Genomic DNA, 72,089 nt, shown 5'->3' on the forward strand with positions numbered 1-72,089 from the left:
TAGTTTGAGCAAGAAATAAATCTGCATTATGTTAAGCCATTGAGGAATCAGGATTAATTTGTAATCACTGTGGAACCTGTACATTTTAGCTAATACTTTTTTAAAAAAAATGTAGGCGATAGAATGTATTAAAGGGTGGCTCTACACTAAATGGCTGCTTGGAGAGAAACAAAAGAGGAGAGGAGTAGGAGGTGCAAGGAAATGTTATGTTAAATGTAGTGCTCAGGGAAGGCCCCACTGAGAAATCGGCACCTGAGCAGATGTGAAGTGGGGGAGAGGATGAGCTGTGTCTGAGGAAAGTGCGTTTGGGGCAGGAGGCATAGCCCTGAAGGGGAAAACTGCCTGCTATCTCTAGAATCAGCAAGGAAGACATGCCTGGAACAGACAACAAAGGAGAGAGTAGAGGGTCAGGAAACAGAGGACAGAGATGGGCCAGTGTGAGAAGGTCAGGATGGATGGTCTCACTCCATCCCTGAGAGGGAAGGGTGGGTAATGGGGTGGAGAAGCAAAATGGAAGTGAAGGTTTAGCAGGGCAGCACATGCAAAGGGAAGAGAGACACTGGTGTGTTCCAAGAACAGGTGTACGAAGAGAAGGCTGAAGAGGTGGGTCTGAGTCGGGCAGACCCCTCAAAGCTCAAGGGACGATGGGAGGGGGCTGGGAAACTGTCCAGTTGGCAAGGGCAGCAGTCAAAGAATTGTAAGTGGGAAGTGGATGAGGCTGTGCTTAAAAAGACTGTCACTGGCACTGCTGAAGAGCAGACTGGCAGGGTTTTGTGGGGCGAGGGGGCCGGAGAGACACATAGGTGATCAGACTTGCTATAACTCTGGAGGCTGAATTGACAGGAATTGCTGTGGGAAAGTGGGAGTGATGCCCTACCTATTGGCTTTCAATGAATACATTTTTCTTATCCCTTCCCTACTAATACATTTTTGTAACGGATTTCTCCACAAGATAATTGGAGAGCTTAATAATGTTAATAGGGAAATGGCTTTCTCTAAAGAATGCCTGCTCTTCACAGCTAACATTGGTTTGAGAAAGCCAGCACTTAATATACACATTGGATGGAAGATGTGGTAAGTTACTAGGTTAAAGAATTGCCCTTAGAAAAATGGGATTAAATTACTATTGGTGTCTAAATTGACAGGTTTCTATGTGTAGGGTTAATGAAGGTGAACAAAGTAGCATGCATTCAAAAACAATGCTTCAGGCTTGACAATTTACAGCCACAAAATCTTGTGCTCCTACTCTTTTATTCATTTAGGTTGAGCTTTTAAAGTCAATACACAACAGATGAAAACAATAGTGATACTTAACCAGAGAGCATCCTGGGATGTGGGAAGTTGGAGATTGAGTTCAAATGTTGGCTCTACTGTTTTCCAGTTTTCAAAGTGACTTTTCATTCATTTGTAAAATGGGGATAATTTTCCCTATTTCTCAGGGCTGTTCCTTTCATTCAGAGTTGTACTGACCGTATTGTAGTAATATGATGTATATCAACTGCTTAGTCTGAGTTTTGACCCTCAGAAATCACTTATAACTGTGATGATAAAGATATGAGGTCCTCAGTTTAACTCACAAATTTATATCTCGAATAACTTGGCCCCAGAACTTTCCCTCAGTATACCATCTGATCTGATAGTTAAAATCTCAGATCGTGTTGTAATCCAAGATGAGTTTGAGTGTGTGTGTATGTGTTATTTCTTTCCTTCTTTTTTAAAAAAAGAGAACTAAGATTAATTATTTTTAGGGAATAATAAACCAATAGCATCTTCCAATTTGTTTTAGAAGTCTTGTTACTATTCATGGCTTTTTGACTCCTACGATCTTTACCAAGAGTGTGGCATGTATGTGATCAGCAATCCATAGATAAGAGGTGAGGGGAGCAAACTTGCCCTTGAAACAGCAATGCTGAATTTTAGACGACACCCATAGAACCAAGAATATTCTTGATCCCTTTCATCTTTCTAGCACCTTAAATTTTACCATCCAATTCTGAGAGTAAATGGCTTCTAGGTAAACTATGTAAAGGAATGGAAAAGGGGAAAAATAATCACTTTATCCTTATCCAAATATCCAATTTGAGAGAAAGCAGGGGAAAATAAACATGATATCATCTGTAACTATATCCAAGGTGGAGATACAGTCAAAATTTTTACTATATTTATCTTACTTGCTACCTTTCAGCACACCCAGATTCTGTGCTTAAATACTTTTAGAGAGAATTTTTCCTTTCAGATAAATATGTCTGAATCTTAGGGAATGGCTTACTAGAATGCTTAAGATAGGGCTCCCCAGGAAGTCACCACCAATCCTTCATGGGCTATTTAGAAAAAGAGAGAGAGAGAGAGAGAGAGAGAGAAAAGAACATAAAAGAAAAGCCATGCACCCAAAACTCAGGGTGGGCCTTTATTAGGGAAGTGTGAGTGTTAAATTACCTAAGGATGAAAGAGGTAACTGTGGCTAATTCATCTTCATTTCTTTTTTTTTTTTTTTAATCAGAAATTTAGAGAGAAAAACTCTAAAAGTTCTCTGACCTGTTTCCTAGCTAAATTTATTTCCCTTAAGTTTTGTTTCATATTTTGTCTCCTCTTTTCCTTCAGAACATTATTGCAACTTATAAGTACATATTTATTTGTGCTTATTTAGTATTTATTATCCCTAGAAGCACTGAGAAGGCAGGGATCATACATATTTTGTTCATGTTTTGTTTGTCCATTGTCGGTGTCTGGATGAACAGTGTCTGGTATGTGGGAGACATCCAATGAAAGCTATTGAATATGCCATTACATCTTATGTTATATTTTTATATATGTGATAAAGTTAATTCTTTTTAGAATATACACATATATATTTTCTATCCATAGAATATATATATACCCCAGAAAGCCAACATATTAGAATCCTTGCCTTTAATTTACCAACTGGTCACATTACAAAAAAGAAGTCTTAGCTGTTGAGGGTACTCAGAGGAGTTTAATCGCTTAATCAAGTAAAATTAACTTCACAGCTATTCATTCCCTCATGTTGTCTGGAACATAGGCATGCTATATGGGTGGCATGCTTCCGTCTGCTCCAGGCACTGTGCTACATGAAGGATATGCGATAGAAGATAGTCTTTACCCCAAAGGAGCCAGCAGTTCCATGGGAGGCAGAGAAGTAAATCCTCACCATGCATGATGAGGACTATGGCAGGGGTTGGACAACACGGTAGGAGCACTCTTGGGGATACTTCATTTAGGAGAGGGTAGGCCAGGGATAATTACCCAAAAGGTGATGCTAGGGCTGAATCTTAGAGGATAATAGGAGCTTTTGGACAGTCAAGGAAAGGACATTGCAGCCAAAGTCATGAGACATTGAAGAAAATGTTCAGTGCACCATGATCACTGTGGTATTAAAAGGACAAAAGAGTTGAGGCACCTGGGTGTCTCAATCAGTTGAGCATGGGACTCTTGGTTTTGGCTCAGGTCATGATTTTAGGGTTGTGAGATCAAGCACCGCATGGGCTCCACTCTGCCCCTCCTCCTGCTTGTGTACTTGCTCGTTGTCTTCCTCTCTCTCGTTCTCAAATGATTAAATAAATATTTTTAAAAGATTATTTATTTATTTATTTAATATATATATATAGAGAGCACAAGCAGGAGGGAGAGGGAGAAGCAGACTCCCCACTGAGCAGGGAGCCCCATGTGGGGCTTTATCGCAGGACCCTGGGATCCTGATCTTAGCCACCCAGCCTGACTGAGCCACCCAGGCACCCATAAATATTTTTTTTCGAGATTTAATTAATTATTTATTCATCTGATAGAAAGTGAGAGAGCACAAGTAGGCAGAGCAGCAGGCAGAGGGAGAGGGAGAAGCAAGCTCTCTGCTGAGCAGGGACCCTGATGTGGGACTCGATCCCAGAACCCTGGGATCATGACCTGAGCCGAATGCAGATGTTTAACCAACTAAGCCACCCAGGCACCCCATAAATATTTAAAAATAAATAAATTAATTAATTAAAAGAACAAATAGTTGATGTAGGGATGATGACAATGAAGTTAGGGAGCCTGACAAAGCAAAACTGAAAACATTTCAAGGGTCATGCTAGGTAGTTAAAATTCTGTTTCCAAAAGCAATTGCCCCGTACCAGGCATAAAATATCGATCATCACAGAACCATTGCTGGTGGTTCGAATGTACAGGCTGCTCACAATCGATCCAGAAATCAAAAGGCATGGTCACAGAATTGATGTTTGGCATTGGGACTGTTACACTGACATTTTTGCTTTGGGAGAGAAATATCAATGTTGAAACATTTAATTTTCTGCATTTTTAAAATCCAAAGATCAAAGGCATGAGTATGACAGGGCAGCTGTATATGAAAGGAATGATGAAGACAACTAGAAAGCTTGGAATACACATACTACTTGTTCAGAGCCCCCTCTACATTTCTAATACACTAATTACTGGTAGCAGGGGTCTAAATGGGAATTTATTGATGAGATTCTTGTGGTTCTCAAGACACCTTGAAATTTTAGGCAAAATTTTGAGTACATATGCATTTATTTTCCAAAGGAGAGAGTTTTGAATTTTTTTCAGGTTCAAAAAAGTCCTTGTCTCCTAAAAGGTTAGGATCCACGGGGCCCTATTATAGGCAACTAATACAAAAGGACATGAAGCAACATTGTTTGGACATTGCATTGTGAATTATAGTGATAGTGGGAATTTCTTTCCAAGGCAATGTAGAGTTCGCAGGTAGGCCAACACCCAGTGGTCTAATAAACAATCTCCCAAAACCCAGAGACTTAATCATAATTGCAATTGAATTCTGGCTCACCTCACAAATCAATGCAATCAGTGGTTGGAGGTGGGGAGGTATGGGGCTGTGCATGACAATGTAGTGGGGAGGTCTCCTGTATACAGACTTTTAAAGATAGGCTCTTTTCATGCTGTGGTTCTGCCAGCTTCAATGTATCACCTCAAAGGCCCTGGCATCATCCAGGTGGCACAAAGGGGAAGGCATGCCCCTTTTAACTGCCATGATAAGGCAGTTACACATCCTTTTTCACATTTCTTTCCAAAGATCCCACTTCTAGGTGCAAGGAAGTCAATAAAATGTAGTTTATCTGGGTGCCCAGGGAGACGAAAAACATTTGGTGAATATCTAGCTAGTCTCTGCCATGGGGAGTTTTAAAACACCATTTGGGGGTGGCTGGCTGGCTCGGTGGTTAGAGCGCGTGACTTTTGATCTTGGGGATTGTAAATTCAAGCCCCACCTTGGGCTTAGAGATTACTTAAAAATAAAATTTAAAAAAGTAAATAAAAAATAAAAAACTATCTGGATTTTTATTTACTCGTTACAGTTTTGGTCTAGTTCTAAGTGAAAAACTACATATCCTTTCTCAAAGACCTTCTTATGGTTGTGTATAAGGGTTTTTAAAAGTGTGTGCTTTAAAACCCATTTTAGATCAGGGTCACAACATGAAGAACTCTGTGATTCATTAATGCACTCACAGGTAATCACCCTCTCAGTGTCTCAGATGAAATGTAGGCTAGGAGTCTAAGACTTCAACATGGAAAAAGTTTTCTCCCTATAATCCTTCATTTACTAGTGATAGCTAACAGTTTTTGAAGGTCTTGGGTATTTCATTGTCAAATAAGATTCACTTTCTGCTCTTGTTCTGATAAGCTCCCTTTTAAATCTTTAGTCCAGGAGCACCTTAACTCAGACTGCAGAGCAAGTCAATTCCAGAGGGGGAACGAAGGTCCAGTGATTCAGATCATCTAAGAACTGAGGCATATTAAAATGCTTTGCTTTGAAAGACATTTTCAAGTGACTACTTTAATCATATAGAATTTTGCTAATTAAACAGCCAATTTAAGTGCCAACTCAACTAACTGTATTTTGAGCTATATTTAATCTTGATTGTTTCTGTTCTCTAAAAATATACATAAGAACTTTTAAATTTTAATTTCACTTTTTACACAGCAGTTGACTCTCCCACACAGTTAGCGCCAGCAGTCACAAAAGCAGAAATAAGTGCTTGCTGAGGGCATAGTTTTCCAGTTTTAAGCTTTTAAAAAATTCGCCTGTTGAAGTGTTTGTTTACTTATTGATTTATTTTTGAAAGAGTTTATTTTTAAGTAATCTCTACACCCAACATGGGGCTCAAACTCCCAACACTGAAATCAAGAGTCATGTGCTCCACTGACTGAGACAGCCACGCTCCCGGTGTTGAACAGTTTAGATTAAATTCTGCTCTTTATCTTACCAGTCTCACAAAAGCCGAGCAGACAGTGTGGTCAGATTGAATGTAGTTGTGGTCAAATTTTGATTTTACATAGTCTTTTTTGGACTTTAAATAGTTTCTTCTCCATTAAAAACAGCTCTGCCTCTTTGGATACATTGGTTAAATAAAATATATTATTAAGATTTAAAAAAAAACAAACAAACAAGTCCTGCCTCTTCTTCTTGATTGTCAAGTCAACATTCTGGTTCTGTCTTCATTTAAAAAATATATTAAAAATTTGGGGGGCACCTGGGTGGCTCAATCGGTTAAGCATCTGACTCTTGGTTTTGCCTTAGGTTGTGATCTTACGTTGGTGGGATTGAGCCCCGAGTCCAGCTCTGAGCTCAGCGTGGAGTCTGCTTCAGATTCTCTCCCTTTCCCTCCCGCTCTCTCTCTCTCTCAAATAAATAAACAAAATCTTAAAACATATATATATATATATAAATATATATATATATGTATTAAAAATTTTCTCCATAGCCATGTGACTGTGCACAATTCACTGTGCATTATGGAACCATAGCTTCTTTATCTCTGAGACAGGAATCATCTCACACATTTGTTGAGTAGGCCTCAAAGAGGATGATGAATAGGAAAGTGCTTTGAAATCTTTCAAGGGCTGTAGAAATACATGCTACCATTATCAATTTAATCCAAACCCCCCAAATGGGTGGACCAAGAGGAACTGCAGTTCAGAGAAGGAAAACTGTGTCACTCACAGAATCTCTTTGAGAGGGAGCAGTGATTTGTGCTGGGTCATAGTGGACAGGGAGGAGCTAAATTCGTGGAGACAAAAGGAGTGGGCATCTGGGCAGAACTGTAAATCTGATGATGCGCACAGGTCGGCATGAACACTCAAGCTGGCTGGCTTTGAAGCAGGTTGTTGACTTACATGTATTGAGGAATAAACTTAAAAAGTAGGTTGGGATCAAGGGAAGAGGGTATTTTCATTGAAAAGGACCTTGAATTTTTTATTAGGATGTAGTGGGATGAGGTTGATATCTTCAGAAGCCTCATCTGGAAAGAAGGGAGAGTGGCCAGATGTACCAAGACCAGGCAGAGGGCTGCCTGGTGAGAAGAAATAAAAGCCTGAACTGTATGACCACAGTGGGGTAAGAAAGAATGGTATATGAGGGAAATGGAAAATCACTACTGAAGGGCTGGTGGGTGGGGGTATCTGGGTGATGGGCATGAAGGCAGGTACGTGATGTGATGAGCATTGGGTGTTACACGCAACTAATGAATCACTGATCATTCCATCAAAAAGAATGATGTGCTACATGTTGGCTAATTGAATTCACATTAAAAAAAAGAAAGAAAATCACTACTGTCATCATTGCATGATGGCTGCCCCCATAAATACCACAAAAAACATGACATTGCAAGGGAGTAGCATAGATTTGGTAGGACGGGGAAGGGAAGTAGTGAAGAAAGATTCTGAGCTTTCGAGATTCAGTGACTGGGAAAATGACATCAACAGCAGGTGAGATGGTGCTCTTGTGGGGAGCGAGGGAAGCAGGCTGCAATGTTGGATACGTTGAGTTTGAGGTCAAAGCTGGAGATGCATGTGAGAAGGTTTGGATTTCACGGCCTGCAACCCTTTGCTTTGACTGTTAGGTCCTTGTAATATTGAGAGTTGTGATACTGTTGTCTCTCTCTTGCACGCACCATACTGTCATACTTCCATGCCTTTTCTCTTGTGCTACCTCTGACAAAATGTCTTCCCACCTTTATTTTTATTATTTTTAAAGTCAGGTTTAGTGATGTATGATCTACATAAAATAAAATTCATCCTTTCTAAGAGGTATGGTTTGAGTATCTACAAAAATATACAGCCACGTAATCATCACTACATTCATGGTAAAGAAATTTTTGTGTGTGTCTTGGAGCCAATCCCCTCACTCCATCCCCCAAACGCTAATCTGATGTCTGTGGCTATAGTTTTGCCTTTTCCAGAATGTCGTGTAAATGGAATCATACATGCTTTGTATAGCCTTTCATGTCTGGCTTCTTTCCTTAGCATGATTTTGAGTTTCATTCACGTGTTGCATGTATCAGTTGTTCATGTCTTCTTATTGCTTAATAACATTTCTATGTATGGGTGTGCCATACTTTATACATTTATTACTTGAAGAACAATTGAATTATTTTCAGTTTCTGGCTATTACACTTAAAGCTACTATAAATTTTCACATACAGTTCTTTGTATGGACATATGTTTTAATTTCTATTAAATAAATACCTAGGAGAGAAATTGCTGGATCATAATATAAATATATATTATATATTTAAGTTCATAAGAAACTGCTAAACTGGGGTGCCTGGGTGGCTTAGTTGTTAAGCGTCTGTCTTGGGCTCAGGTCATGATCCCAGGGTCCTGGGATCAAGCCCCACATCGGGCTCCCTGCTCAGCGGGAAGCCTGTTTCTCCCTCTCCCACTCCTCCTGGTTGTGTTCCCTCCCCACTGTGTCTCTCTCTATCAAATAAATATATAAAATATTAAAAAACAAAAAGAGAAACTGCTAAACTCTTTACTAAAGTAATGGTACCATTTGCGTTCCCACTAACAATGTATGAGAGTTCCAATCACTCTGTATCCTCACGGGCAGTGACTGTTTTAGGTGTCTTCTCTTTCTCTCTCTCTTTTTCCGTCTCTCTCAGGAAATCTCACTACAATTTGTCAGCAGCCCCAAAGAGACCTCTACGTGGTAACCTCCCTGTCCCTGCCCATCAGCCATTGAGGATTGCAGCAATCACGGAATGAGTTTATGAGTGGATTCTTCACCCTGACTGAGCCTTGAGATGACAGCAGCCCCACCTGATAGCTTGGCTGCAACCTCAAGAAAGACCCTATTCAAAACCATCCACTTAAGAGGATCCCAGAATTCTGACCCTGAGAAGCTACATGAGATAATATATGTTTTAAGCTGCCAATTTGGGGTAATTGATTACACAGCAATAGATAGTTAGTACACTGAACTAAGACACTGGCATGAAACTCAACAACGATGCCAGGTTGAATGGAATAGAGATTTCATGGGAAATGATGCGAGAAGACTAGTTTTGTGTGGATTGTGCTTAAGGTCAGAGCTTCCAACCCTAGTTCTGGGACCACATCTAGAATATCTTTATCTCAAAGGAGAAAAATAATTTTCAAAATTAAATTAATTTTATTTATTTAAAAATTTATTTATTTGAGAGAGAGAGAGAAAGTGAGAGAGAGCATGAGTTGGAGGGGGGATGAGGGAGAGAGAAAGAAGCAAACTCCTTGCTGAGCAGGGAGCCCCTCACGGGGCTCAATCTCAGGACCCTGAGATTATAACCTGAACTGAATGCAGATGCTTAACAGACTGAGCCTCCCAGGTGCCCCCAAACAAATTTATTTAAAAAAAAGTACAGTATTGGGGGGGGTATGGAGACGGGGCCACATACTCAAATAAAGATTGTATTGTCTCAATTCTCTGAATTCTAGGTGTCAGTCTCCACATTGTTTTTTTCCATCTCTTTTTTTTTTTTTTTTTTTTTGGTTTTTTCCATCTCTTTATCAACAGTTCTAATGCTGTATTTTATGGCATTCTATTCTCTTAACAATTTTCAGGTATATATAATTCTTTACATCCCATTCCTCCTCCTCCTTCTCCTTCTCTTTCTTCTTTTTTTTCCTTGGAATCCTGCTTTAGTGCTTCAGAGAGCGACCCAAGTTAAAACCTCTCCCATGGAATCTGATCAGGTGCAGAGAAGGATGAAGTAGGGGATGTCTTTACCTCTATTTCCAACTGGGTCCCTGATTCCCAGAGAGTACAGTTATCCTGAAGATGTGAGTATGGGAACTGTATGGGTGTGGAGAAGGGCTGGTGGGTCTTGGCTGATTCATGGTGTTTCGAAAAGGCTGGCAAAATATGGAGGCACCTATGTGGGAGGCAGAGGCCCCCTAGTGAACGATGGGAACTCACATCAGCCAGCCCAAATGAGTGTTTGACAGCAATTAGAGGCTGAGATTAGACAGAATCCCTCCACCCTCCAATTCAGTTTGAGCTCCAGGGTGGTTGGGTATGTGGGGAGGGAGGATATCAGGCTAATGTTTGTGACAGGGTTTTTTTTTTTTTTCCTTAAATGTATTTTCTTTTGGATAGCAGCCTAGATTTTAGGCCAGGACAACCAGCACTGATGACTCTTCCTTCTTATAGGAACAGCGGAATTTCTGTTACACACACCAAAAACATTGTCCAAAGGAAAGCTCCTTTCACTTAATAAAAGTGGCTCTGACTCCCTCCCACAAGGTTCTTCACTGTCTCTAAAGCTGCACAGGGCCTTTTATGCAGCCACTGAAGGAATGTAGACAGGTTTCTAAATGTAGCACCCTTACCTCTCATGGCAAAATAGCCAAGACCTTCAGGACAGAGACGCCTTTGGCAAACCCACCTGACATCGAATTTCCCAAGATTTCCCCCGCAAAAGAGGGGTAAGAAGTTCTGTTGGGCTTCATTTTTCCCTCCCATGCTGCACTATAGATAGGACTGAACTTCTCTATCAGCCCCGTTGCTGCTTTTTTGATTCTGCACAAAACCCATTTGTCTCGTGAAGCTTCCCATTGAGAGCCCATCCTGTTAAGCTTTCTGCAGTGGAAGGGGGAGGAGAGCCGCACAAAGCAAAAGAAACGGGAAGATGTTCAACAAATTCCTTTTCACCTGTGAGATTTTCCTCCCCTTTCTCCACAGTCTTATTTGCCTCGTCTATGGACGGTTCAGACTCGAGGAAGAATCTGCATAATTGTCCCCGCAGTTTCTCTATCTCTCGGAGGGTTCAAGTGACAGAGGTTGTTAGCCCGAGAAACAGGATGTTTGCATTATTGATTAGGCTACGCTGCTTTGACTGAATTAGTGGAGAATATCCTCGGCTGCTTTGCATGTGTCACGTCTGCCTGCTTCTTGTCCATCCATTCTGGGGAGATTCTGTGGCGGCCACCTGTGTTAGACATCACGTCTCACCTTGTCCTTTCAGCCTGTCAGTCATCTTACCTGCTGCGCTGATTAAAAACCTTATCTCCACCAAGAAACTGCTGCTGTTTTGTGGCCGTGACCATGGGGTAGTTGTTTGGTGCCGTGGGCTGTCGTTCTGGTAGATTCCCGCTGCTGCGTGTCTCTGCTGTTTGTACAGAGTGGAGACCCACACGGCTGAAATCAATGACTTTACCATTTTGAATTTAGTTGTGTGATGGGGGCAGCTGAAGATGAAAACAAACCGTTTTGTTCCTTACCTACGTTTCTGACTTATGGAACAAGGCTGTACACTCATGGGTTTCAAGCTTTGGTACCCAAAATGCAAATTTCTCAGCTCAACTGACAGATTTGAATGTAGTAGGTCTCAGATGGGACCCGGGAATCTGGATCTTAAACAGCCTGAAAATTCTGGTTATCGATGAAAAATGGGAGCTAGTGCAAGAAATGTAGCCTCATAGCATCAAAGAGTTGAGTGGAGGTTAAGAGATCAGGATTCTGTCTTAATAGCTTCATGACAAATCAAAGAGAATGTTGAGGGAAAAATCCCAACACTTCAGTTTATAGCAAGGAGATTGTTAGCTACTGAAGGAGATTATTTACATCTAATTTCTCTTTGGTTGTAAATGTACTCTGGTTGGTACACTTTGTGGATAATCACTAATATTACTAATCTTACTACTCAATTATCTTAACAAATTTAGGACATCTATTATCATTTATGGACCAATTTTTATTGCTATGAGTCACAATAGAGAACCCAAAACTAGACCCCAAATATTTGTAAATTTAGTGGCATTTCAAATTACTCCAGAAGAAAAAAAGGATTGATTATTACCTACATGATATTATAGCAACTGTTTTGCCATTTTTTTAAAAGATTTTTAATTTATTTATTATACAGAGATCACAAGTAGGCAGAGAGGCAGGCAGAGAGAGAGAGAGAGAGAAGGAAGCAGGCTCTCTGCTGAGCAGAGAACCCGATGCGGGGCTCAATCCCAGGACCCTGGGATCATGACCTGAGCTGAAGGCAGAGGCTTTAACCCACTGAGCCACCCAGGCACCCCTGTTTTGCCATTTAGATTGAAAAAGAAACTGGATTTCTACTTCACTCTTTACTCCCAAAGAAGTTATAGGTGGATTAAAGATCTGAACTGAAAATAAATAAAGCAGTAAACATGCTAGAGTAAAAAATGAAGACTTCTCTAAAAAAAAAAAAAAAAAAAGAAGACTTCTCTTTAGTATCTTGGCATTACGTAAAACCAACACGTCTAAAAGTTAAAGATAGGCATCTTTGTTTACATAAACTGTTGTGTGATAAAAATATCATAAAAGAGTCAAAACTCAAGCTTAAAATCAAAGATGAAATTAACAACTTGGGAAAGATTTTTGAACAATAAGATTTTTGAAAATAAAGATTTTTGAAAAATAACCCATAAACTATAATTTATGAAATGACGTTTAACCCTGCTCAAAATTACATAAATGCAAATGAAAATAAGATGATTTTTCATCTGTTTCATACAAACTAACATATTTTATAGCATTGGCTTTGAGGAACAGTGAAGAGCACTTGAGCAATCTCTATACAAGTTTAAAATACTCATATTCTTTGATCCAACTGCACTTCTAAAAATGTATTGAAGAACTATAAGTGTACGTGCAACCAGGACAAGGATGATAATTATAGCATTGTTTGTAAAGGTAAAAAACTGGAAATGATGCAAATGATCATTAACAGAGGACTGGTTAAATAATTAATGGTCCATAAATACTTTGTGCTGTTTAAAAAGTATGGTTAGATCTACCTATCTGCACATGGGGGAAAAAAAAACACCAAAATACATTATAAGGTTTAAAAAGAAGAAAGGGGCACCTGGCTAGTTCTGTCGGAAGAGCATGTGACTCATGATCCTTGGGATTATGAGTTTGAGCCCCACGTTGGGTGTAGAAATTACTTAAATAAGTAAGTAGGTAAATAAACTTTAAAAAATAAAAAGAAGTCATACTAAACAATGCGTATATTTCTATATAGTTGAAGGGATTCAGTATAGGATCCGTTGTAGAATGTGCCATTTTGGCATGGGGATTATTTTGAGCTGAAGGCACTTGAGACCCTGTGGGCCCAAGAGAAACTTTGTCCGTCCCTTAACCACATAGAAGAATCTAAATTGGGGGTCTTTCCCAGAATAAGGGTTATTTACAGAGATAAATTTTATCTGAGTGACCCATCTTCATGGTAGGGCAAACATCTAATTACCAAATATCTGCTCTTCTTATCACCCTGTAAAGTGCATTCCTCTCCTTTCAAATCCCAGACCCCTCTCTCTGAAGTCCCACACCCCTGTCACCCAGACCCCTATAAGCTCCTTCTCCTTAGTTCAGCATATATATTTCATTTTGCTTGTCTTCGATGTTTATTTTCAAGCCAATTCCTACAGAAATGGCACTGAGCAGAGTAGATGGAGAGTGGACGCTTGGAAGGATCATAATCTCTGGAATCCATGTCTGTGTGGATTCCCTGTGTATACACCTATTAAATTTGATTTTCTCCTGTTAATCTGTCTCATGACAATTTGGTTCTTAGTCCAGCCAAAAGAACCTTTGAAGGGACAGGAATTCTTGCTCCCTGACACAGTAATACCTCAGAAAATGTATCTATATATGTAGAAAATGTCAGAAAACATTAAGAAACTATTAAAAATGGGGTGCCTTCGTTGGGTCACTGCCTTCAGCTTGGGTCATGATCCTGGAGTCCCGGGATTGAGTCCCACAGCAGGCTCCCTGCTCAGCTGGGAGTATGCTTCTGCCTCTGACCCTCCCCCATCTCATGCTCTCTCTCTCAAAAAAAGAAATTGTTAAAAATTGATTAACTTTGGGAATGGAAGTGAAGATTTTGGGGTAGAAGTAAGACTAATTTTTCATTATACATACTCTTAGATTGCTTGAAAATTTAAAATCGTGTCATGTATTATTAAAATTACTGAAGAATAAACTACTCGAGAAAGCAGGCATTTAACATGCCTCAGCTGTTTTCATTATAGTATAATGTTTGTGATAATTATACTTTGTTAGTAGAAAGATCGAATTATGTTTAATAAAACAAATCAATTAGACATATGAAACATTTACAAAGGTGGTTATTTAAAAAAATATCCAATGTGTAGATGACAAAACTTCATTAGGAAAAATTCATGCATTTAGCCTAGCATGTATGAAATTCACTGTGTCATACTGCTAGGCAAAGATGTGCCTGACACACTCTCTGTAGTGTGATGTGCTTTCAGGACCTTGCCTAGTAAGAGTGACTGGTGGGCCTGTCATCTCATGTTCTTCAGCCAGTCTACTTTCTTGGAAATGGGCACTCCACAAATTTTAGCATCTGGAGAGTAACTATAAATGAATGAGGTGTGGTTTCGATCTCTTACCCACCAGCCCTACCTGTTATCCAAGAGGAGAATGGCCTGATATGGGATAGAACTGTTAGTACAGGAAAACAACTACATAAAAAAATGAGACTTGAAAACATATTTTCAGTACTGGTACTTTAACTGGTTGTAATTGAAAATCGTTATTTCTCCTCCAGTAACTAAAAATTCATTTCTGCAGTTATAATTAAAAGTAATATATGCTCCAAAAAAGTAATATATACTCATTTTTGGAAGTATGGAGAACTATAATTTATACTATATTAACAGAAAGAAATGCCTCTAAATTATGAGTACAAATTCAGTTTCCTCCAACTTCTGTGTTCTATTTATCATGTAAAAGATAATTTGGATGGGGAAGGAAAGTTATGTGTAACTTTTTTATATATACATAGGATAAATGCAGAAACATATAAAAACTAAAAATATCACTCTTTTCTTTTGTTTCAAATTTTTATTTAAATTCTCATTAGTGTAGTATTGGTTTCAGGTGTAGAATGCAGTGATTCAACGTCACTTCTAAATAGGGAAATTGGGGGCGCCTGGGTGGCTCAGTGGGTTAAAGCCTCTGCCTTCGGCTCAGGTCATGATCCCAGGGTCCTGGGATCGAGCCCCGCATCGGGCTCTCTGCTCAGTGGGGAGCCTGCTTCCTCCTCTCTCTCTCTCTCTGCTTGCCTCTCTGCATACTTGTGATCTTGGTCTGTCAAATAAATAAATAAAATCTTAAAAAAAAAATAAATAGGGAAATTGGGAGTCTGTGGAGCAGGAGAGGTCACATGCTGAAGGGACTGTTTTGACAACTCTGTTGTCTAATTTATTTATTTTGCCATATCATGTTTAAGAAAGAATACGAAAACACTATAAACTTTAAAAATACTCTAAGAACTTTCATGAGTCCCTAATATTCCTCATTTTTATACAGAGACGTGAAATAAAGATGAAACCCACTACTGAATCATAAACCAAATGAAAATAACTTAATAAGAGAACACAAGAAGCATCTTATCTACTTAATCACACAGATAAAAAAGAAAAAAGGATCAAAAGAAGGCACAGAGGGAAGGAACAGAATAGAACAAAATGCCGGAATGGAGGGAAAGGAAGCTATCCATAAGACTAGAGAGATTTCCTTCCCCTGAAGCTATAAAGTCTCAAGATTTCCACAGTAAGTCTGCTACTTTGAAAATGTACTGCTAATCCTTCGAGATGTAAATGATAGAAATTCATGAATAATGGTGACAACAATTGTCACCAGAAAAAGGTGAATGGTTAGAGCGGATCCTAAGAAAAACCACTGGAAGGAGATAATGGAAATCTGAAAAGGTGTAAGAACTGAAACAAATCAACTTACCACAGATAATAAATCGCAGAACAATGTTGCTTTCTTTGGTCTATGTCTTTATGTGAAACCAGAGTTGCTTTTTTGTATCCCACAGACCTTCTAAGCCCTCGCCTGGGGAGGTCCTTGGTAGTTTATTTTTAAGCCAATTCCTACAGAAATGGCACTGAGCACAGTAGATGGAGAGTGGACGCTTGGAAGGATCATAATCTCTGGATAAAAGCCAGAGTTGAATCCTGAGGAGCTGGGTAGTTTTAGAGAGACATGGTTTGGGAACCTTGGAGTTAAATGTCCCCAGCTGGCAAGTTGTAACATGTATTTTTTGTTTAGGCGGAAACTGAGCCTTACAGATGTGAAATTTTTAAAAAAGGGAAAAAGTCATGGTTGAGAACTAACCAGTCTTTCTTAGAACTATCTCATGCTTTCTCTATGCATCCTTATCAAATCCAAATACATAGTAATGGATTAGAAAAATCTAAATAGGTACGTGTTTTATTTTTCTGTTTCCTACTAGAATAACGTAAGCCTGGTAATGTTCTGTATCTACTATCTGACATTTACAGTTCCTCTCCTGTTTTAAGTAAACATCAGGTACTTAGCTAATTAAATATAATATTAATAGAGTCTTGTTTATAGGAAAGTGTCCACTTTCAGGATGTTGTGTGTAAGTCTTGATAAAATTACATAGATAATGAGTGTACTCTCTTTTCATAGGCTGACCTTGAAGTCACCACCGCCTGAAAAGGGCTCAAAACAAAAAATGATCTAAGGGTTGAAACAAGATAAGATCAAATTGATGTCATGGTAATTACATGAAGGACCATTCAATCACTGGGTGGAATTTACTGTTGATCCCTGGGCTTAGATGCAGGTGGGCAACATGCAGTTTTTATTACTCTGCTAGTATAAAAGACAAGTGAGAACTTTATTAACTGTAGTTACTGAGAAATCACAAGGCAAAGCTAAAATCCCTCTTCAGATCCACAATCAACTGCCCTGAACACATCCTGCAAAAAGTCCTGAGGAAGGTAATATAAATGAAACAATTTCTGGGATTTTAATTGAGTAAGGAGTATAATATTCTATAATATAGGTCAGCTATGCATAAGCCTTCGTGAGGAGAGAGACAGACATTTACACGTTCTCTTTTCGGCACTCATGATTGAATTGGGAGGAAGTCTGCAAAACTGTGGTCTGTGATCACAGGCTAAGATGTTATCTAACAGAAACCAGAAACCAAATGTCTCCTGCTGAGATCTGCAAGTGCCTGTCAGTATCTAAAAAATTTTCTTCAAGAAATATTGGGTGTCATTTGAAAGACATTAGTTTGAGTGGTTTACATGGGTCAGGTAGAAGGAGAGTAGATATTATATAAGTTGCGGATACTGTTTTACCATCAGTTTTTATTTATTTGTTTATTTATTTATTTAAAGATTTTTGTTTGTTTTAGAGAGAGGGAGAGAGAAAGCATGAGCGAGCATGTTATTTGGGGCAGGGGCAGAGGGAGAAGGGGAGGAGGAATCTCCAGCAGACTCCCCGCTGAGTGGGGAGCCAGACTCTGCTGGGTCCAAGGACCCTGAGATTATGATCTGAGCCAAAATGGAGAGTCGGACGCTTAACAGCCTGAGCCACCCAGGGGCCCCTAATCAGTTTTTAAATGATGCATAACTATATCTTCAATCTGGCCAGTGATAAAGCCGCTCACTTGTTTAGCTGAATGAATGATCATAGCTTCTGGTATCTTCTGAATAGATGTTTTCCTGTAGACGTGAATAGAGTCAAGCTGAAAATTTTTGGACAACATTGTTTGCATTTTCTTCATAAAATGTTACAAAAATAAGAGTCAGAGCTATTTCTCCAGTTACTACTGATGACTTTGTAATTCTGAATCTCCTGACCAAGTCTAGTTGGTTGTGTTCCAATGAGAGTTTCTGGAAACTTTTGTTAACCTTATATTTACATGAGCACTAGTTGAAACGGCAGCTTATTGGGAAAGTGAGGCTAGAAAATAAAAGTGCTCTCTTGTCCCTCTTTATTAGTATCAAGAAATAGGATTTGGGTGCATGGAAGAATTATGGGTCTCTTGGGGAATGCAGAAGCTCCATTTAAACGTCATAGGAGCTTTTATTTCCTAAGCACTTACAATCCTTTCCCCACCCCAAAATAATATTTTTTTTTATATTAGATCAGGGGACTCTTTTTAATTTTCCGAAGATATCTTTTTCTAATTTATTTTTATTTATCTTTTAAAAGATTTTATTTATTTATTTGACAGGGAGAGAGAGATCACAAGTAAGCAGACAGAGAAGGGGGAAGCAATGCAGAGAGCCTGATGTGGTGCTTGATCCCAGGACACTGAGACCATGACCTGAGCTGAAGGCAGAGGCTTAACCCACTGAGCCATCCAGGCACCCCTGAAGATACCTTTTAAATAATTACTTGACCCAACGCCAGATCAACTATTTAAAATATTGGTCATCCAAATTGTATTGTAATACTTTGCTATAGTTTGAATTATTTAAAAAAAGATAAGAACAGTTACCATTTATGAATAGCTCATGTGCTTTCATTTCAATTTTAACTTTGGTTTTGGTTTAAGTTTCCTTTCTCTCTCTCTCTTTTCAGTAATAGAGTTTTTGAAATTTTGAGTCATATTTCTTACCATTTCCTGCTGAAAAGGGTAGCATGTGAACAATGCTAGAAAAGCAATTGATTATGTTCCAGAACAGAGTCTCGGTTTCATTGTACATTTCTTATAAATGTGGGACTCAAATTTACATGAAAACTCAAAGTAAAGCTGTGAAATAGAAAGAGTAAAATTAGAAAGTAATGTACATCTTGTCTAAAAAGAGATCATGATAATCTGCTTTCACAAAGAGAAAATGTATAGGAATCAATTAATATTTCCATTGAGAACAGTACAAACCAAAGCACCAAATTCCCCCCCCCCCTTTTTTTTACAGATGTGAATCCTGGAGTAGTTTGTTATCAATTTATGATCTTTGCAAATTCTGGTCTTGGTGTGTAACATTTCAGCATTACATATTGTAATGTTGTACAAAGTAATCTGGTAATTTCTTGGTTCATCAGACTCAGAGATAACATTATAAAAATGCTCTAGCATCCTTAATACAATAGAGGGTTTAAACAGGGTTTAGGGTTCACAGAGGGTTTAAAAGGGGCTGAGGCTGAACTAGTGTGGAATCAGGGGCAATATTGGGAAACAAATTAGAGAAGACAATTGTAACAGCATGATCTATAGGTAAATCAATGTCCTAAAGGAGGTAATGGATTAACTAAGTAGGGCTATAGAAGTGGTATAGGTGGAAGAAATATGATCTTAGGAACAGATCACTTTCCACGTGACCTTGGCTGATCCCTTTAATTTTCTGAAGCATAGTTTTCTAGTCTAAGAATTCTGTGCCACCACAAGGCTTTCCTCATAGAGATGTAAAAAGATTCAAACAAAGGACTGTTAACGTGAAAGCCAATGTTTCCTCCTTTCTCCCACAGTCAGACACCAGTCCTCACAACTTGATCAGGTATAAAATGCCTCTCTATCCAGATGGAATGGCTTTCTTGAGGCTGTTCTGAAGAAGGTGAAGTCAGATAAATATGTAAAATCAAAAATTACATGGGCAAGTTATATTTAAGCTGGCATAACATAATGTTGCTCTAGACAAAAAAATGTTGGCATCTTATTTAGGGATACACCATCCGAAAAAATCATCTAAGAACGCCATTGTAAAATATAAAGATTTGAAGGCTGTATAGCGAAGTGTGGTTCAGAGCTTGGAGTTTGGAATTGTAAAGAGATATTCGAAAATCTAGGCTCCACTAGCAACAAATTTTGTGACTTTGTCTGGGTTACTTTGCCTCAAGAATTTCTTTAGCCAAAATAAAAGTAATACTTGACAAGATTGTCATCAGCATTGAATATGTTGATGTGTTCAAGGTGCCCAAAAGAATATCTAGCGCACACAAGTGCTCCATTAAATGTAGGAGGTTTTTTTTTTTTTTTAAGATTTTATTTATTTATTTGACAGAGAGATCACAAGCAGGCAGAGAGGCAGGCAGAGAGAGAGGAGGAAGCAGGCTCCGCTAGAGAGCAGAGAGCCCGATGCGGGGCTCGATCCCAGGACTCCGAGATCATGACCTGAGCTGAAGGCAGCGGCTTAACCCACTGAGCCACCCAGGAGCCCCTGTAGGAGTTATTTTTAAAGCAGAGTTCTTATTATTACTGAAGCCAGTATTGCAGATACTGTGTATAATGCTCACTCCAATTTTTTTTTCACACGTTGCTACATTTCCCAAATAGAGTAAACTGAATACGTGTTATAGAAATAACCTCCCACAGAGGAAAAGTAAGAGGACAGTAGAAAGAGGAGAAAGCAGAAAGACAAGATTGGGGTCCTATATTTCAGACCCTGGAGGAAAAATTTTTGTTATAAGAGAGAGCAATAGATATTTGTTCCAGTGATCTATTGCCGTGAATCCAATTACCCCAAAACTTAGTAGGTAAAACAAGCTACTGTTCTGTCAGTTCTGTAGGTGACCCTGGGCTCACCTGGGCTGTTTTTCACTTGGGTTTCTCAGGTGTTTATGGTCAGGTTGTGGCTGGGGTTGGAGTCATCTGGAGGCTCAACTGGACGGGTCATCTAGGATGACTTCTTCATTTCTTACTGCTTGGCCTTCTTTTCTCTCTCCGTGTAGGTTAGCTTCTTCTTGCAGGGTGATCTCAGAGTAGTAGCACTTTCTATCTGGTAACTGTCTTTTTCTTTTTTTTTAATTTAAGATTTTTATTTATTTATTTGACAGAGAGAGAGAGAGAGGGAACTCAAGCAGAGGGAGTGGTAGGAGAAGCAGGCTTCCCGCTGAGCAGGGAGCCTGATGTGGGGCTCAATCTCAGGACCCTGGGATCATGACCTAAGCCCAAGGCAGCCGCTTAATGACTGAGCCACCCAGGTGCCCCTGGCAACTGTCTTCTAAGAGACAGGAAGCAGGAACTGCCAAGTTAGGGCCTGGATACACCTAACAACCGGCCCAATATTGTTCCTGCCATATTCTGTTGGTTTCAGTAGTCAAATGGGGTACAGAAATAGACACACTGTGGGTTTTCTTCCTCTTCTTCTTCTTTTTTTTTCTTTTAAGGTTTATTTATTTGCAAGAGAGAGAGCATGAATGGGGAGCAGCAGGCAGGGGGAAAGGGAGAAACAGGTTCCCCACTGAGCAGGGAGCCCAATGTGGGGCTCAATCCCAGGACCGTGAGATTGTGACTTAAGCTCAAGGCAGATGCTCAACCGACTGAGCCACCCAGATGCCCCTAGACACACTGTGTTTTGTTGTGGAAATGGCAAGGTCATGCTACAGAAGGAATGGGCTGAGATATATTTTTGTTGCCACCTTTGGGAAGTAAAACCTGCCACAGAAATGAAAACTTAGGGGCAATGAACAACAAAGGAGCTTCTCTTTGAAGCCCTTCTGGTGTTTTTATTACAGAAAAACAAATCCTTATAAAGTAAGATACCAGGGAAGAGAAATCAATAACCCTGCCCATCTATTCTATTATTGAAAAACTTCAAGGCAAATGAAATATGTTTTTATGCTTTAATGCTTTTAAATGGGAATGATGTGTGGTGTGTCAAAAGATTGCCTCAAAATAGCTCAGAGAAACATAACAAAATACAATGCACAAATTTAAAAAGTTACAAGAAACATTCTTATATTGCTATAATAATGCTCCATATGAAACTTTTCTAGCCTTTGGATATTTTACTTTTCTGAGTGACAAACTGATCCTATCCAGTGTTTTATTCCTGCCAGCATTTATTATTCCAATAATGTTAATTTTAAAAATTGGGTATTTTTAAACAGCAAACACTTGAAATTCTCATTTAGAACAATATTTTGTGGTGCATAGAGTCCGTTTTATCAAAATTTCTTATTGATTTAGTATGCAAACAATTTAAAAAATGCTGATATGCCAGGAAAACCAGAGGGTAATGGAAAAACCAAGATTTTAATTACATAATTAACATTGTAACATGCCTTTAAATAAAAATTAAAGTAGAAAGTGTGCATCTTATTATAAGCCCCTTAAATTTATTCAATTAAGAAAAGAAACTTCTTGGGGCACCTGGGTGGCTCAGTGGGTTAAAACCTCTGCCCTCCACGTGGGTCCGTGATCTCAGGGTCCTGGGATTGAGCCCCCTTATTGGGCTCTCTGCTCAGCAGGGAGCCTGCTTCCTCTTCTCTCTCGCCTGTCTCTCTGCCTACTTGTGATCTTTGTCTGTCAAATAAATAAACAAAATCTTTAAAAAAGAAAAGAAAAGAAAAGAAACTTCTTAAAATATGATGGTTAAAAGAATGGTCATAGGGATTAAAGTTATTTTCATAAATCCATAAGCCCTTGAATTTTCTTCTAATTACTGCTTGCTTTTTTCCTTTATTTTTAAAATAAATATTTAAGATAAATATCTCAAGGTCATCTTTTGTTCGGTGCTTCCTTATGGAAACCTCTGTTCTGTAAGACAGAAATTGTACAAGTTGTGCTATATATTTCTCTTGTCCATGGAACACCTTTTTTCCATTTCCTTTCTCCCCATTTCATCTGGAAAACAAGTTGGATCCCTTTGAATGTTTTGTGAAGACACAAAGCACTGTTGTTGTTTTTTTGTTGTTGTTGTCGTTTTTTGTAAAGCACTCTTTGGCATTTATTGGACCTCCTCCCTCCACATGGCTTTGAGTTAGAGGATGCAGCACCACAACCACCCAGTTTTTCTCCTGAGCTCTTCTACTGAAGAATTTGACCTTCACCATGACAGGTTGTTCTGGCAGCTTTCCTTTCCCCAAAACTTTGCAGTAGCCGGATCACACCACATCAATGATAAGAGCAGCTCCAGTCCTGTTTCTGGCCACATTTCTTCCAGTTGGCTGATGGAGTTGGTCCCATACTTTATCAAGGTTGACAGCTGGACAGAAGCTCTGGTTCCATGTGATAGTGGGCTGTAGTTCCAAAGAAGGTCACTGCAATACTGGCTTTGGTAATAATAAGAACTCTGCTTTATTTTATTTTTTTTTTAAGATTTTATTTATTTATTTGACAGACAGAGATCACAAGTAGGCAGAGAAGCAGGCAGAGAGAGAGGAGGAAGCAGGCTCCCAGCTGAGCAGAGAGCCCGATGTGGGGCTCGATCCCAGGACCTTGAGATCATGACCTGAGCCGAAGGCAGAGGCTTTAACCCACTGAGCCACCCAGGCGCCCCAAGAACTTTGCTTTAAAAATAACTTTTCCAAAGTAACCTGGGTATGATTTGTTGAAGTTGATCCTGGGCCGATGACTCATGTCACCAGGATGACCCTGGGCCCTGGGTGCTTCCGGTGCTTGCCCAAGCAGCCATGGCCGTGGCTTACGTTCCCCGGAAGTTTCCGAGTCTTTCTCAGCCTGGATGGCATGTCAGCAGCCCCAGCGAAAGAGGCACAAAACGCTGTTATGTGACTTATAGACAGAAATCCCATCCCTGATACTGCCCCTGATCTGTGTGACTTCACTTGGCCTTATTTTCCTCTGGATCCTGGGATGCTTTGAAGCCCACTGTTTGCCACCTATAGCTGCTTCATAAGTTATGGGGACTACTGAATCCACAAAGCCCCTGAACAAATATCAAAACACTAAAATATGTATTTACTGCTATAGAGATTCTCTTCCGGTTAAGTAGATGCTCCTTATTCTTATTTGCTTGTCATCTCTCCTTTTTCATGTCCTCCATCCAGCAAATGCCTCAGTGTTAACAAATGCTTTCTTTACAGCATTCTTCACCTCTCATAGTTACTTGCCTTTGTATCTGGGCCAGAGAGCAGGAAGCTTATTCAAGTCTGTGTCTCCAGTGCATGGCATGGTGCCTGACATGTAGCAGGTGCTTATTCAAAGACTTTAAGTCTTTCAGAGGTTCAACTTGGACCTTAAATTTTGCACTTAATGACATTGAACTTCCCTCAAATTATCCCAAACTCATCTTTTTATTTATTTATTTTTAGCCTATTTTAAATTATTTTTTAAAAATTTTATTTACTTATTTGAGAGAGATAGCACAAGAGAAAGAGAGAGAGCATGAGTGAGGGGGGAGTTGAGGGAGAGGGAGAAGAAGACTCCCACAAAGCAGGGAGCCCCATGGGAGGCTCAATCCCAGGACCCTGGGATCATGACCTGAGCCAAAGCTTAGCTGACTTAACTGACTGGGCCACCCAGGACCCCCTCCCCCAAACTCATCTTTTTATAAGATAGAGAAAATAGTAATTATCTATATCCAAGAGTGGATGAAATGACCAGGGACAGATTGAGGGAGCATTAACCAGTCTCTCCTTGTCCCCCCCAATTGCTCAACCATCCACATCATTATCTTTGGAAAAACTGTCAGCGAATATGTTAATGGGTCTGAAGGTCTCTGTGTGCCTGGAAGCAATGTTGGAATGTCTAGAACCTAGAGGATCATTGAGGCTGGGGGCTGAAACATGGGATCATGCAAGACACTCATTCTGGACCTTAGGTGCCGAGCACATTATAAGAACAAGGTAGAAACCCATTTGCTGCCCCTAGAGCGTGAGAGCAAAGAAAAGTAGTTGCCAGGGTCACTCCAAGCTGAGTTTCCTTACTACTGGCCCCAGGCTCTTTAAATTCGTCCACCTAGTAACAGAGGCATTCACTCAGCAGCAGGCAGAGGGGGTGCTGACTCCGTGGACGTTGTGGGATGATGGATGGCAAACATTCTACTTTCCCTTGTGACACTCCTCCTTCAAATCTTTCCTCAGGTTGAGCTATGGCTATCTTCTCTCACCAGGCAAGACACAAAACTAACAGGCCGAGCCTCTGTTTGGTAAATGATTATTGAATACCTTTCTCATGCCAGGCAATGTGCCAAGGATTAAAGGCTCTACCTTAAAGTTTCCCTTTCATTCGTTACTATTCACTGAAGGCAGCTGGACTTTTCCTCTCCTTGGTAGTTAGCTGGGTTCGATGGGGCTAATGAGGTGAAGCCTTGAGTTAACTAACCCTCTAGAAGTCAGTTACATTTCTACTGTTTTGTTCAAAAAGAATTGTGCCTCTGGTCCTAGCCAGTCATCTCAAAAGTGTGCTATGAGTCAGATGGGCTTCTTGGTGTGGAGAGTGTGGATGAGTCACCCCTCCCATCACCACCTTTAGAAAAACCGAAAACCTTATTCTTTGGCGGTGGGGGGTGGGGAGGAATAGCAGCATCTTTGCAAGTGAAGGGCGGGATGTCACATTGTACCAAGCACTTGTAATCTTCTTGGAGCAATCTTTGATATATATGTACATCTCCATATATGTGTGTATACATGTGTGTACAGATATGTGTGTACAGGCCGGAATTGTCAATAGACAGGTGCCTAACTTTATAAGGATTTTTTTCTGCCATAAAAACAGAGCAGAGGGGCACCTGAGTGGTTCAGTTGGTTGGGTGAACGCCTTCAGCTCAGGTCATGATCCTGGAGTCCTGAGTCCCATATCTGGGTCCCTGCTCGGCGGGGAGTCTGCTTCTCCCACTGACCCTCCCCCCCTCATGCTCTCTTTCTCTCAAATAAATAAATAAAATGTTAAAAACAAACAAACAAAAACAAACCACAGAGCAGAGGAGATGCAAAGAGAAGCACCCTGGTTATTCATTGCCCCTAAGTTTTCATGTGATAGTGGGTTGTATTTCCAAAGAAGGTCACAGAAGTATCTTAGACTAAATTCCCTCTGTAGTATGACAGTATGTGTGCCACTTCCATGTCCAAAAGTGGGGTGTCGATTTTCGTACCCCATTTGACATACAGGGTGTGTATGTGTGTGTATGTTTCGAATACTTGGCCTATCTAGCTAGCTGGTTAGCTTATATGTACTGGTAGAGCGTTTACCTATTTTGTAAATAATTTAATTTATTAATTTATATGTAATCACAATAAATAATATGAAAACATTAATAATATTAAATTATGGCAATAATATTCTTCTATACTTTCAAGAATGCTGTCTTTTCCTCAGTCTTAGCAAATTTAAATTTGTGCACACATATAGTTTGATGTAAACTAAGAGATGAGACACACAATTTAAACCTTGAAGCTCTTACATATGCTTTTTATTAAAGCTTTCTTTTAAATTCTTATGACTTTTATATCTCAGCATGCAGTGGCTTCTACCTGTGGCATATTCAACACTTAGAGATTCACATGTTAGCCAGCTACAAATTAGGGACTTGGTGAGAACATAGAGTCTCTAATGAATTTATTATTTGAAATTATTTTATTTTATTTTATTTTAATTACTTTATTTTATTAAACATTTATTCTAAGTCCCCATTCAAGAGTTATCTTGTTCTTTAATGACAGCTCTACGTTAGCAACTTTGGGTTGATACTATTATTATTGTTGTAAAGTCCCAGTGCAACATAATTGCATCTACTCTGTGCAAGACCCGGCCGCCGGGGATGGTGATGGATCAGAGGGGTGTAGTTTCTACCCTTAGGAGGTTTTCACGGAAATGGAGAAACCAACATGTACATTACTGGCTAGAGTTCAGGGCAGATTGTGGAGAGATGTATCCCGGCTTTGGGGTTGTGTGAAACCTTCATGGGGAGGCTGGCAGCAGGACCTCTTCTTAAATGACTGAGGTGGATGGACCGAGATAGAGGAGAGAGGCTTTCCCGGCCAAGTTGAGGAAACGCACCTTCTGTTGGATTCACACCATTCTGATGTGGCTGGTGGTGGGAGGTAAGAGCATGTTGGAGCACTGACCATGGCGTCAGATGTAGAGAGTCTGGGATGTCTGCAAGGTACCACTTGCAATCCCAAAAGAGGCTGAGGTCAGGAAATCTGAATAAGATTGAGCATAGTTTGCAAAATAGCATAAATCCCAGCTGGACATAATTATTTTTCCTGTCTTGATTCTTAATGTTTTCTCCCAAATTCCAAAGCAGAAAGACCTGAAGGTGATTCGAATGATAAAAATATTTATTTAAATGTTTTCAGGATTTGAAGGTTAATCCCTTTCTGCTTGATTAATCCTCTTTCTTTTTTAAAATAAAGATAAAGTCACTTCTGCTACTGAAAGCTACAGCAATGGTGACTTTTGTTCTGCTTTTTCAACCTGCTCTTCACTTTACCATGAAGCAGATTCTGAAATGTATGTTGACTTCATGCTCTCACATTCTGCAATCTTGTTATAAATGTTTCTCTCTGAATTAATTCTGATATAATTGTTCACTGCATAATGCTGAATTTTCATAATATATGAGCTGCAATATCAAAGCACAAAAATGATTCTAGTTTAAAAAAGGAAACCAGTTTCAATTCTGAAAATTTCCTTGTGGCTTTGTAAATCACTTAAGCACTGGTTCTCAGACTTCGTGGTCTCAGAGACTGTTTATGCTTTTAAAAATTGTTGAAGAGTCCAAAGAATTTTTTATAAAGTTGTATTTCTCAATATTTACTGATTTAGAAATTAGGTTAGAAAAAATTTTAACACATTTATTCATTTTAAAACAATAAGATTTAGCCTATTACATATTAAGACAAATATATATTTATTAAAAAATGACAACTCCCAAAACAAACAAACAAACAAACAAACAAAAACAGTAAGAAAGATGGCATGGTTTTATCTTTCTGTAATTTTTTTTCCAAAAATTGGCCTAATAGAACACAGCTAGATTCCCATGTGCATCTTTACTCCATCTGTTGCAATTGCATATGTCATGTAGCCTCTAGAAAATTTCTCTGAACACTCATGAGAAGCTGAGAGTGAAAAAAGTGAATAGCATCTTAGGGTTACTATGAAAATCATTTTGATCTCACAAACTCACTGAAAAGTTTTGAGAGTCCCCAGATCACACTTTGAGAACCACCAACTCAGAACAATGTTTATTTGGTGCTAATTAGGTACAGAGATAAATAAAACCCATAATTACTTATGTATAAGTACATACATCAGGGAGAAATAATAACATACCTCTGCTTTAGCCTTACCTATATTCATATAGTTTGTTTTTCTGTATTACGAACTGTTAGCTCTGTTGACAATTTTTTTCTTAAAAGATGTATGGGTAGGTATAAACCTTTGGCCAAAATATGGTCTCATTCTGTCAATCTGCATGAAAAATAACCACAAATTTTGACTCGTGCAATTTTAAACCTCATTTTAGAATGCCCTTTTTTAAAAAAAAATAAATTTCCTGTTTTGAAAAATTATAGATTTAGAAGAAGTTGCAAAAATATGTACAGAGAAGTCCTGGGTATACTTTAGCCAGTTTCTCCCGAAGATAATACTGTGACTAGTTGTAGTACGATGTGAAAACCAGGAAATTGACATTGGTACAACCCACAGAGCTTAGTCAGATTTCACTCGTATTGTGTGTGTGTGTGTGTGTGTGTGTGCGCTCGTGTGTGTGAATGTGTGTGTAGTTCATGCAATTTTATCCCGTGTGTGCATTAGTATGACAACTATGACAATCGAGATGCAGAACTGTTCCATCACCACGTGGCTCCCTTTACAGCCAGTCTTATCCCCCCCTCAGCTCCCTCCCCGACACTGACTCCTTAAAACTGCTAATTTATTCAGCATCTCTCTAATTTTATTATATTATATAGAGTGTTATATAAATGGAATCATACAGCATGCAACCTTCACTCAACACAATACTCTTGAGCTCCATCTGCCTTGCATGGATATCAATAATGTATTCCTTTATGTTGCTACATACTATTAGCTCATGTGGATATACCATTGCTTGTATAACTATTTATCTACTGAAAGTGTTTGGACTATTTCCAGTTTTTGTCTCTTATAAATAAAGCTTCTCTGAACCTCTCTGTATATAAGTTTTGTATGAACATAGTTTTCATTTCTTTGAGATAAATGCCTGAGTACAACTGTTGGGTTATATGGTCGGTTTTATAAGAAACTCCCAAATGGAGCACCAGGGTGGCTCAGTTGGTTAAGCATCTGCCTTTGGCTCAGGTCATGATCCCAAGGTTCTGGTATCAAGCTCCACAGCAGGCTTTCTATCCAGTGGGGAGTCTGCTTCTCTGCCCCTCCCCTGGCTGATGCTTTCTCTTTCTCTCTTGTGTGCCCTCTCTCTCTCTCTCTCAAATAAATAAAATCCTTTTTAAAAAAAAAGAAAAGCTCTCAAATGAGTTTTCATTTTATTTTTCCCCAGCAATATTTGAATTATCCTATTTCTCTGCATCCATACCAGTGTTTGGTATTATCATTATGTTTTGTTTTAGCTATTCTGATGGGTATATGCTATTTTGCTGTAGTTTTAATTTGCATGTTACTAAAGGTTGATGATGTTAAATGCTTTCCATGTATGTATATGCCATCTGTATATCCTTTCTGCTGCAAAACCTATTTTCTTCTTCTCTCTCTCTTTTAAAAATAGTTTATTTATTTATTTGAGCGGGGAGGGGCAGGCGAGAGGGAGAGAGAGTATCTTTTTTTCTTTTTTTTTTAAGATTTTATTTATTTATTTGACAGAGAGAAATCACAAGTAGGCAGAGAGGCAGGCAGAGAGAGAGGAGGAAGCAGGCTCCCCACTGAGCAGAAAGCCCGATGCGGGGCTCGAACCCAGGACCTGGGATCATGACCTGAGCCGAAGGCAGCGGCTTAACCCACTGAGCCACCCAGGCGCCCCGAGAGAGAGTATCTTAAGCAGATTCCCTGCTGAACGCAGAGACTGACTTAGGGATCAATCTCACGACCCTGAGGCCACGACCTGAGCAGAAACCAAAAGTCAGTCACCTAAAAGACTGAGCCACCCAAGTACCCCTGCAATAGCCATTTTCTAATTAGATTTTTTTTTCTATTGAATTTTGAGAGCTTATTGTCTATTCTAATACTAACACTTTGTTGGATATGTGGCTTGCGTAATTTTCTTCAAGTCTCTACCTTGTATTTTTATCTTCTTGACAAAGCATTAACCCACAATTTAGATGAGGTCCAATTTATTAATTTTTCTGTTATGTGTCATGTTCTGTTGTTAATCCTAAAAACTCTTAACCTAGTCCTTAGTCCCCCCGATTTTTTTCTAAAAATTTTATAGTTTCTCATTTTATGTTAGTCTATAATTCATTTTCAATGATTTTCATGCAAGGTATGAAATTCGTATCTACTTTTTGTTTGTTTGTTTGCCTATGGATGTCCAAGTGTACTGGCAGCCATTGTTGAAAAGGTTGAATTCCTGTTAAATTGTTTTGGCATCTTTGTCAAAAGCCAGCTGGCCATATTTGTGTAGGTCTATTTCTGGGTTCTCTATTTTGTTCTTCTGGTCTATGTATCTATCCCTCTGCCAATATCACTCAGCTTTGATTACTTTTGCTGTATAGTAAGTCCTAACACTAGGAATAGCGATTCCTCCCACTTTCTTTCTTAAATTGTTTTAGCTATTCTAGATCTTTTGCCTTTCAATAATAATCTTGTCTCTGTCTACAAAAGCTATTCTGGGGTTTGGATAGGCATTTCATTCAATAAAAAAGATCAATTTGGAAACAACTGACACCTTTACCATGTTGAGTCTTCCAGTTCATGAACCTGATATGTCTCTCCATTTATTTAGGTTTTCTTTAATTTATTTCATTAGGTTTTTTTTTTTTTTTTTTTTTTGTAATTTTCAGCAAAGGAGTCCTGTATATATGTTGGTAGATTAAGTATTTTATTTTCTTTGGAGCAATTGTAAATGGTATTGTGTTTTAAATTTGTTTTCACATTATTGTTTTTAGTATGAGGAAATGCAGTTCATTTTTGTGTGTTGATCTTACAACATGCCATCTTGTTGAGCTCACTAATTAGTTCCAGGACCTTTGCTGTAGGTTCCTTTTTTTTTTAAAAAAAACATAGGTGATCGTGTCATATATATATATAATTTTATTTCATCCCTTTTATTTTGTGTGTCTTTAATTTCTTTGTCTTGCCATTTTACACTGGCTAGAACTTCCAGGACTATACTGAATAACAGGTAAGAGTGGACATCCTTGCCATGTTGATGATCTTGGGGGGAAAACATTCATTTTTTCACCATTAAGTATGATGTCAGTTGCAGGTTTTTTGTAAATGCTCTTTATCAAGTTGAGAAAACTTTTGACTCTTGTTTGTGGAAACTTTTTATTATGAAAGAGTATTAAATGCTGTCAACTGATATATCAAATCATTTTTTTTCTTCTTTATCTTACTGATATGGTAGATTACATTAAATGATATTCAAATACTGAACCGACCTTGCATATGTGAATTATTCCCAGTAGGTCATATATAAATCTTCTTATACATTGCTGAGTTTGATCTGCTATTATTTTGTTTAGGATTTTTGCATCTAATTTCATGAGGTATACTGGTCTTTCATTTTCTTTCTTGTGTTCTTTCTTTCTTTCTATCTTTCTTGTGAATTCTTTCTTTCTTTCATACTGAATTGGTCTAGTTTTTGTGTCAGGGTAATTGTGGCTTCACAAAATGAGTTGGAAACTATTCCTCCTCCTCTATTTTCTAAAAGAGTTTCTGTAAAGTTGGTGCTAATTCTCCTTTAAATGTTTTGAATTATCTTTTTATTGGTAACTGATGCTCTGTTCATCTATCTCTCATGGTTTGAACATGAGTAATCCATAACACTTTCACTTAAAAATAGGAATAAAACTTACCCATTTTATCTTATATGAGGTTTTTGTAGGAAATGTAGGGATACAATCGAATTCCCTGTTTGCCCATTCTCAGGTGCGGTGAGGTCAATGCTGGATATGGTCAATCATTCAGCTGACAATGGCTAGCCTGATCTTATGCACTCAAAATGCTTAGGTAAAGCTGTATCTACGGGTATAAATAAGTCAAGAAATGCATTTAGGAAAACTCTGATAAACATTCTCTGCTGTCTGCTCTTGCCACATTGCTGGGTTAGCATTTACTGTTGCATGCTGATAATGAATCTTAGAGCTCACTACTAAAAGAGGGAAAGAGGGACACCTGAGTGGCTCAATTGGTCAAGCAACTGCTTTCGGCTCAGGTCATGATCCTAGAGACCCTGGATTGAGTCCCACATCGAGTCCCACATCGAGTCCCACATCGAGTTCCACATTAGGCTCCGGGCTCAGCAGAGAATCTGCTTCTCCCTCTGACCCCTCCCCTCTCATGCTCTCTCTCTCAAATAAATAAAATAAATCTTAATAAAAAAAAAGCAGAAAAGACATTATCCTTTCCTTCTCCCTTTTTTTTTTTTAAGATTTTATTTATTTATTTGACAGACAGAGATCACAAGTAGTCAGAGAGGCAGGCAGAGAGAGAGAAGGAAGCAGGCTCCCTGCTGAGCAGAGATCCTGATGTGGGGCTCGATCCCAGGATCCTGGGATCATGACCTGAGCCGAAGGGAGAGGCTTTAACCCACTGAGCCACCCAGGTGCCCCATTATCCTTTCCTTCTGTTCTCCCACCTGGGAGTGTAGGAATGGGAAGGATGAACTCGAATGCTTATACATTTTATATATCACATATAAGCTTATCTATTTTATATGAGCTTATCTCTCTCTTTCGCCTTCTCTGTCTTCTTAGACATTATCTAGTTTAAGTTTCATGTCTTAACAATTAAGGACACTGAGGCTTAGCAGAATGACGTATTTAAAAAGAGAATTTTTTATTTGCATCAAGTCCAATTCTATTGATTTATATATGAAAAGGAAAGATTCGATTTCCTAGCTCTTTCCTAAGGAAAAATTGTTTTCTTATTTACATGGCTCCAGAGTGTGTTAGGAGCTATAAGCTGAGGGGTCAAGACACTGATGAGTATTATTAGTAGTACTGTTAAAACTACTAGTTGTTTTTATGACTGGTAAGCCAATTTTAGAGTAACTTTGTTTTCTTTTTCTGTTTTGCAGGAGAGCCATGGATTACTACAGAAAATACGCAGCTGTCATTCTGGCCACATTGTCTGTGTTTCTGCATATTCTCCATTCCTTTCCTGAAGGAGAGTTTACAATGCAAGGTATGTGGCTGAACGGATTTGCAGTAATAAGAAAAACACACATTTCTAGATGTACATCAATAACTCCATTAATTACATTTCCACTTCCTTTTCAAATGTGATAAATCTTTGCTGCTGGGTACATATCCAGACACTTTTCGACTATACACATAAAGTTAAGTTAGGTTCAGATGATGTGTAGTGAAAATTTATCGAACATGTCCATTTAAATAGCAGCATATACATTTTCATCTGAAATAGATTCCTTATTATTCTTTATCCGAGTTTTATAAGTAGAAAATGCTCCTTATTTAATCAGCTCAATTTTCTTTTTACATTTTTCCCAGAAGCTTTGAGAAGATTTTAACATTTCCTCTGTAGACGAATTTTCACATCAGTTAACAAATGAGAAAAACAACACCATTTTATGCAGTACATTTGCTTTGCTGTATTGTTTGAAAAATCTCATAGAGTAGCTGATATAATTCCATATGTGATGAAATTGTGAGCTACTCTTGGTTATGGTTTTTCTTAGACAATTGGTAATATTTTAATCCCAGTTCTCCGGTGTGGATGCTCCCGGTCTGATATCAGGGCTCTCTATTCACCAAGTTTTCTTAATTCTGACATATTTTTCTCTGTCAATATTTGGATTTTCCATGGGGGGAAAAAACAATAGCATGTTCTAAAGGGGAAACTGTTTTGCTTCTGGGCAAAATTCTCCTTTCAGATGAGCATGGTGTTTTCATCTGTCAAGTTTTGTGCTTCCTATAGGCATGCTATTAACACGGATAGAGAATCCATGGTTGAAGAGACAGAAACAACTCCTCTTTTTTTTTTTTTTATGTTTATGTGAGAAACTACGACTCTTGAGATCTCTCATGCATATCTGCAAAAATTATTTCCCATGAAAACAAATACAATCAGTACAAATAGATATTATGCATGAAAGTTAACAGCCAAAAAATGTTTATTATTTTCCTTCTATTTCCAATGGAAAAAGAATATTTACCATCTCATAATCAGGGAAAATTCAGGTTCTTTTTTTAAATTTTATTTTTCAATTAAAAAAAAAATAAGCTCTATGCCCAGGGTGGGGCTTGAACTTACAATCCCGAGATCAAGAGTCACATGTTCCACCACTTGAGCCATTTCTTTTTGAGTCATTCTTGGATTATTTTACTCTTTGCCTTTTTTGGTGGTAGGTTGCCCAGAATGCAAGCTAAAGGAAAACAAATACTTCTCCAAGTTGGGTGCCCCAATTTTTCAATGCATGGGCTGCTGCTTCTCCAGAGCATATCCCACTCCAGCAAGGTCCAAGAAGACGATGTTGGTCCCAAAGAACATCACTTCAGAAGCCACATGCTGTGTGGCCAAAGCATTTACCAAGGTGAGAACTTAGAGGGCCCCAGAAGTTTTCTAACAGTACAACCTGAGAAATGTCCCCAGAACACATCCATGGGGTTTCATGTCAGAATTGTCTAATGACCCATCCTTTGCTTCACACTGGTACATGGATTCATCCCTTTACAACAAAAATAACCTGTGGGGACAAGCTGGACTTATTCAGAATGCAAGGAACAGCTGTGGAAGTGATGAGGGGTGGGTTGGAAGAGAATATAACATATGTACACAGGGCAAACCCAAACTTTTAGAGTGAAATATTAGCTGAAATAGAGAATGTACAAACAGAACAAGCATCTGTTTAGTCCGGCTGCCTACAGACAGTGTTATTTAACATTTTTCAGTTTTGTCCCTCCATCCGTCCATCCATCCATCCATCCATCTTTTTTCTCACTTTCCTTTTAGGCCACAGTGATGGGAAATGCCAAAGTGGAGAACCACACGGAATGCCACTGCAGTACTTGTTATTATCACAAATCTTAAATGTTTTGCAAAAGAGCATGTTGATGACTGCTGATTTCCTGGAGTGAAAAGTTAATTTTTCAGTGTTTATGGCCTTGTGAGATAAAACCCCCTTTTTCCTTACCATACTCCTTTTGGTGTGCTTCGGGGATGTACTGCAACTTTATTGCCTTTCTCGTTTTCCTACAGTATAATCAGAAGTCTAGTTCTTTTCATTTGGAGTGAAGTACTGCATTTAGCATGTACATAAAAAGCTGGTTCCTCTGGAAATAAAGCCTTTTAAATCATCATTCTATCATTGGATTCTAATTTTTTCTTAAGGGTTTAAACCAGGTACTTTTGATAAGATTAATTGAAGGGAGGGAGCCAATGGGTGAGCCAAGGTCCCATGCACTCAGTGACCCCGGAGAACACTGATCTTGCCAAGATCCTTCTGGTGAGATCCAGAAGTACATCCTTTAGCAAGTGGGCTAGTTATAAAACAATCTGTTGGGTTGAGGAAAGAAAACACAAGAACCTCCATTGCTATTCATTTTTATGTCACCCCTTTGATGACTTTTATAGAAGTATATATACATCAGTATGGTAATAAGTGTATAAAATTTATAAATAAATAATTCTGCATAGATTGAGGTCGTTTGATCAGACACTTTCTACTGGGAGAAATGTGCAAAATTAGGGAAAAAGAATTAAAAAACACTGCTGTAAGTCTTGAGCAAGACAAAATCCTTCCCAGCCTGAAGATACTATCCACTTGGCTCATACCTAGCTAAAAAAAGAGTACATTTTATTAGTCCTTGGCAACAATGTTACAACTGAATGGTGGTTAAGGAAAGGGCATTGTTGTCCTCAATAAAAATTGGGCACTGCTTTGATATTCCACGGACATTGGCTCTTACAGTCCACATTCAAGCCTAGAAGGGAATGAATAAATGATGAGCAAAGTACTCACTGAGCCCTCACTATGGGCTAGATGGGGTGCCAAGCTTTTCACTGTAGTAGAATTTTATGTAGTTCTATCCAAATGCTTAAGAGCGGTGTCACATTTATTGAGTATTTATACTTAAAAACAGAGATGGCCCTTCCTCTGAGGCTCATGGCTTTATACATTAAATTATATTAGCTCTGGAAGAGATCAAAGCCACTCAAAAATTCTCTCCTACAGGAGCCTGAAATTAAAAAAAAAAAAATCACACTGGTCACAGATAAAGGTTTCAAAATAATTTCAGTTATCATTAATTTGTCAAGATTCCACTTCTAAATGAAAAACTAGTTCCTAACAGGTTTGTAAACACACTGGGTATCAGGATAAAAAATTAAAATGAGTGCATGTACTTTTTAAGAAAAACATATGAAGATATTACTCCATTTGTTCATTTGTTCATTTATTATACATTTATTTAGTGTCTAGTAAGTGCTGGCATGTTGGTACATTATGGGGATTCAGAGATATCGGGATTCCTGGAAAGATAAGATGGAGAAAATATAATGTAGCTTAATTCAAGAGAACAGTGGAGCTGATCATTAGTTCATACAGATATTTAATAGATATTCACTGAGAATCTACCATGTGTCAGGTCTGGAGATCTCATCGGGGAATTCCGCAGGAGAGGAAAGAGTGTCCTTGTCCATCTGGGATCATCTAATTGACAGACGGGGAGGAGACATTCTTATGGTCATTCAGATCAATCAGATCAACCCTGGAGAACATTAGGATGAAATGTCTTGGGGATACTCACTTCCCATCTCGGCATGGGCCAGGCATGGTGCTGGGCTTGGGAAGGTCAAGATGAGTAAGACACAGACTTGCTCTGTAGCAATCCACAGTCCACTGGGGAAGAGAGACATAGGCAAAGAATTACAATCTAATGGGATACATGCTATGGGAGAGGTGTGGGACTTTGGTGGCGCAAAAACAGGGATGGTTAACTCAGCCTGGTAGGGTTTGTCATGGACAGCTTCACAGGGCAGATGATACTTGAGTTGGGCCTAAGAGTTAAGCAGAGAGATGGGGGAGGGGCTCAGTCTAGTTGGAGGAAAACAGTAAAAGTAAACATCCTGAGATGGGAACAGGTGTGATGCTCACAGAATTGCAAGAAGTTCAGTGTGACTGGATCACAGGGAGATGGATAAGTCCTGCAACTGCAGAGACAAACGGACACTTGTCAAAGTCCTTGTATAACATGCAGAGAAAGTGCACTCCAGCTAGGACAGCAGTTTCTCAAACTAGAAGGCCTGAGGGTTCCAGAGGCTGCAGGATAAAATGCCCTTTTCTGCAAGATCGATTTTGCTTGAAGCTTTGGGGAAATATTATTATTATTATTATTTTTTTAAGATTTTATTTATTTATTTGACAGAGAGAGATCACAAGCAGGCAGAGAGGCAGGCAGAGAGAGAGGAGGAAGCAGGCTCCCAGCTGAGCAGAGAGCCCAATGCAGGGCTCGATCCCAGGACCCTGAGATCACGACCCGAGCCGAAGGCAGCGGCTTAACCCACTGAGCCACCCAGGCGCCCCGGGGAAATATTATTTTGATTTTAAAACAAAGACCAACACATTATAGAATAGAATGTAAAATTGTAAAAATCAGAGTAAAAAAAGAAACTTTGTGCTGAGAGTGTGGCCCTCCAGACCCTGCTCTTCTGACCCCTCCCACACCCGCTGCGAGCTTGCCTTAGGAGTACTTGAATGGAGGAGGTATTATTAAAGAATTAATATGGTTAGCTTTCCACTTTGGAAAAATCATTTTGGGAGCAAGGAAAGTGAGAGACTGGACCCAGGATCACAAGTTTGCAATTGTCTCGGCACGAGACGGTGCTAGTCTGCTGGCAGTGAGGATGAGAGTAAGAGAACCAGATGGAGTAGGGAGGAATTAGGAGGAAATGAGGAGCTCATTGTGGGTGTGGCTCCTGGCTCTTTGGGTGGCTGGTGGATGACTGGGTCAATAACCAGGAAATGGAAAGGTTTGCATGGCAGCAGAGGGGGGAATGACATTCCGTCTGCGGCCTGTGAGTTAAGGCGTCTAAGGAATATCAGGTGAACTTGTCTGATAGGCAGCCTGTACAGTGACATGGAGCTCAGGGAAGGACTCCAGCCCCGAGGTACAGGCTTGAGGGTCGTCAGGGGTGGGCGAGGCCAAAAGCACAGGGGCGTTTAGGATTGCTCAGGAGTGTGTGAAAGTGTGATGAAGAGATGCTGGACCGCCAACCATGGATTCTGGGCCAGGCTGGCTGAGAAAATGATTATGTCTTGTGCGACAGTCGAGTTGAAAGCCCTGATATGAGCTCTCTAGAGAACAGATTACAATCTCAACCATAAAAGCAGCGAGGCAGAAGAGAGGCAGGCATGGGGGCTGGACATTTTGTTTCAAGCCTATCTGTGAAAAATTCCTAAAAGAAAGAGGTAGAACAAGCACGTGTTTGAGCAATTATTCTATCCAAAAAAATCTCTACCATTTTCCTCAGCCAGAAAGCTGCCTGAAATTCTACCATTTTGAGATTCTTTCCTTAGGACTAAGACACAGTCTCCTGGACATCTTTTTTCTTCCCCCCCGTGACAACACATCTGATGGAGGCAACATAGTTGACCATTAACCTGAGAGATAAGATAAACAGACCACCGGGTCTGTCTGCTCGGGTCATGGGCCTAGGGAGAGAGGGGTGTCAGGCGGAATGATGAAAGGATAAAACAAAAAAGCTAGACTTCTACTTCTCTGTAGTTGTATCAAGAATCCTGGAGCCATAACTTCTAAGTGATTACGGGGATGCCACTGATGATGAGAACTCAATGAGGAGGCCAGGGAACAAGGATGGTTCCTATGACTTAGTCTGTCTCCTGAGAGCAGAAGGAAAGGGCAGCAAACAATGAGAGGGAAAGAGACACAGGGAAGGGAAGAGAAAGAAGAATGGAGGGGGTAGAAAAAGTTGGGGCAGGAAAAACATGTGAGAGGGATGGGGGAGAGACAAGAAGGGGTGCTAGAGGAGCTTGCAGCCTCAGAGGTGGCTGACCTGGATTAAAGCAGAGAGGAAAAAGTCATGGCTCTACATGCTGCCACCTCTTCCTCCACCATGGCCGGAATCCAAGTAATCACCCAAAGTGAAGACCTCTAGCCATTCTGGAGCCTTTGTGCAAATGGATGAAAATGCCCTCTCTGGGCAGGCAGAGCACCTTAAGTAAATGGCTTCAGAACTAAATGGCACAGAAAAGTAGATATCAGTCAGTCTTTAACCCCTTTGTGTAGCCCACACACTGTGCAACTTTCCATGCTAGCCACGACCATGACCTCTTTATCTTCATATGACTGTGGGAGATAATGTCCTAAACTGGTGAGAATCTTAGATTCCACATGTCTCCAATTCCAATCTGAGATCCCAAATGTTGACTCCTAATATTCTTATAGTGTTGGGAGGCTTCTGGAGAAAATATTCCCCCAAATAGTTTGGTTTTGCTTTTACCAGCTATGCGGAAACTAGAAGAGCTGCCCATAATCTGGTCCAACAGGAAGGTAAAACCAGAGAATACACATGTAAATGACCATGAAGCTGACATGAAGTTGGTTAGGACCACAAACCTCAAGAGGTCCAGAGAGGTCCCCTCACTTGATAAAAAGTTAATCGATGTCAAACCACCTGACATCAGTACAGCACTTTTACTTTCTCAAAGCTTTCTGCGCCTCATGTCAGTGTGTCTGACTCAGCCCTTTGTGGACTGCAAGTCAGGGCAGGTGGCACTGTCTCCATCTGACAATTGAATAAACGGAGGCACCAAGAACTTTGGTTGTACAGGGACTGAGAATGTATGGAACCCTGGGTCTCCCCATATCCAGTTTTGTGCTGTTTCTTTCAAATTCCAATTTCCTCTCAAGGTATGAAGTGTTTAACTGCAAAGAACCTATTTTTCCTTGGGTCCCGAATCTGCGCTCTCTTGGAGATTTGCTCAGGGTGAAATGCCATGTTAGTAAAAGAAATGAAATCTGAACTATGAATTGTCCACTGATGTTTTGTCTGAAGCTAGAGCTTCAGTTTTACCATTATGATATTTTGTTTTTGTTTTTGTTTTTGATTCATTCAACACCTCCTTCAGACAGTTTCTTTTTGAACTTCATTAGGAGAAACACAAAGTGATTTCTCTCTTCTGAAACCCAAGTAGAATTTCCATATTCTCCTATTCGAAACTGGGTAGCATATGGAATTGTAAATATTAAATGTTGTTTTCACAAAGAACTAAAGCCAAGTCTGAGTTTGCTTGAAGCAAAGAGAGAAATTAATTATTGCATCAAACTTCAAAATGGGAGACATAAAAAGGAAATAACAGTTGGATTTTTTAAATGAATTTCCCTCTGGAACCCTAGAGAAACACATGCTCTGATAAGCACTTGCCTGTTGAACCTGACTTCCAGAGCTCACTCATCTGAAGGACTTGCAAGCCAAGGTTTTGGAAAGAGAGTGAGGGAAATGGGGGTCAGGGAGGAGTCTCTGAAGAAGCAGCCAGAGAGTTTGGCACGTAACCGAAAGTTGGGGAGAATGTTTCTGATGAAGCTATTCTGCTGTTTTAAAGCCATTTCCATGAATGAAATGTTTGCAGAAAAGTAGGAGAGTAAAGCTGGGAAGCACAGAAAACTATATCCATTTTCTCCACATGCTCTTGATCACAAAGCGGTCACTTATTCAGTTGTAAATTATCTGTAACAGTAATTGATTCTCAAGTAAGTTGACATTAAGTAGAATTTCAGCATGTACAGATTTCCTTACACATACCTTTTTCTCAACTGCAACTCCTGTTGGGGATAACCAGAAAAAGGAGGTATCAGGGCTAGGTCTGGGAAACAGAGGGGAACTGGGAGGCAAAGAAGAAGTAGTGGTTTGCCCAAGACGGTTTCAGAGGGATGAAAGAAGAGGAAGAAAGGAAACCTGGGCTTGACCTAGAAATGCACCTGTGCTTTGTGAAGACGGAGGAAGTGGGATGGGCGTGTGGATAAGGAGGTGCTGGCAGATGCTTGGGTTGAAGTTATGGTGGGAGAAACTAAAGACTTAACTTTGAGTATTAGGGAGACAATTTCCTTTTTTTTTTTTTAGATTTTATTTATTTATTTGACAGAGAGAGAGAGAGATCACAAGTAGGCAGAGAGGCAGGCAGAGAGAGAGGAGGAAGCAGGCTCCCTACTGAGCAGAGAGCCCGATGCAGGGCTCGATCCCAGGACCCCGAGATCATGACCTGAGCCGAAGGCAGAGGCTTAACCCACTGAGCCACCCAGGTGCCCCGACAATTTCCTTTTTTTTAAAAGATCTTATTTATTGGGGTGCCTGGGTGGCTCAGTGGGTTAAAGCCTCTGCCTTCTGCTCAGGTCATGATCCCAGGGTCCTGGGATCAAGCCCCGCATCAGGCTCTCTGCTCAGCAGGGAGCCTGCTTCTTCCTCTCTCTCTGCCTGCCTCTCTGCCTACTTGTGATCTCTCTCTGTCAAATAAGTAAATAAAATCTTTAAAAAAAATCTTATTTATTTGAGAGAGAGGAGAGACAGAGACAGAGTGAGCACGAGCAGAGGGGAGGGGCAGAAGGAGAGGGAGAAGTCCCAATTCGGGGCTCAATCCCAGGCCGTAAGATTATGACCTGAGCCGAACCGACTGAGCCACCCAGGAGCCCCCAGTGAGACAATTTCTTAAATATTTAAATTAAATTATAGTTACTCTAGTGACTGTGTCTCTGTTACTACACTGTGATGTGGAAGACATCTGCTTAGACAGAGTAAGCTCTGAAGGTGTACCCTGTGGTTCCTGAAGCTGAAGACACAAGGGCTCAGCACAGCATTGTGAAGCTGAACCCGGCCAAGAGGGGCCTCTTCCCTCTGCTCCCTCCTCTAGTTCATAGGTCAGAGGCAGAGACACCACACCTCGTGGACAAATGGTACACTGAGTGTTTGGAGGAGTTGGAGGGTGAGGCCGATGAGCCTGTGTGCTTTTCTAGGGATGCCTGGCAGGATGGGTCTAGCTGACAGGGTACATTTGTCTTCATCTTGATGCCATCCTTCTGTTCATTTGCCTCTCATGTGCCCTTTTAGTGACATTCAGCTAGCTGCAGGGTGACAGTTTTAATGCATGGGCACTCAGCAAATTATAGCTTCAACATTATTCAGAGATATTGGATGAGCTAAAGTTAAAGCTCAACATCTATTCACATTATTACATGAATTTCAACATGACAACAGTCCATGAAAGAAAAGGAAAAGCCATCGGTTTTTTATATAGAGTTTATGCTATTATAAAGTTTTGAATGCTTGTGAAATAGTGGCTTGAAAATTCTTTTACTACCAACATGCACAATGTTTTCATCTGGTAAGGACTATCCAGAATTGTAAGAGACTGTCATTAAAAAGACTTGATGAGGAGTTTGACGTCTTTTATTTATTTATTTATTTATTTAAAATCATGGCCCATATGCACATCTCTAAATACCTGTCTGTTCACCCCATTTGTTTTCCTGTGTGCCATGAGGTGAAAGGTTAGGAAGCAGTAGGATAGAAGGCAAGATTTTTAAAAAAACACAAAAAAGATTGGTTGCTATCTACAACAAAGCATACACAAACACATCTATTGAACATTCAGGAAAGAGAGATCCTGAAAAATGTTTAGCAAGATAAGGAACAGAAATAGAATTAATTATATAGTCACCTGTCACCTGATTTAAGATATATGATATTCCATTAACATTATCTTCATTTGGTTCACTGCCTTTATCATTTTACATTAGTGAACATAAAAATATTTCTAAGTGCCTTCACAAGTTCATTCTGTCAAGTCCATTTTCTCTCCTGTGGTTGGAAAAAGGGCCACAGAATATTTTTTTCATCTCTGTGGACTCATTTACTCATGTGTTTTTTTAGTTGATTTTGAGAGCTGAATTTGGGTAGAATGGTGAGAATAACTTACTTAAGATTTCAGAGAGTTCTGGGCCCAGTTTACTGTAGAGATAAATTGGGACTGGGGATCCTGGCCTTCTCTTTTTTTGAAACATAAAATTGAATTTTAAATTAGATTATTTAGGAGATATTGTTGAAAACCACTATGCTTTTAATTTATTTGTTCCCCCCCAAACTTTTACTGAGATATAATTGACATATAACATTGTATTCGTTCAAGGTATACAACAGAATTTGATATATGTTTATATATCATAAATATACCGTATATGCTTATATATCCTATATTATATGTGAAATCATTGCCCCAGGTTAACATCTATCACCTCACAGAGTTACAATTTTTTTATGTGATGAAATCTTTTAAGATCCACTCTCTTAGCAACTTTCAACTATATAATACGGTATTGTTAACTACTGTATAATGTTAAATACCATATTGCTAATATGGTATTGTTAAAAGTCACCGTGCTGTACATGACCTCCCCAAGTCTTATTCAGCTCCAGAACTTTGAAGGATAGTGTCCCTCCACCTCTCCATTGTTTGCTGGAGGAGAGGGGCTGTAGCTGGACCACTATGCTGCCCCACTCTGTCCTCCTACCCCCTTAGGAGCATGAAGGGAAGAGAAGGTAAAGGAGTGATAGAGAAATACTGAAGTTGGGCAGGTTTACGGGCTTTCTCTCTGAGCATTTCACAAACTTTCCTCTCAAAGAATTCTTCCCCATGTCTTTGAAGAAATTTTGTTATCAATTCCACAGTTTTCCTAAGGGTACCTCCAGGTGGATCAACCTTTGAAGTTTTCAGACTCTTTTATTCCATATACCAGTAAGTCTTTGATCATATTTTAGAAGAGAAATAATATATTTTTACCTTTTAGCATGACCAGTTTCAATGTAAAAATGGGAAGCAGAAATTTGTGGTGGAATTTGGGGGTGGAGGAGACTCTCCTGAAGGCTGATGCTTAGCCCCTCACCAGGAACATTAAAATCTCTGAAATCCTCCTAGATCCCCACACAGAGCCATTTGAGTTCCAGATGGCCCCTTTGCCTTTCAGAGTTGTGCCTTCAGAAGGTTGATGAGCCTGGGAATTCAAGAGAGTTGTAGATTAAAATTATGTTATAAAAGGACAATACATTTATGGCCAAAGGCAGGTTGGGGGGGTTGTTGACAAACAGCTGTGTTCTCATTTCCAGAACTTCCTATAGTAGTGTTTCCCTACCTTTATGTTTCCCCATAACAGCTGACTTGAAGGACTGTGTGATACCCATTAGTACCAGGTGCTCACCGCTGCTTGGAAGGAGATGGTGTGGTTGGGCCCCCCCAACAGGTGATTCTGGCACTTGCTCCAGAAGAATGTGCTTCTTCTCACACCTGCTCTCATACTCACCTGTAAGGTGACAACACATAATTTAAAACCTTACTGGCTACTTTATAACAGCTTTTGACATTATCCAAGGCTCCTAATCAATCTCTTCCAAGGTTTGAGGAGGAAATGAGTGGAGACTTTTTGTCAGGGTAGAGTATTGTAGCACAATCTTTCTACAAGGCTGATTTTATTTGAAAAGCTGAAATCAGGGGCGCCTGGGTGGCTCAGTTGGTTGGACGACTGCCTTCGGCTCAGGTCATGATCCCGGAGTCCCGGGATCGAGTCCCGCATCGGGCTCCCAGCTCCACGGGGAGTCTGCTTCTCCCTCTGACTTTCTCCTCGCTCATGCTCTCTCTCACTGCCTTTCTCTCAATAAATAAATAAAAATCTTTAAAAAAAAAAAGCTGAAATCAAATCTCTAACTGAGGAACTTTACCTGATGGAGTTGGAAAGTACAGAAGCAACCTAAAAGAATTCCCAGTGAGCAAATTTGGAGCAATTTGAACAAAATAAATAGCAAGATAATGGATTAAACCCATAATATAAATATCCATGAATCCTTGCTGATATAAATGCTTAACTGTATGAGCAGATGAGGACACAATATAGCTTTTTCTTATGGCAGAATCCCAATTAATAGAAAGGGAAGGAATGAGAAAATAGCAAGTTATCACCACAGTAATAATTGTAGGATGCTGGATGCTAAAATTGGTGGGCAGAAGTTTGAAGAAAAAATAGGATGTTTACATCATCAAAAAGAATTTGCTCAAAGACACCTACTCATTATAAAGGGAAAAGTCATAACTTTGAACCAGGAATAACGTGTTATCAACATCAAAGTCTCCCAAAATGACAAGCCAAGACAGGCCAGAAATGCATAATAATCTCAATCTAATCTTGAGAAATCATCAAGCACAAATTGAGGGAAAACCTACAAAATAACTGACCAGTTCTTTTTAAAAAGGTCAAGGTCAAGAAAGACAAGGAGAGATGAGAAACCATCACAGATGGGAGAAGAATAAGGAGACACACAGTTAACCACAAAGTGGGGTTCTTGGGTTTGATCCCAGAACAGGAAAAGAACATTAGTGGAAAACTGGTAAAATCCAAATAAAATCTGTACTTTCTTAAATAGTATGATGCCTATGTTAATTTCTTGGATTTGATCATTGTATTCTGGTTATGCAAGATGTTAACATTAGCAGGAGGTGAGTGAAGGGTTTATGGGAACTCTGTTCTATTTTCCTGCTTTTCTGCAAATCTACAATAACTTCAAAATAAGATTACAGAAACCCTCCTTATAATCATATTCCTGTATCCCCTACTCTACTGTACTGAGTCCTTTTATAGTCATTGCTAATCTGTGTATGTGCCAAATTCTATTGTTTTTGTCTCTTTGCAGCATCTGACACTCTGAGCCTCTTCCTCCTTAAAACACTTTTTCCTTGCCTCCCACCACACTTTTTTCTCCTGGTTTTCCTCAACTCCAGCTGCTCTGTTTGAACTCATTTCCCATCTTTGTCTCTCCACTAGGTATTTCTCAGACGTTTGTCCTTTGCCCTCCTTTTCTTTTGCCCGTATGTTCCAAGGTTGCCTTGTAAATTAAGGTCCCCACTACTTAATGGGGATTCCAGGCTCTTTACAGTAGGCTCCAACCCAACCCTCCTGTCTCATTTTTTTTTTTCCCATATGATTCTGCCTACCCTCTGGCCACACCCAGCTTCTGTTTCACAAATATTTATATCCTTGCATGTTTCTGTACCCTCACTCTGGATATTCTCACCACCTAGACAGCTTTCCTTCTTTGCTGCCTGGAATCCTGTTCAATGCTCCAGACTCAGTTCATGTGTCTCCTTCTTTGGGATGCCTTCTTTGATCTTCTCTAACAGTATTCATTCTCTTCTTTTTCCCTCAAGTCATGCTGGACCCCCTTCTACTATATCACATGTTTGTCTACCCATCTGTCAAGCAACAAATACTTTAGAGCAGCTGCTCTATGCCAGGCCTCCATCAAGCAATAAGGATTTTGGAGCAACTAGTTTGTGCCAGGCCCAGAGCTAGGTTTTGTGTACACATTAGTGAGTGAAATAACAGAGTCCTTCCCTTGAGGAGTTTAAGGCCAAGAGGCAAAGACAGAAAATAAACAAATGAATGAATATATAACTTACAAACTGTGGTAAGAGCTATAAAGAAAACCAATATCATGAAGTGATAGAGGATAGTGTGCTGGGACTAGGTAGATATTTTTAGGTAAGATAGATAAAGTCTCTTAAAATGACTACTCATTTTATAAAAATATCATTGTTAAAATAATTCTATTAATATGGAAAAGCACAAAAATCAGTGCAAAAAAATTACTTGTAATCCCACCACTCATAATCCCACCACTCAGAAACAATCATCGTGAATAGATATTTTAATGCATACACACAAAGAAGAGTAAATATGCTCACTAACATGGCTACACTGTATATGCTGTTTTAATTTAGTTTCATTTGAATTCAGCCTAAGTGAAGAAGATCGAATTGTTGACTTTCAAATACACGTGTAATAGATATTCATTCTAAGACAATGATTCTCAACCTTGGCCAACCTCGCTGTCCCTGAGAATGCCTTGAGGTGTGCTGGCTTGAGGTGGGGAGGGGTGGGGGTATTCATCTATGCCTGGGATAGGAGGTTTGGGCAGGGGCCACTTTCCATGGTTGGGAATCTCTAAGGCAGGCATTGACCCATAGACATCACCTCAGAAGGCAGAAAAGGAAATCCAAGGACATTCCAGTCAGAGGCAATGGCTATCTCCTTGCTCCAAGGCCTGCTCTGATGTGGTGTGAGTGAGGAAATCGGCCAGTACTCTGGCTTGGTGGTTCAGTTCTGTAGGCTGGGAAGTGAGGCGTTCTGGTTGAATCTGTGTGGGAGGCACGCAGGACAAGGGCGCTGCTCTAAGGAAGTGATTTTGTTCTCAGTTGTGTTTTGCTCTCAACCTATGTAAAGGGGTCAGTAATAGGCTTATTCATGTTTTCGTTGAAAAAATTAGTAAAGAAATTCAGTTAAGCTGCTTAATTGTTCTTTAATCACAGACTGTTGTGACAGAATTTTCCTGACTTTCAATCTGCTTGATCATCTACCTAAGATACTTTTCTAGGTTTATTAGAGCCCTAATTCAATGCCTTTTCAGACTCTGAAAGTCTAGCTGCTAGTGGCTCCCCAGGTTTTAATGATCTCTGAATTCTTGGTGACTACGTACTCCCACGCATTCCTTACCTTTTGGATCTTCCTGACACTGACCGGCTACTCCTCAGTAAAGCCAGACTGGACTCTCCAAGGGCCACACCTGGGTCCTTGCCCCAATTCTTGCTCCAGCTGGGGCCATCTAATCCATGTTTCTGCCCCACCTAGAGTCCAGCTGACTTGTTGAAATAGAAAAATCTGGCTGGTATTGCTGGAATGGATGAAGGTAGACAGGGCCACATCACAAAGAATTTGCTTTTGTCCCAAGTACAGAGAGAAGATAAATGCCAGTTGTTCCCTTGTCGCGCACCAACAACCTGCTTGTAGCAGATGAAGAGAGTACAAAGTTCAGAGAGTAAGTTTGGAAAGAGAATTTTATTATCAATTATGTGGCTGCAAATAATGGGCAATGATTATTGGTTAAGAAAATCCTAGATGTAATTTCTGCTCTGATAATGACTCTTTCCCTTGGTGCCCTGACTCAGTTTCCCTAGTTCAATAAATGGAGAATACATTAGTGATAGCACTGAAGAACAAAATGCAGAATGCCATGTTCCTTTAGGTAACAGGTTCTTTTAATTCCTAGTTAAAAAAAATCGTAACCTCACTTAAGGCTTTAAAAATTACAGATCCTTGTGCCCAACCCCAGACCCAATCAATCAGTCTTCCTAGTTTTTGAGCCAAAGTATGTGTATACTTTAAAACTCAACAGGTATTTCTTTTCTTTTTCTCTTTCTTTCTTCTTCTTCTTTTTTTTTTTTTTTACTAGCCTTTATGCCCAAAGTAGAGCCCAACTCAGAGCTTAGAACTCATGACCCCAAGATCAAGACGTAAACCATGATCAAGAGTAGGACACTTAAACAACTGAGCCACTCAGGTGCCCCCACAGGTGTTTCTTAAAGATTTAATTTCTGAATGTCTTTTTTTTTTTTTAAGATTTTATTTTTAAATAATCTCTACATCCAACTCTGGGCTTGAACTCACAACCCTGAGATCAAGAATTGCATGCTCTACTGACTGAGCCAGCCAGGTACCCCACCACAGGTATTTATAATGTCCACCAATGATTGAAAAATGCTGTTCCAGATGATTCCTAAAGTACTAATTGGTGTAAGAATGCAAATAAGAATCCAGACAATTTTTGAAACTGTTTTCCTCAAGGACATTTGATCTTAGTTTTGAAGTACTGCTTGAAAATCCTTTAATTTGCACTTCTTCATCCTTAACTCTCTCAAATAAACATCTTGGGCTAAGTTTCAGCAAGAGAAAGCAGTGATGATTATTGCCCTTATTCCCTGTGGTTTTGGCTCTATTCAAATTAGAGGAATTTCCCTGAAGGATTCATTTGTCATGTCACTTCACATTTTTATGTGAAGAAGGCTGGTTAGGGGGTTCTTATTAACACATAATCTTTCTCACAGGACACAGGCAATAAAAAATCACTGCTACTACAAACAACAACTCCATGAAGTCAGAGCACAAAGGAAAATGGTAAGTCTTTAACCTTGTTCTTGACCAAATAAATTCAAGTGTTTATTGGCCGTCCATTCTCTACTTGGAAGGGAAAGAGAAAAATGTTCCACTTAGTCACAATCTCTGATTGTTCCATTAATCAAAATATCAAAGAAGGTCTAGATGATTATTTTAACTAAAAGAGACAGATATTGGTGGAGCTCAGAAGGAATTTAATTTCCTGATCCAGGAATTAAACATACTGAAGTCATCTGCTTGGACTTTCTGTTCTTTCCAATGTGTTCACTTATTTAAATAACATTGAGTTTCCTGAACTTTTTTTTTTTATTTCTTTTTTTAAAAATTAACATATAATGTATTATTTGCCCCAAGGATACAGGTCCGTGAATCGTCAGGCTTACACACTTCGCAGCACTCACCATTGCACATACTCTTCCCAATGTCCATAACCCAACCACCCTCTCCGTACCCCCACTTCCCCTCTGGCAACCCTCAGTTTGTTTTGTGAGATTAAGAATCTCTTATTTTTTTTTCCCTCCTGATCCCATCTTGTTTCATTTTTTCCTTCCCTACCCCCAAACCCCCCATGTTGCCTCTCAAATACCTCATATCAGGGAGCTCATATGATAATCGTCTTTCTCTGATTGACTTTATTCGCTCAGCATAATACCCTCTAGTTCCATCCATGTCGTTGCTAATGGCAAGATTTCATTTCTTTTGATGGCTGCATAGAATTCCATTGCATATATATACCACTTCTTATTTATCCATTCATCTGTTGATGTACAACTAGGTTCCTTCCATAGTTTGGCTATTGTGGACATTGCTGCTATAAACATTCAGGTGCACATACCCCTTTGGATCACTACATTTGTATCTTTAGGGTAAATACCCAGTAGTGTGATTGCTGGGTCATAAGATAGCTTTATTATCAGCTTTTTGAGGAACCTCCATGCTGTTTTCAAGAGTGGCTGCACCAGCTTTCATTCCCACTAACAGTGTAGGAGGGTTCCCCTTTCTCCATATCCTCACCAGCATCTGTCATTTCCTGACTTGTTAATTTTAGCGACTCTGACTGGTATGAGGTGGTATCTCATTATGGTTTTGATTTGTATTTCCCTGATGTTGAATGATGTGGAGCACTTTTTCATGTGTCTATTGGCCCTCTGGATGTCTTCTTTGCAGAAATGTCTATTCATGTCCTCTGCCCATTTCTTGACTGGATTATTTGTTCTTGGATGTTGAGTTTGAAAAGTTCTTTATAGATTTTGGATACTAGCCCTTTATCTGATATTTTGTTTGCAAATATCTTCTCCCACTCTGTCAGTTATCTTTTGGTTTTGTTGACTGTTCCCATTGCTGTGCAAAAGCTTTTGATCTTGATGAAGTCCCAATAGTTCATTTTTGCCCTTGCTTCCCTTATCTTTGCTGATGTTTCTAGGAAGAATTTGCTGTGGCTGAAGTCAAAGAGGTTGCTGCCTGTGTTTTCCTCAAGGATTCTGATGAATTCCTTCCTCACATTGAGGTCCTTATCCATTTTGAGTCTATTTTTGTGTGTGGTGTGAGGAAATGGTCCAGTTTCATTCTTCTGCATGTGGCTGTCCAATTTTCCCAACACCATTTGTTGAAGAGACTGTCTTTCTTTCATTGGACATTCTTTCCTGCTTTGTTGAAGATTAGTTGACCATAGAGTTGAGGGTCTATTTCTGGGCTCTCTATTCTGTTCCACTGATCTATGTGCTGTTTTTGTGCCAGTACCATATTGTCTTGATGATGACAGCTTTGTAATAGAGCTTAAAGTCTGGAATTGTGATGCCACCAACATTGGCTTTCTTTTTCAACATTCCTCCAGCTATTTGAGGTCTTTTCTGGTTCCATATAAATTTTAGGATTATTTGTTCCATTTCTTTGAAAAAAGTTGATGGTATTTTGATAGGGATTGCATTAAATGTGTAGATTGCTCTAGGTAGCATAGACATTTTCACAATACTAGTTCTAATCCATGAGCGTGGAAGATTTTTCCATTTCTTTGTGTCTTCCTCAGTTTCTTTCATGAGTACTTTATCATTCTCTGAGTACAGATTCTTTGTCTTTTTGGTTAGGTTTATTCCTAGGTATCTTATGGTTTTGGGTGCAATTGTAAATGGGATCGATCCCTTAATTTCTCTTTCTTCTGTCTTGTTGTTGGTGTATAGAAATGCAACTGATTTCTGTGTATGGATTTTTATCCTAACACTTTGTACTGAATTCCTGTACAAGTTCTAGCAGATTTGGAGTGGTGTCTTTTGTGTTTTCCACATAAAGTATCCCCGGGCATCCCTGCCGTGTTCCTGAGCTTAGTGGAAAAGTTCTCAGTTTTTCCCCATTGAGAATGATATTCGCTGTGGGTTTTTCATAGATGGCTTTGATGATATTGAGGTATGTACCCTCTATCCCTACACTTTGAAGAGTTTTGATCAAGAAAGGATGCTGTACTTTGTCAAATGCTTTTTCAGCATTTACTGAGAGTATCATATGGTTCTTGTGCTTTCTTTTATTAATGTATTGTATCAACTTGCGGATTGCAAAATTGCAGCCCAGGAATAAATCCCACTTGGTCATGGTGAATAATCCTTTTAATGGACTGTTGGATCTTATTGGTTAGTATTTTGGTGAGAATTTTCGCATCTGTGTTCATCAAGGATATTGGTCTGTAATTCTCTTTTTTGATGAGGTCTTTGTCTGGTTTTGGGATCAAGGTAATGCTGGCCTCATAAAATGAGTTTGGAAGTTTTCTTTCCATTTCTATTTTTTGGAACAGTTTCAGGGGAATAGGTATTAATTCTTCTTTAAATGTTTGATAGAATTCCCCTGGGAAGCCGTCTGGCCCTGGGCTCTTATTTTTTGGGAGATTTTTGATGACTGCTTCAATCTCCTTACTGGTTATGGGTCTGTTCAAGTTTTTTATTTCTTCCTGGTTCTGTTTTGGTAGTTTCTAGGTCTCTAGGAATGCATCCATTTCTTCCAGATTGTCAAATTTGCTGGTGTATAGTTGCTCATAATATGTTCTTATAATTGTTTGTATTTCTTTGGTGTTGGTTGTGATCTCTCCTCTTTCATTCATGATTTTATTTATTTGGGTCCTTTCTCTTTTCTTTTTGATAAGCCTGGCCAGGGGTTTATCAGTCTTATTAGTTCTTTCAAAGAAGCAGCTCCTAGTTTCGTTGATATGTTGTACTGTTTTGTTGGTTTCTATTTCATTGATTTCTGCTCTGATCTTTGTGATTTCTCTTCTCCTGCTGGGTTTAGGCTTTCTTTGCTGTTCTTTCTTCAGCTCCTTTAGGTGTAGGGTTGGGTTGTGTATTTGAGACCTTTCTTGTTTCTTGAGAAAGGCTTGTACCACTATATATTTTCCTCTCAGGACTGCCTTTGCTGTGTCCCACAGATTTTGAACAGTTGTGTTTTTATTATCATTTGTTTCCATGAATTTTCTCAATTCTTCTTTAATTTCCTGGCTGACCCATTCATTCTTTAGTAGGATACTCTTTAGCCTCCATGTATTTGGGTTCTTTCCAACTTTTCTCTTGTGATTGAGTTCTAGCTTCAGAGCATTGTGGTCTGAAAATATACAGGGAATGATCCCAATCTTTTGGTACTGGTTGAGACCTGATTTGTGACCCAGGATGTGATCTATTCTGGAGAATGTTCCATGTGCACTAGAGAAGAATGTATATTCTGTGGCTTTGGGATGGAATGTTCTGAATAGATCTGCGATGTCCATCTGGTCCAGTGTGTCATTTAAGGCCTTTATTTCCTTGTTGATCTTTTGCTTGGATGAGCTGCTCATTTCAGTGAGGGGTGTGTTAAAGTCCCCTACTATTATTGTATTATTGTCGATGTGTTTCTTTGATTTTGTTATTAATTGGTTTATATAGTTGGCTGCTTTCATGTTAGGGGCATAGATATTTAAAATTGTTAGATCTTCTTGTTGGACAGACCCTTTGAGTATGATATATTCTCCTTCCTCATCTCATATTATAGTCTTTGGCTTAAAATCTAATTGATCTGATATAAGGATTGCCACCCCAGCTTTCTTTTGATGTTGATGACCATGGCAAATTGTTTTCCACCCCTTCACTTTAATTCTGGAAGTGTCTTTGGTTCTAAAATGAGTTTCTTGTACATAGCATATTGATGGGTTTTGTTTTTTTATCCATTCTTATACCCTGTGTCTTTTGATTGGGGCATTTAGCCCATTTACATTGAGGTAGTTATTGAAAGATATGAATGTAGTGCCATTGTATTGCCTGTAAGGTGACTGTTACTATATATTGTCTCTGTTCCTTTCTGGTCTGTAACTTTTAAGCTCTCTCTTTGCTTACAGGACCCCTTTCAATATTTCCTGTAGGGCTGTCTTGGTGTTTACAAATTCTTTTAGTTTTTGTTTGTCCTGGAAGCTTCTTATCTCTCCTTCTATTTTCAATGATAGCCTAGCTGGACAAGAGTATTCTTGGCTGCATGTTTTTCTCATATAATGCTCTGAATATATCATGGCAGTTCTTTCTGGCCTGCCAGGACTCTGTGGGTAAGTGTGCTGCCAATCTAATATTTTTACCATTGTATGTTACAGACTTCTTGTCGTGGGCAGCTTTCAGGATTTTCTCTTTGTCACTAAGACTTGTAACTTTTACCATTCGATGATGGGGTGTGGACCTATTTTTATTGATTTTGAGGGGGGGGGTTCTCTGTGCCTCCTGGATTCTGATGCTTGTTCCCTTTGCCATGTTAGGGAAATTCTCTACAATAATTTGCTCCAATATACCTTCTGTTCCCCTCTCTCTTTCTTCTTCTTCTGGAATCCCAATTATTCTAATATTGTTTCATATTATGGTATCACTTATCTCTTGAATTCTCCCCTTGTGGTCCAGTAGTTGTTTGTCTCTCTCTTTTGCTCAACTTCTTTTTCTTTGTCATTTGGTCTTCTATATCATTAATTCTCTCTTCTGCCTCACTTATCCTAACAGTAAGAGCCTCCATTTTTTATTGCACCTCATTCATAGCTTTTTTAAATTTTAGCCTGGTTAGATTTTAGTTCTTTTATTTCTCTAGAAAGGGCTTTTAGTTCTTCAGACAGGGTTTCTCTAATATCTTCCATGCCTTTTTTGAGCCCAGCTGGCACCTTGAGAATCGTCATTCTGAACTCTAGATCTGACATACTACCAATATCTGTATTGATTAGGTCCCTAGCCTTTGGTACTGTCTCTTGTTCTTTTTTTGTGGTGAGTTTTTCCATCTTGTCATTTTATCCAGATAAGAATATATGAAGGAGCAAATAAAATACTAAGAGGGTGGCAAAGATCCCAGAAAAAAAATAACAAAATCAGAAGAGACCCCAAATTGGGAGAGAAGAAAAGGGGTAAAAAGAAATTAAAAAAAAAATATATATATATATATATTAGACTGGTGAATAGAATAGAGCCACCCACTTGATTTTGGGTATTTTGGTCTGTTAAAAGAATCTACTTCCCAAAATTTTAAAGAAAGAAAAATATATACAAAAATAAGAGTAAACACGATGAAGAGATGGAATATAACTGTAAAGATGAAAATTTAAAAAAATTATAAAAAAGGAATTGATAAGTTGGTGGGAAAAAGAAAGAGAAAAAAACGTGGAGAGAATGTGCTCAGGCTGGAGACTAGAACAAAGTCCTGTGCTTGATTTAGGGTGTATTTGGATCTATTAGAAGAAATTGTATCCCAAAATTTTTTAGGAAAAAGAAAACTTCTATATGTGTACAAAACATAAATTTAGATACAATGAAGGATAAAATATGACTATAATAATGAAGGTTTAAAAGATTTTTTTTAAAAGTATTGTTAAGATAAGCTATTTAAAAAATGTTGAAAGGGAAAGAGGAATAGTTAAAAAATTGGAATAAGAAAAAAAAATTTAGTTAACTTTGCAAGACCAAACAATCATGGGGAGAAAGCCATGAATTGCATGCTTTGGTGCCCCTAGCTCTGGAATTCCACTGTTCTCCTTGATCAGTGAGCTTGGTCTTGGCTGGATGTTCTTGCCAATCTTTTGGGGGAGGGGCTTGTTGTAGTGATCCTCAAATGTCTTTGCCCAAGGCAGAATTGCTCCACCCTTGCCAGGGGCGGGACTAAGTAATCTGCTCCAGTTCACTTTCGGGAGCTTTTGTTCCCTGAACGCTTTCCGTAGAGCTCTGGAGGATTGGGAAAATGGCGGCCTCCCAATCTCTGGCCTGGAGGAGCTGAGAGCTCAGGCCCCACTATTCAGTGCACCCTAAGAGAAAAGCGGTCATCACTCCCGTCTCCCTGGTCTCCTGCCACACTCCAAGCTCACCTGGCCTGTGACTGAGTGTTTCTATCTCTGGCACACAGCCCCGTTTGGAGTCTCCAAACCCACCAGATTCCTGCCGCTCTGCTCTCTGGTGGCTCTCCCCGGATCTGACACTTGTGGGGTCCCTGCTCCAAAAGCAGTGTCCTGACTGTGCCACGGATCACAGTTTAAGGTAACCCCAAACTGAGAGCTTACTCCTCAGCTCCGTTTCTGTAGCTAGCTTCCCCACTCTGATACCTGTGAGCTCTGCTATACTCTGACACCCCTGATCCATTTGTGACCCTGAGCGACCTGAGACCACACTGTCCCCATGAGGGCTCCACCCTGGCTTAGCCTCTGGAGCGATGTTCCTCAGTGGAGCAGACTTCTTAAATTTCTGATTTTGTGCTCTGCTGCTCTGCTGCTTGCTGGGAGCCAGCACCTCCCACCCCCCACAGTCTATCTTCCCGTCACTTTGGATTTGCTTCTCCACAGGTCCTACCTTTCAGAAAATGGTGGATTTTCTGTTCCCAGAATTGCTGCTCTTCTTCTCTTTGATCTCCTGTTGTGTTTGTAGGTGTTCAGAATGGTTTGATAACTATCTAGCTGAACTCCTGCGACTTGATGTCATCTCAGTCTGCTACTCCTCTGCCATCTGTGACCAGTCCCCCCGAGTTTTCTGAACTTTTTACACAAGAAACAGAAGCTGATATCCATTAGAGGAGAAATGTAGATCAGTGTGTCTTGGATGAATACATCCAATATATAGGCGTGCTCACCTATATAAAAAGTCCACATATAGTCCCTGCTTGCAGATGGGGAGCCATGTGACCACTTCTGACCAATGAGATATGAGTGAAAGTGACTTTCATGTAAGTTCTCTTTGCCTCCCAGGGACTGTTCCAGGGTGAATTTCTAGAGGATGGAGCCTCCATAAGCCTGGGTCCCTGAGTACTATATGCAGCAGGGCTTCCCAGCCACAATGGACAAGTAGTATGAGTGAAAAATTAAGCTTAGTTCCCCCCCAGCATTATTTATCTATTTATTTATTTATTTAAATTTTTAAAATTTATTTTCAGCGTAACAGTATTCATTGTTTTTGCACCACACCCAGTGCTCCATGCAATCCGTGCCCTCTCCAATACCCACCACCTGGTTTCCCCAACCTCCCACCCCCCGCCCCTTCAAAACCCTCAGATTGTTTTTCAGAGTCCATAGTCTCTCATGATTCACCTCCCCTTCCAATTTCCCCCAACTCCCTTCTCCTCTCTAACTCCCCTTGTCCTCCATGTTATTTGTTATGCTCCACAAATAAGTGAAACCATATGATAATTGACTCTCTCTGCTTGACTTATTTCATTCAGCATAATCTCTTCCAGTCCCATCCATGTTGCTACAAAAGTTGGGTATTCATTCTTTCTGATGGAGGCATAATACTCCATAGTGTATATGGACCACATCTTCCTTATCCATTCATCCGTTGAAGGGCATCTTGGTTCTTTCCACAGTTTGGCGACTGTGGCCATTGCTGCTATAAACATTGGGGTACAGATGGCTCTTCTTTTCACTACATATGTATCTTTGGGGTAAATACCCAGTAGTGCAATGGCAGGGCCATAGGGAAGCTCTATTTTTAATTTCTTGAGGAATCTCCACACTGTTCTCCAAAGTGGCTGCACCAACTTGCATTCCCACCAACAGTGGAAGAGGGTTCCCATTTCTCCACATCCCCTCCAACACATGTTGTTTCCTGTCTTGCTAATTTTGGCCATTCTAACTGGTGTAAGGTGGTGTCTCAATGTGGTTTTGATTTGAATCTCCCTGATGGCTAGTGATGATGAACATTTTTTCATGTGTCTGATATAAGCTTAGTTTTATTGAGCTACTGAGAAGTAGGACTGGCCCCTGTAGAACTATGTAGACTTGACCAATGTGAGCTTTATGACCTGCCAGAAAACTTCCCAAATATGGACCATGTTTTCTTCAGAGTGGTCAGTGTTTGGAACATCAAAATCAAACCTGTGGGGAGCGGTGCACATTAAAGTAATAAAATATGTAGACAAATGAAACAAAACAAAACACATTTTATTTCACAATCTTTGTGGCCAGAAGACTCTGATACTTAGTAGGGAATAGCTCAATATTCAAGAATGTTAAAATCATTTAAAAAATATCCTGCATGTTCTTTCTTGATAATTCCTAAAATTTCCTGGTAATAGCAAGTTCTATTACATTCTTAGAGTTTGCCAGAGCATTTGGTTGACTAGAGTCTTTAGGCAAAACTAATCTATCCAGTGTTTTGGTGCCAGTGAGGTTGCTATTCTCTCCCTTTGGTAATTCCAACAATACTTTGTTACCTCAGGAAATGCAGAGGACCAAACATCTCACATCTACCGTCTTAGAAGCTTCCACTTAAGCTTTCAGGCTCTCAGAATCACAAATATTGACTCCTGTTAGTCTGGGGGAGGAATTCTGTCTAGCTTTGTTCTGGTAAATAATTCCTTCAGAGCTTCTCATATACCTGCTCAGGACTTTTAGCTATAGAAATTAAGTATATACAATTTCAACAGTCTCTGCCCTCATTCTGCTTATAACCTACCTGAGGAAAAAGTCATAAAAGCAAGGACGAAATAAAATAAAACAAGTGAATAAGTTCAGAGAAATAAATAAGTTTCCAAAAAAGAAAGCTGTGGGAATTCCTACAAGAAAACAGTTACATCAGGCTGGCAGAAAGTAGAATTTCATCTGTGTCTTAAGTGGTAAGTCAACTTTTGACAAATGAAGGTGGTTATGCTGGCATGTAGAACATTGTGTACAAAGGCCTGGTATGAGGCATGACTGGAATAAAGCAAAAACTGGGGAGAGAAGCTTGGAAAGATAGGTTGGAAGCAGATTGTTGAAAGTACTGGGTAGTGGGAGGACAGAAAACGTAAGCTTTGAGATCATCGAGAAGTATCATTATTATTGTGAGGAACCTGGTGGCATTTTAGTGACAATAGTCTCATAAGCCAGCTGCAAGATTCCTTGGAGAGGGAGGGACCTGGCAGGGCAGATGGTTCCGTGGGAGACAGGCAGTCATGTGTGCACAGAGGTGGCAGTCAGAGAGGCCGTGGTGGGAAAAGGGGTTGCAAACCTAGAGATTTGCGATCGATGATGCTGATAATGGCCAACACTTGTTAGCTTGTGCAGTGGGCCAGGCAAGGTTGGAAGCATTACACACGTTCATTCAGTTCGCACAACACCCTGAGTGGTAGGTATTTCTATTATTCATGTTTCAAAGATTTAAAAACACAAGTGAGGTTAAGTCACCTCATGGCTCAGTAGATTTGGGTGATCTCCAGTGACTATCATGGATGGAAATGAAGGTCAGCAGAATCAAAACTCTGCTGAACAGAGGGGGCGTGGTGCTTATTTTGGGCGAAATTCCCATTGGAAAGCTGGGTCTTCCATCACTCTCAGATCCCAATGTTGCTCTATGAGACCAAGGAGCTGAGGGGGCGGGGCCAGCAAGGTAGCTCATAACCAGGACACCTTCTCTCAGGTACAGTGCCTTAAGTAGGACAACTGAGATCTTGCTGAAATGCACTTATGGAAAAGGAAGACCATGTGGTTTGGTGCAGAAATGCATCTGGGCCAGGAACTGCCATTTCCTAGCTGGGTGTCCTTGCACAAGTTACTTAACCTTGCTGAGGTTTCATTTCTATACTTGCAATGTAGAGATGATAAAAATTCCTTCCTGAGAGGGTTGTTATGAGTATTAAAGGGAATGAGGAAGTGAATTGTTCTGCACCTGGCATGTAATAAAAGCTCATTCAGTGTCAGCTTTTTTTTTTTTTTTAATTACCCAGCACCACTAGCTATTTTGTTATTACCCAACTATATTTTGTTAAACCTGTATCGGGTAAATCAGGGCAATAAAAAGAAACTGAAAAATTGAAACAAATGTTATTATAGCTACACACGCAAATGTGAGAGCCAATCAAGACACATCCGATTTCCATCTTCTCTTTGACAAAGGACCTTTCAGCACATGCTCTATAGGCAATGAAAAGCACATTATTCTTTTCTTCTCTGGTTTGCACCTCTTCCTTTCAGGAATTTGATAAAGGGGGAAAGTGCAAGTTGCCTTATCTAAAACAGTGCAATAGTTGATTGTCTGAACTGGCATTTTGTATTTGATGTTCCCAAAGGGATAGATGCTGGAGCCATATAGACCATCTGGGCCCCAAGGGCATCCCTGGCCTTCTCTGCAGGAATACATTTAACATATATGCATCAGGGAAGCACATGTCCACACAGTATCCATACCTGAAGCAGCTTCAGAAGAGGGAAGTGCCTCTGTGCAAGAGAAAAAGCTGAATTAAAAAAAAAAAATAAACAAATCTCTGTATAACTGTATAAGCCCCTTAGTTCTGCCGTTACTGTAAGTCACTGATCATACCTTCAGGAGATTGCATGAAATCGATCTCTGAAAACTGTTGCAGCAACCTCTTTTCATAGCTGGCTGGTTTTTTGTTTTTTTGTTTTTTTTCTCTTCGGTAACAGAGATGTATTTTTTTTTCTTTTTAAAGATGGCCACTTCCTTCTACTTCCTTTCTTTCAGGGTTTGTGCTCATTTATGCATCAACACAAAAGAGAAAATATTTTAAATGTTTTGGGTGTGTGTCTGAAAACCAGTCAATGCCTGTCTGCTTTTTATTTACTTGCTTATTATATTAAGATATTTTTGTTGACTTGGAGCACCACCCAGTGGCAATGTGTGGCATATATATATATATATACACACACACACACACACACACACACACACACACACACACATACATATATGAGATGGAGATATATATATATATATATATATATATATGTATATATAAAAAATTTGGAGATGGAAGCAATATTAGAACCAATTGATTAATTTTCTTTGAAATGAACTGAAGAAACTGGTGACTCCAAGAGAGGTATAGGAAGAGACCATTGCAATTGTCATGACTGTAATTCTTACCTTTCTTTCTTTTTGCTTTTGTTCCTTTGGTTCATGACATTTCATTTATTGTTGCTGCTATGTATTCAAACCAAACCAAACCAAACCAAACCACTCCACCCCCATCCCCAAATACAAACCTGAGTTTTTGTGATAGCTTTTAGTATTTATTCCCTGAGGCTATTATTGAAATAGACACTTTAGTAGTTTAAACATTGGATCGATATGAACATAATCCAAATCTGCGTGTTCCCACTGCCACCTTACCAGGGCTTTTGAGAAGGGTCATAGACTCATGAGGAGAGCTCTTCCTTTCCTGCCTATTGCACTGAGGCCCCTCCCGTAATGTTTCTCTGTTGCTTCCTTTGGATACTGCCGGTCTTGTCAAGTACAATAGTTCTCCCTTATTTGCAATTTCAGTTACACACGATCATCTGTGGTCCAGAAGTCGATGATCCTCCTTCCAATGTATCATCAAAAGGCCAGTGGTAGCCTGATGCTACGTGACAAAGCCGACATCATTCCCCTCGCTTCATCTCATGATGCAGGCATTTTATCATCTTACATCATCCCAAGAAGGGTGAGTACAGTACATTAAGATATTTTGAGAGAGAGAAACTATATTCACATAACATTTATTACAGTATAGTGTTATAATCGTTCCATTTTATTACTAGTTATTGTTAATATCTTATGAGACCTAATTTATAAATTACTTTATAAGAGGTATGTCAGTATAGGAAAGATACATGATATATACAGGGTCTTCCCGTCAGAAGTTTCAGGTATCCATTAGGGGTCTTGGAATGTACCCCTGTGGATAAGGGGGACTACTGTAGCCTACATTTTCATCTGTGATAGGACCCTTATGTTAGCTCATCTCAAACTCAAAGCCACATAGGTCTTTCAGCCATGACTGGCTGCTAGGGCACGGTGAGGTACTGCTATTGGAAAGTTCAAGCATGGGACCATTCACGCCAAATTTTGCCTTGTTGATTTTGGTCCCAATGTTGTTAGGGTCCACTGAATTGTCTTATCTATCTGGTCTAGTGTTACATCATCTAGAAATGTAACAATCATTCCATGTGTGTCTCATGCTATTGATAAACACGTAGACTAGGAGATGTTTAACAAGAACAGGGGTGGCACACCAGAGTTCTGTCCAGGGCTCTTTGGCAGCATTCTGTGGGTTGGTTTAGGGATTTAATTAGTTATGATCTTATGAAATTAAAAAAAATAATCATAACAACACCATTTTATTTATATATTTTTTATTTTATTTTTTAAAAAGATTTTATTTATTTGAGAAAGGGAGAGAGCAAGAGAATGGGTGGGGGAAGGGCAAAGGGAAAAGCAGACTCCCCACTGAGCAGGGAGCCAGACCTGGGACTTGAGCCCAGGACCCTGGGATCATGACCTGAACTGAAGGCAGATGCTTAACCAACTGAGCCACTCAGGTGCCCCTTATTTTATTTTTTTAAAAAATTTTATTTCTTTATGTAATCTCTACACCCAAGATGGGGCTTGAACCCACAACCCCAAGAGTAAGAGTTGCATGCTCCACCACTGGAGCAAGTCAGGCGCCCCTCAACTATATTGTTTTGAATCATCTTTTATATCTAGGCAGGTATTATTACCATGTATGATTTTGGATGTTGTTGACATTTTTGCAAAGTAGACCTTGGAGTCCACGTTTTTATCCTCAGTTTTTTTTTTTAAAAGATTTTATTTATTTATTTGAGAGAGAATGAGTGAGAGAGAGCATGAGAGAGGAGAAGGTCAGAGGGAGAAGCAGACTCCCCAAGGAGCTGGGAGCTCGATGCGGGACTCGATCCTGGAAGTCTGGGATCATGACCTGAGCTGAAGGCAGTTGCTCAACCAACTGAGCCACCCAGGTGCCCATCCTCAGTTTTTAAGATAGCAAACAGAAGAATGGAAACATTAAGTGATATGCCCGTGGTTGCACCCAGCTTGGAAGTGATTGAGCTAACTGGCACATATTCCTGACTGACCTCGAGGTCTACACATATCTGCTCTACCAAAATGCCTCATGGTTTCGTCTTCTGAAGACATGGTTCTTTAAAAGTAATCCTTGGTCAAAGGAAGCAGAGAAATAGAATTACAAGCTGACAAAGTTCAGTTCAAACAATTAATACTGTTGGGACAATTAATTCATTATTAAATGAGTTGGAATGCATATTTGTAATTGTTCCTGGGACTATGGTCACATGATGAGAATGTCAGCCTAGCTTTTGTCAATATGATAAATGAAATAAGTACCAGCTACTCATTAGTGAATTAAATGTTTTCAAATTCATAAAAAAATTATATGCTTCTTATCCAGAATGAAGACTAGCAGTGACAAGGCAGCCTTGCACCTCTTCCGACCCTACCGGGGATGCTTTTAATGTTCTGCTTTTACTTGAGATGCTTAACGCACATTTCTATTTGATTGCTCTCCTTAGAATGCAGATTTTTTTTCTATATGTAATTTGCTGAAAGTATTTTTTAAAAAGCCAATTTTTTATGTCTAATAAAATGGTCATATTAAATATTTTTATTGTAAAACATCACATATAGAAAAAAAGTCTATAAAATATATATGCACAGTCCAGAGAACAATATTGAAATTAATTGTCTTGCATGAACCCATTTTTCAGGTAAAGAAATGTCTCTTAGAATCTCACCAAGAGGGGCACCTGGGTGGCTCCATGGGTTAAGCACCTGCCTTCGGCTCAGGTCATGATATCAGAGTCCTGGAACGCAGTCCCATGTTGTTGGGTTCCCTGCTCAGCAGGGAATCTGCTTATCCTTCTCCCTCTGCCCCTCCTCCCTGCTCGCACAGGCACTTTCTCTCTCTCGAATAAATAAGTAAAATGTTTTTTTTGTTTGTTTGTTTTAGTAAAATGTTAAAAAAAAAAAAAAAGAAGAAGAAGAAGAAGCCCTCTGAGGAGTGCCTGGTTGGCTCAGTTTGACTTTTGCTCAGGGCTTTGGCCCTCAGTGGGGCTCTGCACTCAGCGGGAAGTCTGCTTCTCTCTCCCTCTGCTCCTTCCCCTCCTTCTGCTTCTCCCTTTCCCTCTGTGTTCTCCTCTCCCTCTGCTTGTGTGCTTTCTCAGATAAATAAATTTTAAAAATCTTAAAAAAAAAAAGGAAAAAAAAAGGAAAAAAAAAAAAGGAGCCTACTGAGATTTCCCTCCTTTCTCCCCAGAGGTAATTATTATCATAACACTTGTGTTAATGGTTTGCTTTTCTTTATGGTTTCACCATTTATGTAAATATCTTAAGAATATACAATTTAATTTTGCCTATACTTGAATTTGATAAATGGAATTACTATCCCATTATTCTTCTGTGACTTCCTTTTTTGGGGTCCAATGTTGTGAGATTCATCCATGTCTTTGCACGGTAGCTGTAGTCCATTCATCGCTGAACAGCATTCCACTGCATGCCTGTGCCGCTGGGTGTTCATTCATCCTCCTGCTCGTGTTCATTTGGGCTGGTTCCAGTTTGGGGCTATTATAAACATTGTGCAACACATAGTTTTGTATATACCCTGGGAGGGGGGAGGGGGGTTGGGTGAGCCTGGTGGTGGGTATTAAGGAGGGCACGTGTTGCATGGAGCACGGGTGTGGTGCATAAACAGTGAATCTTGGAACACTGAAAAAATTAAAAATAAAAAAAAACACATATGCTACCATTTTCCCCCTGTGGTGACCATGGAAGTAGTCTTTCCATAGTGCAAATTTGTTGTTGTTGTTTTTTTTTTTTGATCCGTGATTTTTACCTTTAGATGAATTTTTGGCAAGACTTCAGCCCTTCCAAAATTCCTATCAGTTTTCTCACTGATGTTCAAAGCCACTCTCTTTCCTTACAGATTGCCAGATGGTCTTCCCTGACTCAAATCTCTTCTTCCTTCCCAACAACTACAGATACAATACATCGTATGCTCCTCTAATTTGGAACTTTCTACATCACACAGACTTCTTAGGTTGTCACAGCAGGCTACATAATTGGCATGGCCCAGTACAAACAGAAAATGTGGGGCCCTTTTCCCAAAAGCAGGAGAAGCATATAGCTTTTCCTTTCTTCCACAGTCTCTCTCTCCAGTTGTTAGTGTTTTTCAGTTGCCACTTAATGTTGTTGTGAGTAAAGAAAAATGAAAATTTTGTATCATCTTTTTTTTTTATAGGTTTTATTTATTTATTTGACAGAGAGAGAGAGATCATAAGTAGGCAGAGAGTCAGGCAGAGAGTGGGGGGAGAAGCAGGCTCCCTGCTGAGCAGAGAGCCCAATGCGGGGCTCGATCCCAGGACCTGAGCCGAAGGCAGCGGCTTAATCCACTGAGCCACCCAGGCGCCCCGTATCATCATGTTTTATCATTCATCTTTATATTGTGTGATGCTGGTTTTAAAAATGTATAAGAGCAGTTATCTTACATGCATAATCACTGAAATTGCACAATTTGTATTTTGTAGTCCATACACACATATGTATTTGGTTTTCTTCAGGATAGTGAAAACACTTCACAAAACTAACTCAACTGTTTTTCTTTTCCTTTTTGACACCCGTGCATTCTACCAACACTTCCTGTCTTCATCTACTGATGGGGATGGAAAGGCTGAAATTAAGAACCGTGAGCTACTCTTTATATCCTTTTCTTTTGAAGTCATCATTTCCATCTTAGGTGGTTCACTAAGACAGAAAAGTAAGGGTAAGAAAAGCTATCCTAGGTCATGATGTTTCTTAGAATACCACTGTCTCCTTTCTTCGTTTGAGGCAAGTTCTGGTTGGAACAGGCATATAATCTCTAACAGTCCCCACTCACCCAGTCGAAGATCAACACACTTATTTTTTACTTGCTTTGAGTCTTGATGAACTTCCACCTATTGTGGGCCTGCCAGATTTCTGTGCTCATCAGAGGAATGCTGTAGGCAAATGGAACAGCAAGGGATGGTGGCTACCCACTGTGTGTTGTGAGTGTCTCCTCTGCTCAGCCATGTGACACATTGGCCTTCACTCCTAAAACACAAGTTCAAAGATAAAATTATTCAGAATTTCAGGACAGTGGGAGCACAATATTAAACTAAGCAGCAGGGGGTTAGGCATCTGAGCATGGGACCAGAAAATGGGTTACATGCCCATTAAACTGACCCCGGGCTACTATTTGCCTCTGGACTTTTGTACATTCTGTTCTCACTGCTTCTTCTCACATCTTCTGTTCTTCCTCTGCTTCCCCTGCTAACTCCTATGTATCCCTCAAGCCCTGGTGTAGACCTTAATGTCTCTGGAAAGCCTCTCCTGAGTTTTCTCGATGAGGTATTGTGCTGGTCTTCTGTGTTGTAATAGCATTCTTGGCTTTTCTCTATTATTTTATTGTAATTCATTATCAACTGTATTGCATTAAAATAATATGTATCTTCATTTAGATCAAGCCTTCCTTGTGAACAGGAACTTTGTCTCATTCATGGTTGTGCGTCAGGCAACTAGCCCAGTTCTTGATACATATTAGATGCTGAATAAATATTCTTAAATAGCTCAATGAATGAATAAATTGAGCAATTCTTTTCTTTCTTTTCTTTTCTTTTATTTTTTTTAAAGATTTTATTTATTTGACAGAGAGATCACAAGTAGGCAGAAAGGCAGGCAGAGAGAGAGGGAGAAGCAGGCTCCCTGCTGAGCAGAGAGCTCAATGTGGGGCTCGATCCCAGGACCCTGAGATCATGACCTGAGCCAAAGGCAGAGGCTTAACTTACTGAGCCACCCAGGTGCCCCAAGCAATTCTTTTTTAAAAGATTTTATTTATTTATTACAGAGAGAATGAGCAGGATGGGGGAGGGGCAGAGGGAGAGGGAGAAGCAGACTCCCAGAGCAGGGAGCGCATCACTGGACTTGATCCCAAGAACCTGAGATCATGACATGAGCCAAAGGCAGATGCTTAACTGACAGAGCCACCCAGGCACCCCGAGCAATTCTTTCATTATAATTTGTTCTAATTTAATGTTATCATGGGGCTACTGAGATATGTAAGGTTTTGTTTTGTTTTGTTTTAACCTTTACATGAAATGCTGTCCATCTGTTAGTCTTCTGATTTTATCTGTTTCTTCCCAAAACATTGAACTCCTGACTGCTATTTCTTTCTTTCTTCCTTCCTATCTTTCTTTCTTTCTTTCTTTCTTTCTTCTTTCTTTCTTTTTGTCTGCTATTTCTTGTAGAAGTTGGTGTGTTGGCTTTTCTCCTGCTTCCAATATGTTGAGGGCTTGGGAAGTAGATGTTACACTCGATAGGGTTTTGCAGTAAAAGAAGAGTAAGTGGATACAGAATGGAGCATGAGTTACTTCTCTGAAAAAGTGCATGGAGTGTAGTAGGTGAACTATATTGGCTGCTCAGTCACATTGTGGCGTATTCCCCAGTTCTCATCTATGTTTGGAATATGTGACGTGTTACTGGGTTCTCCATTGCTGTTTCCAACTCTACTCTCCATACTTAGTTCCCCTGGGCACGTGTCTTTGCAGACTGCACCTGTAACTCCCTCTGCATCTTGGGATGCCCTATACATTCTGGTTGGAGCCCTTTTGGGGCCAATCCATGGGAAAGGCAGCCTGCTTACCTGTGCTTCTCCTCCTGGTTCCGTTTCTTCCTCTGTGTCTCAAGCAGCAAAGTTTCTTGTGAGTTTTGAAACTAGTTTGAGATAGCAGAGGCCTCCTGTAGGATTGTGGTGTGATGCCGCCTGGAGGGCCCCTCCCCTCTTGGCCCTGCGCTTCCTGGCAGCCATTCTTCCTTTCCCCCAGCATTCCCCTCACTGATCCATCTTGTCTAATAGCTCAGCCCCTGAACCCGCAACCTGTGCTATACTTGAGAATGATGAGTCAGCTGAAAAACCATCCTTATCAGTGAAGATTCCTCAGGTGCCGACCCTGTTTCTCCATCTCATCCTGATTTTTAGAAGAACCCCAAATCCTTTTATTTAAAAATCCTTTTCCTGTGTAATCAGTCAGCAATAGAAACTTGTAACCGATAGCTTAGACTACAGAGAAAGATCTTCTGGTCCCTCTTTGTCCTCTCTCTTTTCTTTCCACTCCTTGCTCACAGAGCATCTAATTTTTCCAGCAAAACCACACTCTTTCAGAGAATTTTGAGGTGGGGCCTGCTGGTTTTGCCATGTCTGTTTCTGAGACTGGTTGTCCTTCTCAGTATCCAGCCTCCTGTTGCAGACCAAGCTTCCCAGCGTGAGCAAATTCACCTTTAACTCCCCAGTGAATATCAAAAGTATCTTGCACCCCTCCCTTTTATTCCACATAAAGAATTCACACTTGTCATCTGAACTTTTAGGTCAGAATTCTGGATCTGTCATGAACCAATCTAGTTTCTCTAATGCACTCTCCTTGTTCAGTAGAATATACTTAGTATGTAGCTGTTGACACCTACCACGTATCAAGAACTGTCTAAGGACTGAGATTTCAGCAAAGAACTAAGCATACAAATTCCCTGTTCTATTCCAACTTATATCTTAGTAACATGTTTATTAGTTATATATTTAGTTAATATGTATTTATAATTAATACATGTCATTATGTTTTATAATATATGACTTGTTTATTATAGAATGATATATTATGTATAATATATAATATGTATACTGTAAATGAGTAAGTATAGAGTGTGGCCAATGGAGACAGAAGTATTGGGAGAGAGGGGAGGGAACAAGGATGGCCAGGGGAGGATGTGGGAGCAGATTCGTCTTATACAGGTATTGTCAATGTGCCATTTGAACAGAGGCATGAAAGGAGTGATGGTCTACATGGGGAATAGTATTTTAGGTAGAGGGAAGAGCAAGAAAACACGTCCTGAGATAGGGTTGCTTGTTGCAGTGATTAAGTTTGACCTATAAATTATCTAGAATATTTCTCAATCTGTAAATATTTCTAAAACATTTTGTCACAGACTTTTAAAACCAGAAATGTCATCCTTTCACACAGCTTATCTAGAGGCAGAGCTAATGTGTTCTCTTAGGGTTTTAGAAGGTGTTGGGCTTGAGCTTAGACTGCTTTGTTTTCTGTGTCACCCAACTTGAGACTTGAGGACATATTTCTGGGATTCCAACCTTATCAGGTCTCTTGGAGGGTTGTCTTTAATCGCTCCACTTGGTGGAGGAGGTGCTGGGCATTTCTGTACCACATGAGTCAGATTTGACCTCACTGGGGATTGGAAGGAGGACAGGGTTAGGATTTGAGTATTTCTTCCCTTCTAGGCAGCCATGATGACTGAGGAGGGCAATACAGCACTCTGCAGAAAACCAGGGCTCTCGATGCCAACTGTTGTGTTCTGCCACGTATAGCCAGCTCATTGTATGTCTGATACAAGACCACAGAGGCTTGGTGAATATGAGTACTTTGGCCTGTAAATCATGTACAATCATGTTATACCGAATAAGCCCGAAAGACATATTTGATGCAAAGGACACCAGAGGACATGAGGCTGGGGGACATTCTGTCTTTTTAGTCAGGATTCATATAAATATATTTAGCAATAAAAAAGGCACAGTCACCAGCCTTTCAGGGGTACCTTTTAGATGGGCTGTGACAGATGTTAATTCTTCAGTTGTTAGATTTTGAGGAGAAGAGAGGGTGACCAGGGGAAAGAGCTAGGGAAATGGCTATTTATGTAACAAGTTCATCAGCTCTGCTTTTAATGACCTTAATGAGACAGCTACCAAATTCACAGTACGAGGATTGTCCAGAGAATGTACAGGGGTGGGGAAGAAGGACAGGGCAACTTGAGGGCCACCCCAGAATTATGCCTACTGTACCTTAAGACTTGTTCTGAGGAGTAAATGAGTGATGCATGTCACATACTTAGCACAGGTTTTATAGCCAATGTTACCATTATTGTTATTTTTATCATTAAGTTATTAATTTCTTTGAGCCTTGATTTTTTCATCTGTGAAATGGACATGAAAATGACAGATATTATAAGGATTAAATGCAATATGTAAGTGAATGTGCTTTTAAAGTTGCGAAGAGTTACCCCAACGTTAATCATATCAATCTTCATGTAGGGCAGAAGGTGAATGGAGGGAGAGAAACAATGTCTTCAAGGACTTCTAGGGGAGCTGACATACATTTCTGGACAATATGACTTTAGCTTGGACTGAGTGAGCCCAGGGGGGAAGGGAGGACGGGGGAAACTTACCATGTAACTCAGTGTAAACGAATTATTTATCTACTACATCTCTATCTATGTTCTTTCCATTAGCTTGTGACAAGGAACACATTATTTTGCTTTACTATATGTTTTTAAATAATAGTAAGTCAATTTCAATTTAATAAATAAATAAAATAAAGTCTTAATTTAAAACTTCTTTAAACTGCAAAGGATAAACATTTATTTATTCATTTATTTATAACCAGTACACAAAAGCAGATGTGGGCCAGCTGTCATCATTGTGATGTTAGGATATGACAACAGAATGGTGCCACACTTGGTGCTCAACATACACATAAGATAAATACCATGATTACAGGTAATCGTTGGTCATGGGAGGATTGTAAATACAAGTACAAACACAAGTACTGAATTACATGGCAGTCTTGCTAATAAGGCAGCTAATTATCCATATGACTGAAAATACGCTTTTTAAACAAGATCGTGACTAAAATAAGATGACAACACTAACTTTCTCATAGAAAGTTACGCTTAGGTGCCTTGGGAATGTATCTATGAATTCAAGTTTGAGAAACACGGATTCAGTCTAACTTATTTGCTGATACTGCTGGGAAAATGTCTGTTTCCACGTGGGACCAGGGATATTAACCTTGGCTTTGTTTTTTTTCTTGATCTCAGAGGTTGGTTGGTTGGTTTGGAGACACTGGAACTCTGGAATACTTCTTTTATTTTAAATGCATATACTTGATCAAGTATCTGATGACGTAGCCACACTCCCTTCTACAGTGGACACCCTCGGGCAACCTCAGTTTTCATAGCTCAGCCATGAAGCATGAAGTTTGCTGTGTGGTTAAAAGACGACTTGAAGTCTACATACTAAAGCTTGGAGACTTTCCTCAGGGGGAACCACTTAAACAACTTAGATTCTCCTTCTGGTACTATTACACTGTGCTCTCTCTCTCTCTCTCCCCTGTGTCCTCTTTCCCCCTCTTCTTCTGGAGCCCCGCTATTGATTTACTATGTAGAAATCAGAATCCAAATTAACTCTTTGGACTTGGTTATGTGTAAACCTCCTACAGCACAGCACGGTGCAGCTGAAGGGCACGTGTTTGGGAGCATGGTTGAGTTCGACTCCAGGCTTGTCCACTTAAGTTGCTTCCAAAATCTAATGCTGTACTGTACTGTGGTTAACTGAAGGTAATAAAAAAATTGCTTAGTCACTGTAGGCAAAGTTACCTAACTTCTCTGAGCTGCTGTGTCCATGTAACAGGGAGAGTGGTAAAACCTACCTCCTAGGATTGAGATAATAAACTGAATAAAATATGTAGAACAGTGTCTGGCATATAGTAAGCATTCAATAAATATTTACTCTTCTTATGCTTTGCAGAATCCGAGATGTGAATTTATCTAAAGGGTGCAAAGAAGAACTCACACCCTTAGCATAAGAGACAGATACATCATCCCTATTGCCAAGCTGTGTTTCAGAATGAGCTGGCTCACACATTTAATAGACAAGTATATGTTTAGGAAAGGGAATTTATACAGAGATACTTGTTAAAGTTTCTGTTGATTTTATTATTGATGATTTCTTATCCCTATTATTCTTCTTAGATTGTTTGGAGGTAGAGTGGGGAACCTTGAACTTCTTGCCCACAGTAGCTCCAATTACAATCCAACTGGTTTGGAATACGCTCTTGTTAGGCATAGTTTTATTATCCTTTAAATCAGCCAGGGTTGAGAATCACTGAGTTACATGATCTATACATTCAGATCATTATTAGCAAAACTGACATAACCTTTCTCTACCTCAGTCTTTTCATCTGTAACATAGAAACATTGGATGAAATACTCTCTAATTTAACAGTTCAAGTACCCTACGTTTGGCTAACAACCATTACTCTTCCATGCATGAACATTTAAAAAAAACCCTTAAAAATTATATAAGCAGTTCAGCTTCATTGTAAAAAAATTAGAAATAAAGATTAGCAGAATAGGGGGAAAAGCCACTTACTGAAATTTTTATAAGCTTTCCATACTTTCAGAGTGGGTATATGTGTGTATGTTAAATTTAACATTATTATTATTAGTTGTTTGAAAGACAATTTTAAAAACATTTATTTATTTATTTTTAAGGGAAGGGAGAAACAGAAAGAGAGGAGAGTAAGAAACTCAAGCAGACTCCAGGCTGAACATGGAGCCCCAGGTGGGGCTTCATCTCACCACCTATGAGATCATGACTGAAATCAGAAGTAGGATGCTTAAGTGACTAAGCCAACCACCCATCCCAAGAGACATTTTTAACAATACCTCTCTGATATATTAGCTGAAAAACTGAGTAGAATAACATATCAATAGTTCACCTTCCACTGTTGGTGGGAATATAAATTGGTGCAGCCATATGGAAAAGAGTATGAAGGGTCTTCAAAAAACTAAAAATAGACTTGGGTGAGCCTGGTGGTGGGTATTATAGAGGGCCTGTATTGCATGGAGCACTGGTTTTGGTGCATAAACAATGAATTCTGGAGCACTGAAAAGAAATTAAAAAAGAAAAAGTAACCCATTGGAAAAATATTAAAAATAGAAATACCATGTCATTCAGATATTCTAATTCTGGGAATATGTCAAAAAGAAGCAGAAACACTAACTTGAAAAGATATCTGCACTCCCATGTTTATAGCAGCATTATTCACAATAGCCATGACATGGAAACAACCTAAGTATCCATGGATGAATGAATGGATAAAAAATGT

General features: G+C 39.6%; 1 protein-coding gene and 1 pseudogene across 1 annotated transcript; one reads left to right on the forward strand and one right to left on the reverse strand.

Annotated features, from left to right (window-relative positions):
- Positions 1 to 16,494: 16,494 nt before the first annotated feature.
- Positions 16,495 to 35,058, forward strand: LOC111158799 (glycoprotein hormones, alpha polypeptide). Its single transcript, XM_022521059.1, has 4 exons — positions 16,495 to 17,061; positions 32,941 to 33,047; positions 34,232 to 34,416; positions 34,836 to 35,058. The coding sequence occupies exons 2-4, from the start codon at positions 32,948 to 32,950 to the stop codon at positions 34,911 to 34,913; spliced, it is 363 nt and encodes a 120-aa protein (XP_022376767.1). The 5' UTR covers positions 16,495 to 17,061; positions 32,941 to 32,947; the 3' UTR covers positions 34,914 to 35,058.
- On the reverse strand, positions 22,640 to 23,488 carry LOC111158785 (annotated as a pseudogene).
- Positions 35,059 to 72,089: the final 37,031 nt, after the last annotated feature.

Source organism: Enhydra lutris, unplaced genomic scaffold (assembly GCF_002288905.1).
Source record: "Enhydra lutris kenyoni isolate GAN:26980312 unplaced genomic scaffold, ASM228890v2 scaffoldscaffold63, whole genome shotgun sequence".
Classification (NCBI taxonomy): Eukaryota; Metazoa; Chordata; class Mammalia; order Carnivora; family Mustelidae; genus Enhydra; species Enhydra lutris.

Bases quoted from the DNA above. Each gene is read 5' to 3' on its own strand.
- LOC111158799 (XM_022521059.1), top strand. From the start codon at position 32,948: ATGGATTACTACAGAAAATACGCAGCTGTCATTCTGGCCACATTGTCT. The intron at 33,048-34,231 runs GTATGTGGCTGA...TTTTGGTGGTAG, and splicing joins AGGAGAGTTTACAATGCAAG to GTTGCCCAGAATGCAAGCTA. The intron at 34,417-34,835 runs GTGAGAACTTAG...CTTTCCTTTTAG, and splicing joins TGGCCAAAGCATTTACCAAG to GCCACAGTGATGGGAAATGC.